The following is a 72,089-nucleotide window of genomic DNA, read 5'->3' as shown; positions in this document are numbered from 1 at the left end:
AAAGCCCACACACAGTTGTAAGAACTTCGATATTATTGCTTAGAACAGTGCCCACTTGAGTCATGCTTTAATTCAGTCATTAGTATTTTCATGGAAAAAAGTCATATTTTCCTCCAACCCCATATCAGAGTGGGAAGCGCACAGGAAGGATTTATCTCACATAAAAACAAATTGCTATTTGCATGTTAGAAAATGGTTGTAAAAACACGCCGGAAAAATGACAATTACTCAGAGCAGCAAATAATCAAAAGGAGAATTTTTCCAATTTTTAAAAAGAAATAGCTTATCTGCAAGCGATGGCTCCATTCTGCTCCTCCCATCCCCTAAAGCAATTGCTATATCCTCTGTATGGAGTGTACATATCAAGTCTGACACACTGGTTTGATTACTGTGAGAATAAGCAAAACAATGAGCTTTTACAGCCAAAGAGTCTTGAATTTGAAGAGATGCCAATTCAAACTGTAGAGAGATAGTCCATTGTGCCTTTGAAAACTTGCCCAAAAAATTTTAAAAATGAGAGAAAAATAGAAAAATAGCCTTTCATACTTTTTTTTCAAGAAGAAAAGAGAGGTTTTCCCTTTTAGTCAGTGACCTGAAGATGTCAGCTCCACTCTAACACATTAACATGCCATTAGAACACAAGTTCAGGGCAATTATCTTGGTGAATGTGATTAAATACAATCTAAGACACCACAGTGAGAAAGAAGCCCATAAATCTCCCTGCTAAATTATTTACATCGCTGTTATAGGCAGATGTGCCTGTTGGGCAGGGATAAGATTGCTGCCTTGTTGCCTGCACGTTCAGGTTGTGAACATGGGTCAACGTCTCTGCCTCTCTGCCTTCTCCATCACTTTTTCCCATACAAACCAGGACAAATAGCCCAAACTGCACCACAGAAGTCTACTGTTGTGCCAGGGCAGTTATTCCACCTCTTACACTGAATAGTGTCCAGTCTTGACTCCGCCAACATCAGGAGGATCAGCAGCATCCTTGCTCCCAAGACAGAATGGGCTTACTGTGGATTTAGCTCATTTTTTCTTATTCTGACAGGTTTTAATATGGCTGGGAAAAAATAGTGAACACAGATAATGAAAACTGTGTCTTGTGTGGAGAGTTAGTTCCGTATTAGCTTGAATGAGGAATAAAATAGGAGACTGTTGATAGTGGGATTTTCTGCTTCATCATCTATTTTTCTTAAGATGGCACACAGCTAGCAAAGTGCTCATTAATGGATAGTGACAAGTAGTTTCCTGTGGTCTTAAAACAAACTATCAATTACAGAAAGCATTTTCAGTTCTAGAGACTAAAAAACATTCAACACCATTCAGCTGGTTGCATGTTTTTCTGGTGAGGAAAAAGAGAAAAAAATATGAAAAAGAAAAAAGAGATAAACTATTGTGCTTTCTCCAGACCAGCGTGCTTCAAAATAGCTTTCAGCAGAGGCCTAGTTATTCAGTGTCCCTGCAAAACAAATGGCTCTTTGAAGAGTCACAGCCTGATCTTCATTTGACCCGATCATCTTTGTTCAACAGGTCAGTAAAGGCTCAGGTCCCGTAAAGCAAAGCACGGAGTGACAAGTGGGACAGGCTGTAGCTTGAACAGATGCTGCCAAGAAGGTTCGTTCTCATCACTTTTTCTTTCTATTTTAACCCTTGTGCACGGGCAGGTCAAGGAAGAGGAGACTTCAAATGAGTTACAAAACAATCCCTTATGAAAGGCAGGAACTTTTTCCGCCTCTAGAGTGGCAGAGGACACCCCATCCTCCTAAACCAGCCTGTTTTTCCTTCACTTGAAATGACCCCAGTGAAAAAAACAGAAACTGCGTTGGCAAATGTTACAAGACCAGTTGCTCACTGTAATACACAGAAAGGGGAACCAGTTGCACCACTGGAAACATGTGAAATAACAGCAGCCTAAAGCTATATCACAAAACAGAGCACTGGACATTATGGGGCTACTTATACCATCTAAAGTAAACCAAGAAATCTTCCCAGATGTTCTTGCAGGGAATTTACATGGTTGCAAGAAAAACACAGCTACTGTATTTAAAGTGGTGACAAAAACGTGCTTCTGAGCCGTAGGCACAGAGTGAACTGAGTGTTCAAGTACATCCATACCTTTTATGCAATAGACATGAGGTTTGGAAAACATGGCTCTAAAAAGCATAAGGTCATATCCAAGCAAGCTCTGGTACTACAGGCACTAGAGAGCATTTCCAACACCAGAACTAGTTCTGAGTTCCCTTTCATAAGCAGATTGCAGCACATTATAGAGCCAGTCTGAGAGGCCTCTGCATTAGGCATTACCTGGTGTCATACACTTCAGAAACAAATTTTGACAGCACAACTGGTTTTTGTGCATCTGCCTTGTAGCCCAGCATTTGAGCTGCATATCAGCCGTGACCCAAAGCCCTAGAGCTCAGTATGGGACTAAGACTCTTTTCAAGGTTCCATGGGATTTGGGTCCAGAGGTCCAGTTTAGGACCACCCTCTAGTCACCCATCTCCTCCTTCACCAACAGAGACACGTGCACCACCTTTAGAACAGGTGAAGAGTACAACTGTATTCTAAACTAATGTGAAGTGAGTTCAACAAAAAAAGCTGTTTAGCAAGAAAGCTTTTTCTGGACAAGTGTAATGTCAAGCTATTTCTGATTCTACCATCCTTATTATTCACCCCAGAGGATATTGTGCCAGTTAGATAGACCAGCGGTTTCACAGGAACTGCATGGGTTATCTTGCTATAGTATAACCACAGTGCCAACCACAAAGAAAGTATTTCCGCCCATATTAATATTTAATACAAGCATTGTCTTCGTGTAGAAGCAAGGATAGCAGAGACCCCTTTGAGACTACGCTGAAGCACGCTAACTACAACAGTACCAACTCACTTCAGTAGAGGTTGTCCATACCTGCTGGCTTTCAGAGCCAAGACTTATCAATATAAGTTTTATAACCTTATTCAGGGTGAGTTTACTGAAGTCAGGAAAGCGGTACAAGGAGTCCTATTAGCATGACCTACCCATATCTGGGGTCAGATCGCAAGAAAAATAAAAACCAAACCCGCATTCCCTTTTCAGCCATAAATTACGTGCTTAATTATCCAAATGTCAATTTGTGCTAGCAAATAACTAGGAAGGTCAGATCAGAGTGAGTTAGACCTTTAAAAGCCAGTTTCAGGAGCCAGTCCTTTCCACGGCAGACATGTAAGTACATTACAGTTAGAACTCACCATCACTTTTTGCAGGTTGCTCCAACAAGGGCCACGAACAAGGAGTAAACTCTTCTTCCCACTTGGAGCAGTCAAGGAGCCTGTGATGCCAGAGGCTGTGCTCTGCACTTGCAGGAAGACGAGATTTAAATTCCAGGACTTGCCTATGTGAACATCTAAACATACAGAGCAGCAGGTAACCAACTCTCATTATGGAGAACTGTTCAGACTCCTCATGACCAGCTATCATTTACACTCAGGACAATCTCAATGCAGAGTAAACCCAACAGAGTGTGAGACAGAGGATGGATTAAGATCCAGAGTGTTTTCCTTGAACTGTTAGTTACAGTAGGAAACTACTAAGTGAATATTAGATTGCAAAGGCTTTCAGGCAGGAACCATGGGCCAAATGTCACGGCTGTAAGCAGAGGCACACTGAATAAAATTTGTAATGGGAATAAGTAGAATAGAATCATAGAAACATAGAATCTTTTCAGCTGGAAGAGACCCTCAGGATCATCGAGTCCAACCATAACCTAACTCTAGCACTAAACCGTGTCCCTAAGCACCTCGTCTAAAAGCCTTTTAAACACCTCCAGGGATGGTGACTCCACCACTTCCCTGGGCAGCCTGTTCCAATGCCTGAACAACCCTTTCCATCAAGAATTTTTTCCTAATATCCAATCTGAACCTCCCTTGGCGCAACTTGAGGCCATTTCCTTTCATCTGGTCACTTGCTACTTGGGACAAGATACCAACATCCTCCATGCTACAACCTCCTTTCAGGTAGTTGCAGACAGCAATCAGGTCTCTCCTCAGCCTCCTTTTCTCCAGGCCAAACAGCCCTAGTTCCCTCAGCTGCTCCTCATCAGACTTGTGCTCCAGGCCCTTCACCAGCTTCATCGCCCTTCTCTGAACTCTCTCTAGTACCTCAATGTCCTTCTTATAATGAGGGGCCCAAAACTGAACACAGGATTCAACGTGGGGCCTCACCGATTGCTGAGTACAGAGGGACGATCACTTCTCTGGTCCTGCTGACCACACTATTCCTGGTACAAGCCAGGATGCTGTTGGCCTTTTTGGCCACCTGGGCACACTGCTGGCTCATGTTCAGCTGGCTGTCAATCAGCCCCCAGACCCTTTTCCACCAGGCAGCTTTCCAGCCACTCTTCTCTGAGTCTGCAGCGTTGCCTGGGGTTGTTGTGATCCAAGTGCAGGACCTGGCACTTGGCCTTGTTAAACCTCACACAACTGGCCTCAGCCCAACGATCCAGCTGGTCCAGATCCCTCTGTATGGCCATCCTACCCTCCAGCAGATCAACACTCCCATCCAACTTGGTGTCATCTGCAAACTTACTAAGGGTGCACTCCAACCCCTCATCCAGGTCATTGATAAAGAGATTAAACAGAACTGGCCACAATACTGAGCCCTGGGGAACACCACTCATGACTGGCCGCCAACTGGATTTGGCTCCGTTCCCCACAACTCTTTGAGCCTGGCCGTCCAGACAGTTCTTCACCCAGCGAAGAGTACACCCATCCAGACCACGAGCTGCCAGCTTCTCCAGGAGAACACTGTGGGATATGGTGTCAAGTATTAGAGTGCAAGGGAGACAAACCCTGAATTTGGCACTTTGTTTTTTTCATAGTACATGGCTACAAACATGCTGGGTCTAGCTCCTCAGACTCAAAAGAATCCTATTGACTTTAGTGTGATTTGGATGGAGTCCAAGGTGTTTGTAAGAGACGCTAACTGTTAAAAGGAAAACACAATTTCCTGACTTCCTCTCCTGTTGGCATGATGGGCTTGGAAACAACCTGGAGGGAAACCACTGGCTAGATGCATTGGCTTCCGCAACAAGCAGCCAGTCTTGGTCACCACCCTGGTATAAGCCTGAGGAATCAGGACTGCTCTGTGCACACATGCACCCAGCATGGCCAAACCAAGGAGCAACTGGGCAACCACTGAGGCAGCGATCAGATGCACTGTACGACAGGGCTGCCAAAAAGCTCCAGATCTTCGACATGCAGGTTTTATGTTTGTTTTGCCAGGCATAAGCAAACATGGCTACAACATGAACCTTCCCAACCCTGACGCCACCAGAAGATACCAGCTTCCTTGCCTGGATAAAATCAAGTCAACCAGTTCCGCAGCAAACTGCTTCACATCTCCAGAAAACACAGATGCCATTGCCTGTCTGCCAAGTGCTGTTCTTACTCTCTTTTCTCCTCACAGGGAAGCAGTGCTCCTGATTCTTCCATCACCATGAGTTTCTTCTGCTCTCCTCCAGAGCAGGTCACTGCATGGTGTTCTCCCCATCTCTAATAGTCCACTAATTCTCTGTGTAACTCTTATTCTGCCCAGGTTGTTTCTTGCTCCCACTGAACTGAAACACCACCTTTTTTTACAGCAAGGGAAGCAGCAGGCCCCAGATGCCCCAGCCCAAGCACTAGCTCTACCAGACCCATTATGCATTCCTGAAGAAGTAACCATCAAGCTCTGCATACCATCATATAGAGGTGCGTAGGTTGCCTGGGTGGGGAATAACTGGTTTTGGCACCCTGAACAGGAACAGTGTCAAGGCCACCTCTCCTCCAACATCAGCTCTCCTCCCCCAAGCCAGAAAGAGCAAATCAGATCTCAGTGAACCCAAATGAAACATCCTGTTTCCCAGGTGCTTTAAGGAGCCCTATAAGTGACTGAAGGGATTTCGTTGTGACTTAAAGTAAGAATAACATCCCTTCACCAAGGAAAAGGTACTACCTTCTACCATTTCATGTGTAACTAGTTGCATCCTCTGCTTGCACCAAACCTCAAAGCTCATTACAGCTCTAAATGCTAACCCATGAGAAAAGCCTAGAACACTGAAACATAGCATGGAGACACTACAGCTTTAATACTTCATAGGATTAAATTTGATGAGATAGAAGGGAAAATATAGGATACACATGAAAAGACACACGGTTACATCACCTCAGCAGTTCCACAAGTGTTTTCTTGGACTTTTTTATTCCCTTTCTTTTCTAAACATTTCTATGGATCTCAAGGGAGTCAAAGTATCCTTTACTCCCTCATGCACAAGAGGAGCTGCAAAATATGTCACAGAAGTTAGATCTTTGAAGAGCAGACACAAAAAACTGATTCTGCTGCAGCATTAAACAGAAATTACACAGCACAAACCCTGAGCTTTCCCCCAGAGCTGGCACTTTGTTATTCTTGTTTCCAAACAAGCAAGCAATGCTTAGATCTGTTTTGTGCACCACTGTCATCCGTTGTTCAGAAAAAAAAAAACAAACCAAACCAAACAAAACAAAACAACACAACACAACAAACAAAAAACCAAACAAAAACCTCACAAAAAACAAACTCAGGGGAGAAAGTATTCATTTAACAAATGAATAACAGAGAGAAGGAACCTGGTGAGAAATGCTAACGTCAGATGTGGGAAAATTAAAAGCCAAAAGGGAAGTATTGTGTAAAGTGTTTTGGGTGTCCAAGGGCAGTTAAGGAAGGTTTGCAAGACCAAAAAGCAGGAAGAAATATGTAATCTCTATGCATGCATATATTGCAAGAGGAAACAGATGATAGCAAAAGACATACAGGCAAACTTTTGTTAAGAAGAAAGAGACTTGAAGTCCTTTATTTTACTAAAAAAAACCCCAGAAAACCAAAAAAAACCCCTACCAAAAAGCCCTTTTCATTTCCTCTTCCCACCACCATGAGTTTCTATGTGAGTTAGATTGAATCACGCAGACCAAAACCACAGACCTCAGTGCTCACACTTCACATCAACGTATGTGACCCTTTTTCTCATAGGTAGTGGACATAAAACTTTCCTTAACAATAATGCAGGTGTTTTTTGTCTGCAAAACCATTGCTTTCCCAATTAAACAGAATGTAGGTGCCCATCCCTGAAAATTTAACCTAAGGAGCTTCATCCCACCCCCCCAGATAAAATCGACACAGTGAAGAGGTGCTTCAGGGCAGAGTGCAACAATGAGGAAAAAAATAGTTGGATTTATCACATCCCTCTTCACTTTTTAATTAAGGGGAAAATTGAGGAAAGACACTGAAAGCAAAATCAGTTTGCTGCTTTTGATTTGGCTCTTTGTTTAGTGACAACTTTACTCCTAAGACCAAATTATCTCTGGGGAAATAATTTCACTTTCTTCAAGGCAATTTCTTTAACTGATTAGTTGCTTGCCTTTCTTTCTCATGTCTGTGTGCTTCCCCCCTTTTTTTTCTCTGAACCTTAAAATATTATATATTTAATTTCAAGGCATTTCTCCATCAGTCGTTCACATGAGATCTTCAAAGTGAGGAGCATTTTCTCTATACAACTAAGCTTCTCTCCATATCTACAACAAATTTTAAAGCAAATTAGAAATTACTTTAGCTGCAAAACACCAGGGAAAAATGTTTCGGAATATGCAGCATTCTGATCAGAAGAAAGAGCAAGTGAAACACTGACTGATTTGAAGTCTATGTGACAGGGAAAACAGAATGACCTTTTATCAAACCCATAATTCATTAATGTAGTTCCTCACCTTCCATCTAGAAGCCAGTCATATCGCTGCATATATCATACATCGGCACAAATATTTAAGCACTCTTAACACAAATCGTGATAGAAAAGTTGTTGTTTACATCTGCTATTTTTTCTTTACTTTTCAAGGGCTTTAACTTCATTTGTAACTTACATCAAAATAAATTCTGATGATCTTGACTGTGGGTTTAGTTGAATCTAAGCTCTTTGGAATTTATGTTCTACTTCTTGTTTTCAGCCCTGGTACTTCTTTATAAGATATCCAACTGGAAAGTAACCAGAAAACCATTTCCGTTTTTTTTTTTTTCTGAGGATCTTAAAAGTCACATAAGAAAGATGAAATGACCATCAATAGTTCCCAGGGGGAAGACTGGAAATAGAGGAGATTCATGAGCTGTTGTTAATGCAGCGGCTTCTCCCACACATTCAAAACCCACATGAAAATCAGAACCCACACAGTAAAGCCCTCATGATCTTGTGCACCACTTAAAAATTTAAGCAGTCTTCTAACAGAAAAAGATAACCATTAAAGGCAACAGTGCCCATCTACCAGCATAATGCTCATGCTGCTCAGACTACTGGGGCTCTCTATTTTGCTATTAAAGCAATCCCTTCCTGCTTTTTTCTTTTGCATAGCACCAACCGACATGTAACCCAGATGTAACTGCTAGGCAATGAGGGTGAAATGCTGACCGCATGGCAAAATTAACAGGAGCTGATCCACTGGCATTGTATTCCATATCTCTGCAGTCTTTTGCAATTTGTATTCATTAATCCAATTTTCTGCTTCCGCCATGGGCAGCTCTCTTCTTGGTTTTGCTCCTCTGACTAGCATCACTACAAGGCTAAGCACAGACCAATCCCTACCAAAAAACCTCTGGAAGGATGAAATCCACACCTCTCTTTACCCTGAGAAATCCTCAAAAGGAATACCCCCACCCACACTAAGGGAATACAATTCTACCCACAGGCCCTTTCCTAGTGACATGTGGCTTGAGAGTCAGCAGGAACACCCATCTCGCCTGAATGTTCAGGACAGTATTTCTATGTGAACACATCTACCTTCCATCCCCAAGGCAGGCTGAGAGTTCACATCTAGTGAGTTACGACAGCTCAAGTGATGAGCTATGTCTCCATGGAGAAGTTGCACAGGATGGCTGAGCCCATCTAACATTTCACTGCCACTGTTTAAAGGGGGAAGTCCAACACTCCCTACATCACTCTCAGACATGCTCTCTTGCATACCTTCCACCACCTCTCATGCTTGCTGGGAGCCTCTGGGAATTGATACAACCCAGTAATCCAGCAGCAAATTATCTCAGAAAAAAAAAAGCAATTAAGTTTTCTGCCAGGATGGGGGCAAAATTAGTTCAGTAAAAAGTTTTACAAGTTGCAGAGTCAGCATGAGACTGCACAGCTGAGAGCAAAGGTAGGGAGGACAAGGAGGAAGAGGATCTCTCCCCCACAGCAAATGTAAGTTCTTTGTAAGACTCAGCCATAACATGTAACTTCACCTTTGGGATCACGCAGATGTTGTCTCCCATCGCTACAAAAGCATCCAAGTAGAGTGGTGAGGAAGGAAAGGTAAAAATTCTTTGGAGTATGCTCTGAAAGTAAAAAAAAAAAAAAAAGAAAAATGTATGTGAATAGAGTTGTCCAAACACACATTTTTGTGAAAGAAAATTACAGGAGGAGTATTTTACTAGAGAGGATATTTTAATTTTTTTTTTTTAAATCTGCTTAACATTAATCACAAACAAGCATTTGGCACAAAGGATAGCCTTGTTAATGATTCGGTGCCTTCGTTCTTCCACTGAGAGGAAGCACTGAAATCCAGCATTTACAGACTGGATAACAAGCTGTTAAACAATAACTGTGAAAACTCCTAACCTTTCTAGGGAAGAATTAAAAAGGGAAAGGGAAAGGGAGAAGGAAAGGGAAGAGAAAGGAAAATATAGACCACAAAAACAGATCACAAATTTCATTTGTTTTGGTTCTTTGCAGTTTCCTTTTCAGGTAAAAGACTTGACTTTTAAAATGCCTGTAACAGCACTGCTTTGCACCTTTTAATTAGATATTAACTTCCATGTGGCCCACAGCCTTTTTGCATGGGGGAGACATGAAAAGGCTGTTCTGTGAGTGAGAGCTGCTCTCGCGGACAAACATCTCCCCCTGTAACCAGGCATGGCTGGTACGTACCCAGGAGCAGAGCCCACAAGGCTGCTCTTCTTAGTGCAACTGATGAGGCACCGGTCACCAACAGCTGCTACCACCACACCAGTGATGTCCTCAAAAGTCATCCCCAATCTGGGAAGCAGGCCTGTCAGTGTAGAAATTGCATCATCCAGCAGTATACACCTACCCATATGGGGGAAAAAAATCAGCACAGTAACATTTCAGAAACAGAGAGGGACAGTCAAAAGTTTCTCTCTGAATGCCTGCCTCATGGATTTATATCATTGTATGGTCTCCTCCTCTCGTGGACCAAAGATGAGCTCTGCAACATTGCACAAAGTGCCTGCAGTGGCCTGCAGGTATTTATTATTTACTGCCATCTCTGGAGGTCCACGCTAAAAGCAGCCTGGGAAAGCAGGCTATGTTTTATCCACCATTTGACCTAGTTTGCAGCAGCTTTGTCAAGTACCTCTGTCACCAGCGACAGGACTGAATAACGTTCAGTGAAGTAGGTGATGAGTTACGCGAAACTGGCTTCCAGAGGAAATTAATTTCCACAGAGAGGCTCTGGCTACTTGAACTTTGTTTTAAAAAGCTGTGTTTTATTTCAGTCTAAGTTAATGAAGAAAGGTAGCTGACAGGCTGCTGTGTCGTCTGTGTTATTTCTCGGCCACCTTTCTTCCAGTAGCAGAAGCAGCAGTGGAATAGGAACACCCATCAAAATGAGCTTCCATGGGCACTCATTTTACTGTTCACTTACTACTACCGCATCTACTGCTCTACTATTGCCGTAAAAAATAATTAAACCTATTTTTAATACAATGCTGAGCATATGGCACCTCTGCCAAGACCATTCTCAAGCAGAAGAACGGATTGCAAAAAGTACTGCATGTTCAGCCTTCTGCCTGGGAACCTAGGTAAGGGATACCATCTATATAACCTCCACCACTCCTTACGAGTACCTCACCTCTAAAAATCTTCCTTTTCTGCTTTTATTATGCCAGACTTACCACAGCAGAGCTCCCTCCAGGGTTTCACAGAATCACAGAATGTTAGGGATTGGAAGGGACCTCGAAAGATCATCTAGTCCAATCCCCCTGCTGGAGCAGGAACACCTAGATGAGGTTACACAGGAAGGCGTCCAGGTGGGTTTTGAATGTCTCCAGAGGAGATTCCGCAACCTCCCTGGGCAGCCTGTTCCAGTGTTCTGTCACCCTCACTGAGAAGAAGTTTCTTCTCAAATTTAAATGGAACCTCTTGTATTCCAGTTTCAATCCATTACCTCTTGTCCTATCATCGGTTATCACCGAGAAGAGCCTGGCTCCATCCTCCTGACACTCACCCTTTACATATTTATAAACATTAAAGAGGTCACCCCTCAGTCTCCTCTTCTCCAAGCTAAAGACACCCAGCTCCCTCAGCCTTTCCTCATAAGGGAGATGCTCCGCTCCCTTAATCATCTTTGTGGCCCTGCGCTGGACTCTCTCCAGCAGTTCCCTGTCCTTCTTGAACTGAGGGGCCCAGAACTGGACACAATATTTCAGATGGGGTCTCGCCAGGGCAGAGTAGAGGGGGAGGAGAACCTCTCTCAACCTACTAACCACCCCCCTTCTAATACACCCCAGGTACCATTGGCCTTCCTGGCCACAAGGGCACAGTGCTGGCTCATGGTCATCCTGCTGTCCACCAGGACCCCCAGGTCCCTTTCCCCTACACTGCTCTCCAACAGGTCGTTCCCCAACCTGGGGTTGTTCCTGCCCAGATGCAAGACTCTGCACTTTCTCTTGTTATATTTCATTAAATTTTTCCCTGCCCAACTCTCCAGCCTGTCCAGGTCTCGCTGGATGGCAGCACAGCCCTCTGGCGTGTCAGCCACTCCTCCCAGTTTGGTGTCATCAGCAAACTTGCTGATAGTACACTCAATTCCCTCATCCAAGTCATTGATGAATATATTGAATAGTACTGGTCCACCCCTCTGCCCTGTGCTTGACCTAGTCTTTGCATAACTGGAAGATTTTGGGGGCCCTCAACTAAGAACTTAGTCCAGATAGTAGTATAAAGGTAGTATTAAGTCCATCAATCTAAAGGATTTATTTTCCGTATTACACCCATGGTACAAAATTTACCCCAAAATTCAGGGTAAAATACTCTGTGGAACCTGTGTATGGTAAATACCTCATTCATACCCACATAGGCTCCTGCTTCTAGCAGCACTTACCTCAAACATCTCAGTTACAACATCTGTTGGCTCTCAACATGTTCGAAAGTATGAGTTTCTACATTTCAAAGACAAGTGGGAAAACGTGGGAAAAATGCAAAAGAGTCTTTTGCTGTGGAGTGGCTTGCTGTTCCGCAATGTTAATCTTAGCACAGAAAATCAGGCACACTTATCTCTGTTCGGGATCCTTTGCATGAATGTTGCTGGAAAACACAGCTTTGATGTGATCAGACGCTTCACAGTAGTTCTTCACCAAACATATCAGGAAACAGCAAATAGGTTGAAGCAAAGACTTCACAAGATGGGATTTCCTCGTGAGATTTTTTATTGTTATTTTGAAGAAAAAAAATGATGAAAAACATTAAAAACTTGAAGGAGCTTTAGTTTACATGCCACTGAGGCCCCATGCACTTGCAAAGAATCAGGTAAAAGCACGTGCAAACTGTAAAAAGAATTTTAAAGAGCAATACTCAAAAAACCAGAAACTGAGAGCTGTTTAAGCATATGCCTTAGCCTAGACGCAGTCACAGGCAAGAATAAAAGAGAATCTTTCACCTACCTTTTAGCTGCCCCAGAAAACATAGATACAAGACTAACAACTTCTTCATCTTTACCTATCTTTACCTTATGCTTTTGTACAGTGTCTTCCATGTTTGACTAGACGTCATGAAAATGTCCATGGACTTTATTAGCTGAAAAGCTTCTCTATAGCATAATGGCAATTTCCTATAGTAAAACACAAATGTGCAGCAGTTTTCCTTAGTGTTTCCAGATCTTCTGATCAGCATTAAACTCAGCCATGTCTGGTTCATTGGAGTGCATACTCAGCCTTCTCACCAGTACTTACCAGCCATTAGCATTCAAAATTAATGACTCAGTTCCTCATCAGACTACTTTAGAAATAGAACAGTTTTTAAACAATTATGAATTCTGAGGACTTTCATTTGTCTTCAGATTTCTGACATTTATGAGTTTTGGTTCTCAAACTCTTCTTTGTAGCCACCAACATCAGAATCTTACTTTTTAAAAATAGACACACAAAAGTCATATGAAATAACATAGCTCCAGAAGTCCATGCTATATAGTCAAAATAAGCTCATGAAGCTTGATGACTTTGTTTATTTGTAATTTCATAAGCTTTCTAGACAACCTAGAACAAAATGTCAGGAACAGACATAAGCAATCCTTGTTTTTTTGAGGGAAAAGAAGCAGCAGTGGGGTGAGAGGTCCCTGCCCTCAAGGGTAGGAAAAGCAGGAGCTAAGAGCAGAACCTTGACTCTTCACACAATCATCCCACCAAGGTGCAGGGGATAAGCTGCACCTTTCGCTGTGCAAACTTGGTCCCTGAATTTGAATTCCAATGAAGCCAGAAGCCTCTCTCTAAGTCAAGGACAAAATTTTCATTGTCATTTTTGAGTCTAGGAAGTAGAAATGTGTACACAGGCCTAAGTCTTGATGTCCCACAAAATGCACCAAATGCACAGGTAGTAAAACTCTACCACATAAAAGCTAATTTCAGATCTTGAAAAACCTCGAAGTACTATCCTTCCAAGAATATATTCACACCATTTTAGCTGTTAAAAAGCCAGAGGGTAGGGGACATTAAAACTTGTTTTCTACAACAAAAAAAATTTTCCTTTTCCATTTCCCTTCAATCTAAAAACATCTGACCAGTGTTGATCAAATTAGACTATATTTACATCCAAGGAAAACATCAAGTTAGATTATCAATGGCAACATAAACGGTCTCAGAAAAATATGTATGTGACAAAAACAAAGTGAAAACCTAAAAAGACAGAGGACTAGAATCAAAATGTTTACGTTACTTGGGCCTTCAAAGTTTTTCCTTTCTTTCTCCAGGTACATCTCAACTCTAAGCATTTCACTACAATTGCCATTAAGCTGGGATCTGTTCTGTGGAAGAATGGTATCATAGCAAAGATAGTTCCTAAGATAGTTACATCTGATATGAGAAGAGGTGTTATTCTCCAGGTCTAACAGGGACCAGGCTGTATTCCTGCCGCCTTGTTCATCTACAGAACAGTGGTAGCAAGACAGCTCACAAGAGAATGCAATTCCAGCTGGGCACTGTAACCATGTGGTGTGCTAAGACAAAAAAACAACGAAAAACTAAAATAGTAGCCCAAAGTAAAGGAGTGAATGAAAATCCTGGAGCTACCCTGGATAGATGAGGGGGCCGTCTCTGTCACAGGGAGGTGAAAGCCCATGGCATGCAGGCACGTGCAGAGCCATCAAAAATAAACGTAAGTCCTGAAAAGAAATATCCTCTCATAATTAAACTCTGCAAAAGTTCTCATGCGTGTCTGCGTGCTTATTTGCATAATATTACCTGCATTTCTGCGCTGCGCCTTGACTCTGCTCCGCACAGCAGGGGCAGGTCGCACTGATAAAATCCCTGACATGTTACAGCTCCTTTCAAATTCTGCATCCATGCAGGGACCGTGACAGCTGCCGGACCGACAACGCCGAAGCAGCACCTTGCCACAGCTCAGAGCAGCTGTGGCACAGTGGGCAGCGCTGCGTGTCCCCCCTGCACCAGCCCAATGCAAAAGGGACCACAGTGAGGGGAGCCAGACTCTGAGCTGGTGCCTTTTTAGCTTCTCTGCTGAAAGGTGTCAAGTTTGCAGCCATTGATTAATTTTATGCAGGGTCTCCCCCTGGGCAGGGGCAGGAGCTGCCACCTCATGTCACCAGCTGGTGAGCAGGCACCACGAATTTGTACCAACAGTCAAGAAGCCCAAAGGCAAGATTCGGCTCCCCGCTGCACAGGTAGAAGAGAGCTCTGCTCTGAGCTGGATGCTCTCCAGCAGGCAGCCTCAGCCTGTTCCCTCCAGTTCAAGCAGTTCAGAGCCTTTTCCAAGGAGAAAAACATTTTATTTGCATTTCCCTTTCCCACCTTGTGTAACGGGAATGTATCACTGACAGCAGTCACACAGGCTGTACATCAGGCAGCACTTCGGAGATATGCTTTTGGGTGTTTCGCAATAAAAATACTATGAAAACCCATAGTGGTACAGGTCATCCTCCTTCAAAGTTGCAGTATTCCCTAAGTGAAGAGCAACATGCAAGATTTAATGGCGTATCACCCAAACTGACTGCATGCTGGAAGCTTCCTCAGCACAGTAACAGGTAACATTTGAGGTTTTTACAAAGTGTTAAACCTGCAGTTTAAGTGAAACATTTCTGCTAGCAAAGATAGAATCCATTTTTTAATATAGTGTATGTATTACTGAGCCAGAATATACCACCATGGTACCACTGCCCTTCTTTGAAAGGTGCGTAAAAGAAACATCAGTCTTTCTGATCTATCAATCCAGCCACATAGGAGAAATCTTCATTTACCATGTACCAGCCTCCTACTGCTCACTCTGCCGCCCTCAGCCAGGACCTCATCCTCAAACACCTCCTTGTCTGAGAGTCTGGATCCATTCCCAAATCTCTGCATCTGCAGGATCCCAGTCCTGCCACAGTTCTTACCAAGGCGCTGCATGTCCCTCCAAAACCAGGCAGAGGAGCCACACTTTGCTCTCTCATGCAGAAGAAAGCTCCTGTGCCACAAAGAAGAGCTGCACTTCAATGATTTGCAATCCCCGGGATGCCCAAAAGCAGCTTCTTGCCTACCTCTGGGTTGGATGTCATGAAACATGAGCCATGTTCCATCTTTTCTTTGCAAACTCACAGGTTTAATTCTTGCTATCTTTTTATTTGTCTCCATCTCAGAAATCATCCCATTGCTTTGAAAGCTAATGGAGAAACTCTGAGAAACTACAAATGTCATACATCCCCTAATTACACCTGTAAGCAGCTAGTTGGAAAGGAATCAAAGCAAATGAGATCTCCTGAGCCTGGCAACCTGTGTCAGGAGAGCAAACCAAGCAAGCTGCTTCTCAAAGGGCACCTTGCATGCAAGTTTGAAAAGACGGGGATGAAAATCAACATAGGAAAAATAATTTTTTTCTCAGAATAGTCGTTTAGTTGTGAAGTACTAAAGATACACTTTCAGAAGTATTATTGTGGCTTAATCTTCCTAAATACCATTTTGCAGGAGGCCAACCACCCTGCATTTTTTAAGAAGATTATATTAAGATAAACAGTCCATGAAATCTCCTACAAACATCTATGGGGAGAGTTCTGTTTAATGCAGTCTGTGATCTGTATAAACATCACCATAGTATTAGGCTAACCAAGCTTTGAACGGAACTGGAAGTCATGTGGGAACTTTATTTGGGATATTAAAGTAGCACAGTTCAATATATGATTTTATTTGCAGTAGACTGCTGGGAATTAGAGATTAGTCATGTGGGGATTTTAACAGTTGTGTAGTTACAAGAGGCTGACTCAATAGTTTGTGTCTTGTAAAATGTCACCCAACTGTCTTGTTACTTCAAATTACAAGATTAAGAAGTTAAATACTTAAATCTCCAAAGAAAGGCTTGAATTTGGGGGTGGTAGAGCAGGTGAAAAGTACTGAAGGAGAAAAGTAGAGAGTTATCTGCACACACAGTTCCACACTCTTCTCACAAGTCACTAGAAAAATGACGCTAGCGCTTCCAAATTTAATTTTCTCTCCCTGACCCTGTGTCAGATTCATTCAGTTTACAAGTCAATTTCATATTAATTGTCAACCTTGAAAACTCCACTTGGGATCCACAAATCAAGTTGTGTCTCTTTACGCCTCCTAAATCACCAGTAATGAAGATTCTGCCCTTTGTAATTTACCTGTTGGTGCTTTGGACATCCAGACCCAAATCCATCTTACTCACTCCTGCAGTGCCTGCATGTGCTGGTTCTGGATCTTTTCTGAAGAAGTGCTGTTGTTTCAACGTGAAGGAGACTAAGACAGATATTTCCTTTACTTTTTGCCAACAGCCTCTATATGTTGTATGCATATTGCTGGGATGCACAGAGGATCTGTAAAAGATGGGTCTTAAGATACTCAGAAATATGTACTAAGTGAAGAATTGGATGGGATTACTTGCTGCTCCGCCCTAATCTAGGTTTTGACTATCTCAACAGCAGAACAGACAGAGGATGGAAACAGAAAAGGATGGGGACAACCTGACCGCTATAGCAGAGTTTCAATATACTCTTTGTTCACTAGGTTTTATTTCACAGGCACACAGGAACCCCAGGTTTCTGTGACACCCAAATTCTTGGCCTTTTGCCGCCAGTACCAATAACTACTATTTGTTATTAGCAGAGCACTTGTCCTATTAGCAGTCCATCCTTCTTCACATTCTAGGCTAGGTATTGATTTCATTTACACAATCATACAGTCTATTTAATCTTGTACTTTTAGGAAAGTGGTAGTGCTTTACATTAGGAAGTGTCACTTGCTAGATTCACATATGGCAATTGCATGGTGAGTTGAAAAAGCAGCAATCAAGGGCTGTGCGTGGGAGTTCCTGATTTGTGCCTCAGAGTTACTGCCTCTCTGGCAGGTATAAAGGCAGAGAGAGAACAAACTCTTCTAGCAAAAATAACACTATTTTTGAACTGCTCGCACATAACTAAGATCAGGGTTCATATTTCTTATGTCAGTCATGCTATCTTATTAGCCAGCTCCAGACTCTGTGCATTGAAACCTGTGTTTTACTGCTTATGGTCCAGTTTCTGGTAATTGTTCTGCCCCATAATGAGCATTCGGATGGGCAGAAATTATCTGATCCCAGAGCCTTCATATTTACTGCCTCAAACATGAAACCAACTCCAAAATCTATGTATCAATCATGAACTTAAAACTTTGTCTCATACCACTTCGAAGGATGCAAAAATGCCAATGGTCCATGATTTCCATTCCATTCATTCATAAAATTCTTGGGATGGTGGAGCCAAGAAGAACAAAATCACCAGTTAGGAAAGGTTAGCAATATAAGACTTCAAATATTATGTAGTCTATTCTCTACTGAACTAAGGCTCTCTTTGCAAAAGCACATTCTCCTTCACAAGTTGCTTGTAAGAGAACCTTGTACAGAATGTTTAAACAGTTGCAGAACAAAAGCCTCATATAGGTTCCTGTGATCTTGGCTATATCTCATTTTCCCCCTGCACTTATTTCCAATTTAGAGGGGTCTAAAATAGCCATTGTAATAGATTAAGCAGAGCAATCCTGATATAACGTTAATCTCCGGAATCCCCTAAGCACCTGACTGTGGGATGCAGGGAAGGGATGTCAGGGTAGGCATCAATCTCTGACACACCATGGCAGTTTTCATTTTCTTACAGCCTTTTCAAACAGGTACAGTTATGATGCTACTCTTCCTCTGGGAGACTGAGTGAGCAAATACACCTCAACCTGTACTGTTTTGTGTCTTTTGCCCTTGCTTCCCAAAACTTTTGCTTAAGAACCTACACTGTGCAAAATGGTGGGTTTGCTGTCACAGTTTGAGATAGCTTAGTACCTAGAATAACCTAGTGGGATGCCCAGCAATGCCAGCAACCACTCCTAAAAGGACAAAGGATAATAACCTCTTATTCTCCCTTTGAGAGGAATAACCCATCCTTACCTTCCATATTTCCACCTACTAAACCCCTTAATCATTGCTGACCTACCACCAAGGTAATTACCTTCATTCATATCATCATTTTAACTCCTATTAGACATTTGGTCTTGCCCACACACTGTGGCAATGAGTTCTACTACTTATCAATCACTGTGAGGAGAGCTCTTCCTTGACGATCTTTAAGCCTCTTTCCTCAGTGAATTTCACCAGTTATTCTTGCCTTGTGGCAGCCCATAGCAGTTCCTTACTCACTTTCTCCATGCTGTTCACAGCAGACTTCCATGGCACCCCTCAACTCTCTTTCCACAGTCACTTTTTTTCCTAGACCGGAAAATGTGACTTACACACTATAAAGGCTACAGTATCTATCATGCTTCTTGCCCTTTTCTGAGTGTTTTCCAGTCCTGGTGCATCCTATTTGAGATGGTGTGATCAGAGCTGCATAGATTTATATAGGGACATAATTACGTTAGATCTCTGTTTCTTTTCCGATCATGTCTAGCCTTCGATCATGAGGTCATGAGGGAACTGAAACAATAGCTTTTATAATGCAGAGGCAGTATCTTCTGTGCCCCAGCTGAAACAGCTTTGGTTAGAGGGGATCCAGGCTCAGATGAATGAGAAGATGCCACTAATAAAACCAAAAAAAATAAAATGAAATAAAATGAGGCAGTCAGGTTAGAATTTATTTTAAAAGAGGAGATAGTGAGATAATAAAAAAGAAAAATTTATGCAAGCTTTCCTAGTACAGTGTTTTGGAAGGCCAAAAAAAATCATATTTTATTTTCAAGCTGTGGTTTGAGAGATTGTCACTGAGGAAACCACAGCAGAAATTTAGGGTATGTCTATGCTGCACAATGCTAATTTTCCCAGCTGAGCTCTGTGCTAATGCAGCTATATTGCTTACAGTACTTACAGCTAACTAGTTTACAGCTCTCTCTGAAATTTTTTCACCAAATTGCACTGTGCAATGGAGAAATACATTTTTTTAGTCCTTAGCACAGCAGGGCACCTTGAAAAGTCAGGTAACACACTGCTATCTCCATTATACCAGTGGAATAGTACCTATGCTACCCTTGCAGACATAGTGTGTTGAATATAACTTGCAGAAAGACCTTAGCCAGACCAACCTATGCAGCTTAACCATGCATAGACGAATATGCCTACAAATTTAAACAGAAGTGCTCTCAGGCACGATGTTAAATCCAGACATATGGGTCTCATGCAGCAGTAGGGCCTAAAATTGGTAACCCCCTACACGCAACGAAAACTAGCGCTTCAACAGAGCCTTGTGCAAGATATGATGCTACTGGGGTGACAGTGCCAAACACAAGTGGGTGTTGTACCTTGGATGCAGCACTTACCACTCACTTGAATGCACCTTACTCTACACAGGCTCAAAATGTAAGAGCTGGACTGAGTCTTGCAGTCAGCTGCAACAAGGGAAAGTTCACAGAATCATTGAATGTCCTGAGTCGGAAGGGACCCACAAGGATCATCGAGTCCAACTCCTGTCCCTGCACAGGACAACCCCACAGTTCACACCATGTGTCTGAGGCCTTGTCCAGTCTCTTCTTGAACACCGTCAGGCTTGGGGCCGTGACACCTCCCTGGGGAGCCTGTTCCAGTGCTCCACCACCCTCTGGGGGAAGAACCTTTTCCTCATGTCCAACCTAAACCTCCCCAGCACATCTTCCTGCCATCCCCTTGGGTTCTGTCACTGGTCACCAAAGAGAAGAGATCAGCGCCTGCCCTTCCTCCTCCCCTTGTGAGGAAGCTGCAGCCACCATGAGGTGTCCCCTCAGTCTCCTCCAGGCTGAACAGACCAAGTGACTTCAGCCATTCTTAATACAGCTTCCTCTCCAAACCCTTCACCAACTTTGTAGCCCCCTTCTGGACACTCTCCAGTAGCTTTATGTCTTTTTTTATCCTGTGTTGCCCAGAGCTGCACACAGGGCTCCAGGTGAGGCCGCACCAGTGCAGAGCAGAGCAGGACAATCACCTCCCTGCCCGGCTGGCCGTGCTGGGCTTGATGCACCCAGGACACAGGTGGCCCTCTTGGCTGCCAGGGCACTGTTGGCTCATGTTCAACTTGCTGTCAACCAGAACCCCCAGATCCCTCTCTGCAGAACTGCTCTCCAGCACCTCATCCCCCGGTCTGTATGTACAGCCAGGGTTGCCGTGTCCCAGGTGCAAAATCCGGCACTTGCCCTTGTTAAACTTCATACAGTTGGTTATTGTGTTAGCTCTGATCAAGAAAGAAAGATTATTTCTGCCCATACCAACAGAGCAACACCAGCTCAGGCAAAGGGTTGGTGCTTGGTGAGAACCTGGGTCCTCCTACAAAGAGGGTTCCCACACTGTTAGAGTCTGGTTGCTGCTCCTACCTAAAGCCCTCAGCCACAAGCAAGCTGGTAGGGGCAGGCCCACCTGCCTTGTAGAGAGCCATAAGCTGTGCCACTGAAGCCACGAAGAGCGGAAAACCTCTGAGCCCCCTCCAAGAGCATGCAATGACAGTGCTGAGTGGTGCTTGGAGGGAATGGACAAGAACATTTCCAAGGAGATCTTCACTGAAATAGGCACAGAACAATCACATCTCCTGGACACCAGAGTAGCTATCTCCACAGGCTGGTCTGGGAGAAGCGTGGTATTAAATTAACAGCTACCCATGACACACACAACTGACATGATGGATGGTGTATTTTTTTCCTGATTCCTGTCTGTCAGCTCCCTTTAGAGAATTTTCTCCTTAGCTAATTTTAACCAAATTTGAAATAAGGGCTGGAGTCTCACAGATAATTATATTTTTATAAGTTTCAGGGATCTGGCAGCTGGAGAGAGAAGAAAGACCAAAATTAGCGCTTTCCATTAAGGGAAAGCAGGCAAAACTCAGCCACTATATATTCCAGCAAGCCTGAGACAGCCAACAAACCCATACGCATTCAGCAGTAGACGAGCATTGCTGGTGTTTTCTCTTGCGCAATAAAGTTAAGGAGGACACAGAGACAAGCTGGTAGTTTTGCACTGATGTGTGGTTTAGGACACAAACTCATAGGCATTCAGTTTTAATCAGTTCTGCTACTCTCGAAACAGTTTCTATTATTTTATTGAGGTATTGATAATAGCAGAGCATCTACTGAAATTAGGATGATTTGTGAAGGAGTGGTCAAAAAAATCTGGTTTAGTGTAGTAAAAATGTAATTATGATGTCTCAGCAACAACTTTTATTCTTGAGCAGTCTGTTATTCAACTTTTAATCCTACAGTTATTAGAAAGATTGGACAGTCTATTTTGCTGTTATTATTAAAAGAAAGAAATTCAAAGCATCTCAGGCCAACCTTCTTTTATGTGTAAAATTAAGGGAAATTGTGTTTCGCCTTGAAATTAAAACAAAAAAGAAAAAGAATTCTTGAGAAATAAAAACGTCATTGTTCAAGGAAGAGTAATAAAGCATGAATGTTTCTCCTTCAGTTGGCTGTCTTTGTAAATGAGCAAGAGCACTGAAGTCAATAAATTACTATTATTCTAGCTTCATAAATCCTCAGTGGTTGGATTTTACACACAGTTTAAGTTACAAGACCTCCAAAAAGGCTAAGACTCATTTGGTGTATTTATGGGCAAAGACAAGGTCTCCCAACTTTTTCAATTGTTACTTGCAGTGTCAACATGGAAAAAGTTCCTTATCATGGAAACCAGTGGTTCTAAAACACAGCTTTCTGTGTGTGGAAACATAAAAAAAGGCCTATGGTTATTCAGCAGAATGAGAGGTTTTATTAGCTCCTTATCAATTGCAACTCTGCTAGCAAATTATTTGGTAGAGGTAATAAAAAAAAATACAAAATTAAGTTAAAAGTAGAGCCAGCATAGATAATAGTAGCAAATATCCCTGAAACCTGGAGCACAATCTAGAAGGTAAAAAGTGGGACAGTTGATCAAAACTGGAGTTAAAATACGACCACATATGCACTGAGCTGCATGAATCTTACAGGGACTCGTCAGTCACTGCAGATGGGTTCTGCCCATAAGGATTCGGCACCTAGATGGAACAACAGCCAGAACCATAAACGATATATAACAGCACAGTTTAAAAGGGAAAATTCAGAGTAAATAAACAGAATGTCTAGTCTACACCACAAAATTAAACCACTGCTGAAAAGGCGTTTGTTCCTTGTGGAAAACAAGTGAAACTTGTCTGCACTGTCTTGTGATTGGAGAATGGGGGAAAACATCCACATTTGGGTACAGCATCCTGAAAAAAATCTGAGAGTCTCATTATCAGTGAAATTTGGGCTTTTAGATACTCCGACCTCCTTAACTTTGGAGCCTGTGTCACTTAAACACTTCTGAAGATTTTTACCTTTGAGAAGTAAACTAGCAGGGAGAGATCTCTATGGCAATGCAAAAAGGAGAAAAAACCACCACGACTGAGCTCAGAGCCAGACCAGAGGGGCACAGAGGCTGTAGGAAAGCTGCTAATTAATCATTGCTTCTACTTTTAATAGGCTGATGGAGGGCATCATTATCAAAAGGAGACATGTGCTTCAGTTCAAACAAGTCCTGTCTTGTAGTTGCTCAGTTGACAAGAAAGCCATCTGAGTATGTCAGATTACGATTACTATTATATACTGTCATGGGGAGTCCTTGAAAGCAACTCATACGCTTAACAACACACAGTATATGATAGCATTTGGAGCACAGCTTTTACTCTTCCCATGCCTTTGAACAGCACTTGGTGACCTTGAATATTCTAAGCAGGGACACAGGAAGGCTGTATTAAGAAGGAATTATTAAATATTGATTTTTTTTTCTTCATCTGGCATTGGGCATCAAGATAAATGCTAGAAATTCATCTACCCTTTTGAAGCTGACCCGGAAAAGGTGCTTCATCAAGTTCAAGTGCATAGTAAAGGAGACACAGACAAAGAAGAAAGAAACTTTTCCAGCTTATCAAAAAACTAGCTAGTCTTCGTCAGTATTTGGAGTAGATGCTGCTTCAAAAAAACTTCTGCAACTGGTGTTAGCTCTGACACAGTTAACCACACAGTTCTACATGCCCATCACAGGTCCATTCACTCATTAAAGCAGTCCTAACATTAAGACCACAAAAAGTTTGGCAGAGACGACTTTGGGGACTTGCAAACAGGAGTTTGCAAGTGCTTATGCAGTGCTCAGAAACGTTACTGATCCAAAACCTGGCAGCTGTCTGGCTTCCCATAGAGTCCAGGCCACAATCTTTCGACCAGGAATTCCCAGGTCAAACTCAGTAACTTGTGGCATCTTTCTGCTAAGCTGGCATAGGCTGCAACGTTCCCAGCTCACAGCAGCTTCTGCAAAGAAATTTCACAATTAACATATCTCTGCATGAGGTCTCAAACAGAAATCCTGAACTTTTCTACTACAAGAGAGTGCCCTTCAGCAATTGTTTCTCTCACTCCAAATTAACACCAGCTAAAAAAAACCACAAACAAACAAACAAACCCCACCACACACAAAACACTACCAGACCACCATATTGTCTCCAGAGTTCAGCTCTGGATTTTAAAAGTCAGTGTGATTTTGTCCAGAACTGGATGAGTTCCAGGGCTGAAGGCAAGGAGAGTGCCAGCAGTGGTGATTGCACTGGAGCTCAGCTGCAACTCAAACTAGGATACAGTCTTTCTGGCACCTCCAGTGCTACTGGATCCACTTTAAAAAGCAAAAGTTAGAGGACATTTAAATGACTTATTCAAGCTGTAGTCAGGTTGCTTACAGTTCTCTGCTGACAATGCGACATACTGCTTTGAACTAGGGCTTCAGCTTACCAACGTTTTTTCCAGAAAACTTGGAACAGTCATAGCCCAAAGAGGTTGCGCATTTTTTGTCCTTGGAGGTTTTAAGGACCCATCTGAGTAAATTCCTGAGTAACGTGGTCTATCCTCACTGCCTACCCTACTTTGAGAAAGAGATGGGACTACAGACTTCCCAAGATCAAATCCAACCTGAATTATCCTATGATCTGTGAAAACATGAAAGTCTTGTGGATAAAGAGTCTTCTGCAATTTTTTTTCTCCCATGGAATAAGAGATAAGATCTTCAAAACTTAAAGAAAAATTCCTATTTGCCCTGTGTCCTGTTCAGATATGCTGGTATGGACTAAACAACATATGGCTGAGCTTCATTTCAACCTCTTGAGACCCAAACCAAAATTTCCGTTTCATTTTAAGTGTCAACATAGTCGTTATTTGCAGTCTGTTTAAGCCTGGTGGCTGGAAACTTTAGGGAGGAAAAAAAAAAGAGGAGAGAGTTCATCAATGACATCTGTTGGTGAAAAGAGAGAAGAATCCTCCCTCCTTCACAAATCCCTTAGTAAGACTTGCCAGAGGATGAAGATTTCCATGAGAATCTGTTGAGGAGCATGGCGAATACCTGGAAAGCACTGGGCTGAAGTAGGACTAATTTTCATGTGTGTTTTCTACCATTTCAGGCTCTTCATTAAAGCAGACGTTTTCAGCTGGAAGTCCCAGAATCACAGAATGTTAGGGATTGGAAAGGATCTAATAGCCATTTTCACATACAGGAAAACACAGGCAAAGACAAAGTGTGTTGCGCATGAGGTGAGGAGTTGCAGCCGCCGAAGTTGTGTCAAAGCTGCTTGTGGTAGGGAATGTCCTGACAGAGTTTTGTTTCTGAAAGGGAGTGCAAAGGCCCTTGCTTAGAAATCTTTCTGGTGCATTCCATAGGCAGTACAGATTGCGTAAGACACTTGCTTAAGCTCTTGCACAAAATAATGGAGCCACAGAATAACTTAACTAAAAATGACCTCTGGAGGTCATCTAGTCCAACTTCCGAAGTTGAATATCTCCAAAGATAAGATCCCATAGTGTTCCCAGGCAACCTTTGCCAGTGTTTGACTAACTTACTTGTGAAGATTTTCTTCCTTATATCTGACTGTAATTTCTCATGCTGTGACTTGTGTCTGTTGCCTCTTGTCCTTCCTCTGCTTCTCCTTATATGTCATATGCTCCAGTCCCCTACACGTCTCAGTAGACTCGCTCCAAATTGCCAATTCCCTTCCTGTGCTGGAGACTCAGAACTGGGCACACTACGCCAGATGTGGCCTAACCAGTGCCACTCAAAGGAAGATAGCCACCTCCCTTGACCCAATGGATAAGATCCTGCCAACACAATTCACTCTACAGTTGGTCTTCAGTATCACCAAACCCAGGGCTGCCAGAGATGGAAGTAGCCAAGCATGGGCTAGTAACAGGAAGAGAAACAGAAGGAATTTTTTTTTCCCCCAACCCCTCCATGTTTCTTCATAGTTCTTACCGTCACCCCTGCCTGTCCAACCACCATCCTGGAAAGACCCAACAACAGTAGAAGGACTCAGACCAGTTTACACTGGGCTCTGAAACATATTTGATGATTTTTACAATCCAGGTCTCCTTAAGAGATGGTCAAGAAAAGTCATCAGCTACCTGATAGACTGACAGAGCATACAACATCCATGTCCGGTGAGAAAAGTGCCTAATGGAGGATATGGACAGGTACAACATCTACTTTATAAGTAAAAAAGTGTGATATTTGAACTTACTTAACTCGTGGCTGAAGTACTGTAAAATTACAGTGTGAAAAACTGGGAAATATCAGCCATGCTGCTGAGAAAACCCACCCAGAATCAAAATTTAGGCACTCTGCCTCAAATAGCAATTTCCACTGTAATTGCTCTCCCTTCACCAAATTTCTCTAGAATGGTAATAATTCTCCTTTCTTCTCCTAGAGCATAATACAAGCTCTCCACTTTGGAAACTAACCAAGTTTTATAATAAATTACCATTTTTGTTCCTTTTTCATGTATAGTTTCTCTTACTTGTGCTTGTAGTAAGTCATGTTTTGTCTTATGACTAGTCCTGTTTATTCCTGGGATGACAGAAGTGGTAAATTTTGGCCCGTAATATCTGCGTGCATCAGAAAAATAGTGGAAGAGATATAGCAAGAAATTCTTAGAGTACCATGTATTCTCAGTAACCACCCACATACACCTGCATGCCCACAGAAAAGAAGTCTCACTCTACAATAGGTTTTTAATTGTATTTTAAAGATTTACAGGTTAATCCGGCTGTTTTGGAAGAACTGTCTACAGAATCAGTTTCATTCTATCATCACAATTGGTCAAATTAAAAATCCAACTATATTTTTTTAAAAAAACAAAAAAACTACTAAGAAGCCAAACAAAGACTATGATGGAGTCTAGGACACCCTCACATTTTTTCCCACACTACCTCCTCTTATTGCGTTTCATTAATATTGTCACCAAGTTCCCATACATCTGACTTCCAGTCAAGACCCTCCTTTTACAAACTGGTTTGTCCTTCCCCATTTTTCAGTGAGCACTTTGTTTCATGAGGTACCAGCTCGAAAAAACCATGAAGACATTAGTCAAGTTTAAAGAAAACAATGAACAAATAAAAACCATCTAAAATATACCCCAAAAAATAGAGACGAAGCACAAAGGGGTTAAAAGGAATCAAAACAGTCAGTTTTCCCAGACATATATATGAACCTTCTGGCAGGATGGAGATTAAAGTTGCCAGTCACAAGAAGCCCATCCCAGCCTAACCCTACTTCTACAGCAAATGTTCCCACTCTCCTTACTGGGTTTGGGCCCTGTCTGGGGACAGCCACCCCCAGGAACTGAAGGACATCTGTGACATCACACCTAGGATAACCAAGACCTCTTCTAAGGGCGCTTCCAGAAACTACATCAAAACATGCAATAGGATAAAACATACTATATATATGCATACACAAAAACGCAGGCAGATTTGAACAGCACAGTGGTGGATTTGCTGTACTATAGAGACTTCACAGAATCTTAAAAACGAAACAAAAAATAGCCCAAAGATCATTCAGATTAAAGCTCCTTCCAGGCAGTTTAGTGCTGAAGGCCAGGTCGTGTACCATGAGTTGACACCAGACTTTGAACAGCAGTGACTAGACAGTGTCACCAGCACGAAACTCCTGCTCAGCCCCAAAAAAACCCAGGAGACTTGGGACTGCAATGCTAAGTCCACATCTGCCCAGTTTCCAGATCCAGTCTCTGCTCTGTACAGCACATGGCAAGAGCTTCACACAAAGCAGGGCACCTAACTGGGTTTGCAGGACCTCACCCACAGTGCAGCATGGGATGGCCTGTCACATACAGTCATGCTGTGCCAGACAAACCGCAACACTGAGAGCTGCGTGAACTGTGTAACCTAGACCAAGCTGAGATGGAAAAGCGAGGAGCTTGTCTCATTTTCCACCCTTAGAAGAGTTGTGGAGCCTAGTTCCCAACTACCAGCCTTTCTCCTCTGCATCTGACAAGATGACCTGCTACTTCCCACACAGCTACCAAATTTGATATATTCACAGCTTCTCCTTTCTTTTGTCTCTGAAGCACCAGATGACCACTCAGCAGTAAATGAAGAGCAGGTACACCTTGCAGCCCATCTCCGTGGTCTAAGCAGCAGAGAAAGGCTTCTGAGCATGCAGGGAAACAGATGACTTCCAGGTACACATGACCTCCTTTCCCTCTCTTGTGTCTGACAGAGCTAAAAAAACCCTTTGTTACTGGCAGACCCCCAGAGCTTGACTTCAGCACCACCAAGAGAGAGGGCTGAAGAAGCTTGGGTGGTTACAGAACCTCTTTGGTTGGATTATTTTCTATCTAGTGAAATACAGTGCACCTTAACGCTCTCCATAGCACTAATTATCAGTGTGACATTGTTCACCACGACATTTGTGCTGTCTAAAAAATCCAGAAGTCCAACACAAACTGTTTTACAGTGGCATACAACATTGTAATGTGAAAACAACTTCCCACCAGTTTTTCATCCATCAGTAGGCGAGGCAGGAGGCACTGCCACCGGCACATGTAGCTGGGACTTTCTGCTGCCACTCCACTGCCCTGGTACAACAACATCTCTCTCAGCTGGCAGCTGCTGGGTAAACTACTTTTATAGACCCCTGGTGTCAATCTCAGTACTCTATCCCAGCCTCTGTTTTCTTCAGTTGGCTCAGCAATAAAATACCTAATGAAATTGGTGCCTGAATCACCACTGGAGTCTGAGACAAATGTCTTGGGTCTCCCTCTGCAGAACTATTGCTCCAGGCTCTTTGCAGTCCCAAGCAGGTATTAATACCGGCATGTGTCCCCTGCACACTGTGCTCCGCTTCCACTAGGATGTTTCGCAGCAAGATAAATTGGTCTCACCACCTACTCTGCTGCAAGTACTCGCTCTTCTTGGCACTTCAAAGGGAGTCTCTGAGCCCAGCAGAGCCTCCCTCCTGGAGGCGTGGCACTGCGGGAGGGAACGCCAGCCTGGGAATGGCTCTTACAGCGAATGGGAAGAGATGGCTGCTCTTCCTATTTCATCAAAAGAGCCCTTTCCCCAAGCAGCACTGATTCCAGGGATATTTAAGTCGAATCAAGGTGAGATGACAATTATTAATATTATTATATTAATATATATACATATTCCTCCCCCTCCCACCAACTTACTCTACTCAACGTCAGCAATTAGCACATCTGACGAGAGATGCAGCAAGGAAACAATTTCAGGTTGAGTGCATCACATACTGACTCACTGTCATGAAGCTCTACAGTTCAAGAGAATTCCTGGTGAACGACAATGAAATATTCATCAGCTCATATTTGTAAATGGCCCAGGAACATACTGAGTAAATGACCTCCGACGAAGCGCCTTGCATTAAAATGGATTGGCAGCCAGCTGAAGCGAGGGAGCTACAAACTACGCATGTTTTGTCAGCACAGACAAGCAGCAAACATAAACAAAAAGAAATCTAGTCGGACTCATCATCCTGACAGTGAGAAACAAATGAGGAGCCAGCCTTTTCACTTTGGAGGGACCCACTGGCAGTGCTGCCGGTGGCAGGAGTGAGTGGGGCAGCCTGGGCTAAATTTTATTCCTTGCCTTCTGTCACAATCAGAAAATGAACCAGGCAAGGCAGGAGGGTGAGCTGTTTTGTTCTCCTCACGTGTTGGCCGTGGTTGTTCACACCAGTCACCCATATCCCCAGCACTCACACTGCAAAGCACCACACCACAAGTCCTTAACTGAGGGGCTGGGTCCCCAAGATAGCAAACATAAGCCTGCACCCTCCAGAGCAAATGGGGAGGCTGGCCCCCCAACAGGCACCAGATGCTGGATAGGAGTATCCCCACAGTTTGCATTTCTAGTCTTGCCTACACGGTTTGATGCAAGCCCCTGCAGAGAAGGAGCCAGGTTTGCAAGTGGGGCAGGCTGTGAGAAAGGAGGGTGTCACAAAGCACTGCTCTTTGTCTGGGGTGATGTTGCCCAGTGCTGATTTAGGGAGCAGAAGGGTGGATTTTCTGTCCTGCTTTCAGCTCTCATCATTATTCAGAATGCGTGATTTCCAAGGAGGTTGCCAGCGCTGCACTGCACCGCTTCTGACGGTTAATCCTTGTACGGGAAAGCTCCACAATGGAAATTGTGAGGAGAATACAAAATACATTAGGAAAACCTAGCAAGCCATCGTCAGCCTCCACAAAACACAGAAGCACCCAGGCCTGGCCTGGCCTCCCCCAGTACTTTTTCCAAGGTACTTTCTTGAAATAGAGTTTAAAAAAAACCCATCAGTTGTTGCCCTGGGGCCTGGCAGAAAGGTGAGCTCCCACCACCAGAGCCAGGTGGGCGATGCAGACCTTTTTTAATCATTTATTTATTAATTAAACGTCTTGTGATAAAGCAGATCTACGTGCAGGTCCACAGCTCTGCAGGCGAGGAGCATCCACTGCAGCCGGGAACTTGAACAAACAGCACCATCAGCTGGCTTGCCTGGAAATAGTTGTGCAGAGCCACCCAGGACACCTCCAGCCGGACCCGGCCATCCCTCTGCTCTTCTCTTCCATCCCTCCAAGCAAGCAGGAGGGTCCACAGCCTCTCCTGGGAAACTCTGAGTCCAAAATTATAAGAGAAAGCTTCAATGGCAGCAAGGCACACCCAGGCAAAGCCTTAAGGGAACATTTCCAATGTGCTTCTTTCCTTGCCCTGCTATGCAAGTCTGATGTCTCGTCCTTTTCACTGCTGACAGCTGCATGTATCTCAGCTCTAACTACATAGTTTAATTGAGTCGTTAACAGGCTGCATGCTCTGGCATCCAGAGTGCTGGTCTGAGCAGGATAGAAGGCTTGGTCCTTCCCCTCAGCCTCTTCAAATTCCAGGGGCACTGGCAAATCAATGCTTTCACTTTGAAAACCACCCCCCGAGTACAAACTCCCCTTGAGCCGCTGCTGGCACCCACCTCTCCCAGCCTGCCTAGGGAAGGAGGGGGATACCCCACTCAGCCTCAAGCAGGTGCTCTTTCCCCAAAGACTGCCTTTGAAATAACTTGGCTCCTGCAGTGTCTTTGCTGCCTTCTCTTGCTGATTACACACTTGCTTCATGCAAACTGGGAACAGAAGCATTTCCCACTGATGAGCCAGAGCCCATTCCATCTCCTGAGAGTCACAGAGCAGACACAGACCCAACACATAAAGTGTTCAGAAGCTGGATGAGCATAAAGATAACGGATGGGAATTCAGCTCCCAGACACATCACCACCTCTGCTCTCAGACTCCTGCCTGTCATCCTTACTATCCTCGTAAAGACAGGAGAGCACTGGATGAGATAGTCTGAAGGAAAACAAAACACTTTCACCCACAGTGCTTGCAGTGACTACAGCCCTACCCACACTATTTGTATGACTACCAAGGGAGGGACCTATGCCCTCAGTCTCAGTTGCTTTTCTTATACCTGGATTTTAAAGGATTTGTCTTCAGGGTGTTCTCCACGCCAGTAAATAATCAGGTATTTCTAACTGTCTCCTAGCAGAACTTAGGTCATCTATATAGAAATGCATATAATTACGTATTTATGTTTGTTTGTATATTTCTTTGTTTGTACATAAATATATTTACTCATAGAAGATAAAGATTGTATGTCTTACATTTAAACAAGAGGTAGAAACAAATACACAAATAAACACATACACAGTCATGTCCACAAATTTAAAGGAAAACTATTCAAACACGTGGTTACTCTGTTCCTCTAGGAAACACCACGGCTCAGAGTTTCAGCCCTGAGTGCCCACAGTTAGATCTTATAGCAGCAATCCTGAAAATCAGGACCTTCCATAGTTATGTTTGTGCTTATGCATACAGAAGGGTAGATTTACATATCTAATTTCAGACCTCTAATTTTCCAAAATCTGTGGCCTGAACAGGAAGTCCTGTGTTTCCAGTAATAGTGCCCCAAGAGGCACTTCTGTGTGAAACTTATCTTCCAGTCACCTTGAAGGGACATTAAAGCATCGCAAGTTGTTGACAGCCCATCTCAAAAACCTCTGTGTTCTGTAATAAAGAGACCTCCCAATTCCCAGATATGCTCAATATAATAACATTTCTAAACATCCCACATAAAGATGGTAACGGAGCACCTAACACAAAAGAAAAAAAAAAGAGGAAATGAGATTATATTTCCCATCATTGCATCTGTGTTAAGCTCAATAGCTGCTTATTTCTACTATAATTGTGCCACAGTAATTTTGAATTTCGTTTTCTTTATGCACCTTGCTCTGAAGCTGAGATATTTGGGGAAAAACAATGCACAAAATGGCACTTAAATGCACATGGCAACATCTCACCAGTTGCTACTAATGATGTCAGAGGAGGTCAGGTGGGCACAGAAGTATGAATTGTCCTTAGATTTGTACATTTTTTGAGTGCCTAAACAGCACCCGGGAGAAGTGAAGTCTTCTTAGGACAGTAGGAACACAGAAAACTAAGAAGAAGGAATGTCTTTTTTCCTGCCACCTTAATTCTCTTTGCTTTCAAGCCTTTCCTCAGCCCTTGCCTCTTATTTTTCTGTAAAAGGAGAATGCAATGCTAAGGAAAGTCAGCTTGCAGCAGCATTGGTTCATGGAAAAGCCTACAGAAGCCACCTCCAGGCACTTCTGTGAGTACATTTTTTCTACGCTGGGCTGTCAGTTGTGCTGCTCTATTCTAAGCATAGAGCCATGGAGCAAGATGCTTGGGGTGGATTTGTTGGCAGATCAGTAGGGACTCATAATATTCCTGCCAAATTCATTTTCTCATGTGACCTGAGCTTGACTTGGAACATGGATTTCCTACAGAGACAAGTTTCAGCAGTGCCAGGAATTTGAAGGCCAGGTGGTCTGCAAAGCTTCTCCCCAGGCTCTGCAATCCTATTTCCTCACGTCATTCTTTCCAGCCAACATGAAGCTAAGGCTGGGGTGCTCATAGAAAACTGAGTCCTCAAAACCAATGCAATTGCTCCTTCCCAGCACCACCAATCCGCTGGAAGAGATTGTGACAGAAGTGGGAGGAAAGATGAGCACGTTTCTGCTAGGAAACAGATTCAGACAGGCTTTGACCAAGACTGCTAGTGAAACTTTTTTCTGCCAGAGGAAAGTCTAAAAAAATCCCACTTTTTCATCTCAGCAACATTTAAATTGGGCTTAGCTAGTCCAAACTGTCATGTCCTTGCTAACTCAAAGTCTGGATTAGCCTACCTGGAAGAGAAAGCTATCGCACAAAGACAGATAGATAGGCTTTTCTGAAGAAAGCAATCCACAGCCACACTGGTCTCTTGGGACAAGAAGGTCCGTACATTTCTGGTAATCTGCATACTAGAAATACCTTGTGGCTTTGATCCATACTGACTTCTACTAAGGAAACAGAAGCTAGAATGAGCTGGAAGCTCTCCCAGATGATGCTCTCTGAATACCCATTGAGAAAAAGCAGCCTACCCTAATATATTACTTGCCCCATCCCTAAGAAACTATTGTTAAGAAAGCAAGTTTGCTTTCCTGAAGAAGCAGAATAGCATTGTCAGCATTGCACTGTGAAATTAGGCCAGGACCCGCACCGAAGATGGTGCTTTTCTCACTCTTTTTTTCTCAGCAGCAGCCAGGGGTAATGCACAGATTACAGCTGTCTACTTCTGGACTTCCTCTACCACTAAGGAAGGATCTCTGGTGTCCCAACCCTGACACAGGGCAGGGAGTAGTAGTCTCATTCTAAAATAGCTCCTGCCATTCTCTCTAGAAATGTTAGACAAGTGGCAATGGCCCTTCACACATGTAATCCCACTTCTATAGTTGCTGCCTTGTTGGCAAATTCCCATCACAGACTGCACTCAGCTCTATCCCACCCTCACATCAGATGCAATCCGCACCAACCTGTGCCTGCCGGAGCGCCTGGCTGAGGTAGTGGGGTGGAGAACAGCTCGCTCACTGCACTGGCACCCTCAGGAGACTGAGCAGAGAACTCAGATTTCAGCAAGTTTGAACCCCCCATCTCGACTGAAGCCATCCCTGTACCAGCTCTGTCCCCTGAGGGCCTGAGGAAGGGACAGATATAGCATATCCCTCCCCACACCTCAGAAGAAGCAGCCTGTACCAGGCTCCGCTCCCTCCTGTCAGACTTAGATCTGGTTGCAGGAGCCAAGCTCTCTCTACACAATAAACAATAATGCTTGACAAGGAGGGAGTGATACCTTCCATCAAATCAGCATTTGAAACAACAGCATAAGCCACTGAGAAAGCAATAACCTCCCTGCACCCTTGTAATCGACATCATGATGATGACAAGTGGACACTCGGAAATCCTGTGTTTCTACAGGCTGAGAACAGCGGGATAAACTCAGGAACAGCTTCACCAGGAGTAACTGCAAACTCCCTGAGCAGACACACTTCTGCTGGAAAAACATAGCTGGGAGAACGTCAGCAGCAGCTATGAAATTCATTTGCATCAGACTCACAACTTTTTGGAAGTAGGCTGACCAGTCTGAAATTCACTCCTAAAAAATCCATCGGAATCCAGTTTAAACTTAGTCTTCCTTCAGCTCTAATTCCTTCGCCTCCTTTTTTCCATGCATCCAAACAAATCCAACCTCGCTATCTGTCAGTCAAAAAGGAGATAAGAAAAATATAGATTAGTGAACACTCACGTACCAAAAGGGAGCAAATGGCAAAGTAGATAGATGAAATAAAAAATTCTTGCCTAATTTAAAACCTGCTTTCTTGCTTAGGAGAGCCAAGCTACTTGTTTACAATGTCTGTTGTTGGTAAGAGACCTTCACTTCCAATTGATCTCCCTTTTACAGTGTTCTCAGTGAACAGACACTTCTTCACATACCTGCCAGCATGTGACCACAAGGACATTTTTAAAGATTTCATGTCAAGCCTGTGTGGAAGTCAACTGGATCATTTTAGGGGAGAAAGACTGGCAGTGCTAGGTGATCCAGAAGCACAAGGCCAGCTATTTTGGACATTCATCCCTGCTTTGGGGTGTTTATACAATCCAAAACTCTGCTGAGTTGCCAAGTTCCCCAAAACAATACACGTGCAACTACAAAATTCCACACCATTCTGCTGTGTGTGTTTGGCTATAGATACTTGATATCTGTAGATATTGTTTCCTGCCCTGTTGAGTCACCTGTAAACAGAATTTGTCTGTAGGGCCAGAAACTCTGTTCCTTACATTAAACATTAACTAGTCCTTTGCTGAGTCTGCTCTCTTCACAAGGTCCAAGGGTGTATTATGAAAGGAGTTCCTGGACGCTGCTGAGCATTTCCCAGGCATCAAAATGAGCTTATTCTATAGAGAGAGTTGCTTCCCTATGAACACAGAGGAAAGTCCATTAACGAGGATGGAGAAACACCGATTTCCACCAGACTTAAAGAAGCTGACACCACGTCTCAGTTCAACTGTCCTGATGTGCCATTCCTTACTGCCTAACCAGCATCGATCTGCTTTGGTACAAAGTTGAACACCAGCACCACAATGTTGGCAAACAAATTCAGTCCATCTGGGAGAGGCATGGGGTTTTAAAAGAGGCTATTGATCCCCTGTGATCCTGATTCAACACCAATTTAAGTATGTTGCCTGGCAGAAGAGCTGCTCCCAAGTGCAGCCATGAAGTAACTCAGGAGAGATTGACTCCTGGTACAGTGAGACCTGCCAAGTTCAGCCTAATCCAGAGGCTGTTTCCTTAGCTAATTAAAGGTTACTCACCAAAGCAGTTCCTCATCATATTGCTGCAGCTGCCATTCACGGAGAGGCAGTCCACCAAAGGGACAGCATAGCAGCCTGAAACACCCTTCCTCACTCCTTTCAAAGCGCCTCCCATTCTGAGCTTCATCTGAACAAAAGGAGACCACCCTCATGGCAGTTCAGAGTCTGTTAGCTCAGGAGAAGTCCCCATACAAGTCCCTGTTTTGAACTCCAGCCTTGCAAGAAGTAAAAAAATTCCTCAACCTCTACAGGCTATTCTGGAAGGGAAACTTTCTGCTAAGTGTAGTGCTTGCTCCTGGTGGTGAGAAAACTCCCCTGCTGGGATACACATTCCCACCACATATCACCAGCACTTCCATAAGAAGCTTCGGACTCAGTGAAGTGGTATTTTCTGGGAAGAACAGTATTCACTAGAAAATTTCCACCCACCTCAAAACCCGACTGCCACAGTAATAACTCTTCACAGCTATTGAGATCAGTTGTTGGAAACAAGGAGGGAAGATGCAGAAACAGATTAATGCTTTTCTCCTTGCGCCAAAGCTGGTTTTATCACTTCCACCCCACTACAGTTTGAGAGACCACATGACTCCAAGGACAGAATTTCTCTTCAGCCTTAGGCTCATGTACATTTGCATCATAAACATGCAATGCAAGCCACAAATAAATGTATGTGCATAACATTGCCTGTGCTCTGAGCTGTGCTAAGCCTGCTTTCTTCCTTCACATTTCCTTATTCAAAAGTGCACGCTGTGGATGAATTGACAAACACAGCAACACGCTTCCCAGAATAACATCCCAAACTCTCAGTCACTCACTCCATACATGGACACATTACCCCTTGTTCTATCGCTACAGGCCCTATTAAAAAGTCTGTCCCAGTCTTTCTTATAGGTCCCCTTTAAGTATTGAAAGTCTGCAATAAGGTCTCCCCAGAGCCTTGTCTTATCCAGGCTGAACAACCCCAACTCTCCCAGCCTTTCTTCATAGGAGAGCTGTTCCAGCCCTCTGATCATTTTTGTGGGCTCCTCTGGACCCGAGAAGCATGCTTGCTTCATGACAGCAGCTTAATTTTGCCCTTTTTCCATGGTTGTCCACCAGTTTCCTCCTGGAAAAGCTTAGTTTATAAGCAGAAGGAAGCTGCACGAGGCTTCACTTTTGCACATATGTATTACAGCTGCATGGTCTAAGGTGTATATGTTGGTGTAAATGTAGACGAACCAGGAACCTTTAGTCTGTCTTACAGGCAGCAGACTCCAGGTGGAGTCCTGAAAAGTTGTAACAACAAAACTCACATAGTTACCTGAACATTTAATATAACTAGTAAAAAGGAGAACGATCTTTCCTTTTTTCCATACCACTGACTACTCTCTTCTGAAAACTTTAATTTTTCAAAAGAGCAAATAAAATTAGCAAGGTAGCTAATGTAGTAGTCTGCTACTGTTTGAAGTGTCAATGTAATCAAAACCTGACCTGTATAAAACTATGTAGGCTCATGGTAATTATAAACAGCACCAGTGTTTAATGAGCAGCAGGTACTCCTGAGCAGCACTCCAACCCCAGACAGCCACAAGGGCTTGTGCTGAGAGCATGCTAGGGCTCAGCAAAACTCAGCTTTGTGGTGCCCAGAGAAAGCAAGAAACAGCAGCCCCATCTGCAAGTCCTGATTGCATCAAATTTTGTCACTTTGCAGCAGTCTCTGCCCCAGCTCTCATTTTGGTTCTGGAGCACTTGCAGGGACAAGGGGTGATCGCAGGAGCTGGGTGCCCACCATGCAGGTGCTATGTTGGCAACCAAGAAGGCTGGTGGGTTCCAGAAACTTTCCCACCCCACAGAAGTGAGAAACCTTGGGGACTTGAGGACATGCTAACCTTTGCTCCTGCAGGGTTTACGCTGTGCACAAGCCCCATCAGGCACATTGCTGACAGTGAAACACTTGAAACATCCCCAGCACTGCAGAAGTCTCAGAAAACAAAATTCACCTTCTCCCAGGTGCAGCTGGCAAGGGGGGGTGGTGGTGGCACATTAACTTGTCTTGCATTTCTAGGCCTTGTTGGTTTTTTAACTGAAATATTAAATATGCTATTGCAAGCACAGTAGGAGAAGCTGACTTTATGGAAGTGAAAGTATCTCATCTGAAAAGTCTCATCGATTTGCAGAGAAATTTTCACTCACTATCTTTGACTAGCCAGGAGACTCACACTGAGAAATATGAAGCAGAAAGCTTTTGTTCAGAGAGAATTGCAACAAAAAGGAAGCTATATCAATGAAGATTTTAATGTGAAACTTTCCCTGTAGAAATGTTTCATTTTACAATACAGACATACACAATGATGCCAAAGGCAAGAAAAAAAGATTTTGGCTTGAAAGAAATAACTTAAAATTTGGTTAGGACTCATACTGGACTTGCACAATAAAGGAAAAAAAATCTTTAAATAAAAGAAACTCTTAAGAAGAAACACCATTGCTGAGAGCAGGTGAAGCACTATCCAGGTCTACATTTGAAAAAGTTTTGCAAACGGAACTACTTGGCTAGGAGGATAGGAAAAACAACATACACGTAACTATTTTGGCAAAAGTCACAGTGTAGGTGCAGCAGTATGAACACAAGCAAGAGACTCCGCTGGAACACCAGGCCTCATGACTGGCTAAACCTCTGCAGGGAACTCAGAGAGTAATTAAAACAATTCAAGGGCAAGGATGCTGTATGAGCACAAAATAGAGCATGAAAAACACGTAGCTTTGTTGCTCTGGTATGCAGACTGCACCTCAGATATTAAACTACTTGCATTAGAGATAGGTATAGGAATCAAGGCTAAAGTAGAATAATTTGCCTTAGCGAGTGTATGAAATTTTTAAAAAAAAAAAAAAAGGAAGCAAGCACACACATTGCCAGTATGAACCAGATAATTGTAGGGGAGTTTGGAGTTTCAGGATGTTGTCTTAGGAGGCTGCCTGTATCAGTAGTACCCCATAAGGCCAACATTGCCTAAGTGAAGATGTTGGAAACATCAAATTTGAGTATAGATGTAGCAGAACTTAGACCAATGTCAAGATTAGAAGGAAAAAAAAAAAAGTGAAATGTTTGTTTGCAAAGCGCTCGGGTAAAGAAAGGGACGTGGAAAAGGTGAAAAAAGAAGAGATAAGTCAGTGAATAAGACATAAAATCAGGTGAAGAAAAAAGAGAGTGGGATCTTCTAACAGCAGGAGTGCAGGCACCAAGTAGTGTGGGTAGGAAGGATGGCAGAATTATAATAAAATAGATGGATGTGATTGATAATGTTTGAGAGTTAGTTTCATGTTTGGTTGTAACTCTGCAAAATGATACAATTGTAAATTAATGGTACCAGTGAATCTATTAATAGTATATCTATAATTAAGCTACTTAATAGTATGTTGTTTAATCAATAGACATTGCTGTCTGTTAAATCAGTTATGACTCAGTATTGACTGCAATCTAAAAAGGGGGAAATTGGACACTGAACTAGCAAGGAAAAAAAAAAAAATCACACACAAAAAGCCCCAGATACAACCACCACCACCACACAACCCTCTTTATTGCTATATTTTCTCCAAGAAGCTGGTACTGGTTACTGGCTATATGTACGAGAGGCTAGTAGTATAAGCTACTTGGAGGTGGCTGGTAGGCTGGGCGTGTGATTTGCTGATACAGTTATATCAGCAGTCTTGTATCAACCAACCCAAGATTTTACAGACATTGATGTAAAATTTATCTGCTTACTAGCCTGCTATTTTCATATCTTTTACTCTTCCCAATTATATTACAGATATAACAGTCTCCTTGATAAGGAACAAGAGGTTTTTCAACTCTTTAATACTGCAGAAGCATCCAAACAAAGTGAAGAGTGCTCTAGATATATGAAGTCACTGCCCCTCTTTAAGTAAACAGCTTTCTTTGCAGGCATTTTTGAGCTGCTTATCTCCATGGTCAAAGCCTTCAATCAGGCAGATAAAGAAATACGCTTGTTGGCCAGCTAAGCAACCTGCCAAAACAGAATTCCCACTGCCAGCACTGATACCACTTCGTTTAGATGTAGTTTCTCATCCCACAGGCTTCGGCTGTCTGAAGGGAAAGCAGTTCTCAGAACAGATGGAGTTGGTAATAAAAGCTCCTTTCAGGAGATACAGGGATTACACAGGGAATGAAATGGTGAAACAGTGTCTGGAGTACATGTTGTAAACTTGAAGCACTCAAAGTAAAATTCTCTTCCCACTGAGAACAACATGGTGGGGCAAAGTGGAAGTGACAGCGCAGCTTTCCAACACGTTAGCTATCCTGGCTGTTTCCCCTCAGAACACTGACTACCCAAAAACTACCTAAGACACATGTTCCAACCTTGCACCCACAAAAAATCTTGCGAATTGTCATTTTGAGTCAGTGTCAGGAGCACTGCCAAAACGATAAAAAAAATAAAGTAACTGTCTGAAAAGAGAGACAGTCTATGCACCAGACAAGGAAATGGTATAGGCACTTGCCTGTGTATAACAGGGCTCCCGAGCTCATTTAAAACATTCATATTCGGTTTCCTCTAGGAGACCTACCCCAGCCATCGTGCTCTCAGTGAAGCAGAAGGACTTGTATCCTGAAAGTCCAGTGCTCTTCCATTTTCCCAGGCTGCCTGCTTGTGCATGGACTGAAGTCTCTGGAAAGCAAGGCCCAGGCTCCTGGGTATCTGCAGGGCAGCTACCGCAAGGCTTCTGCACAGACAAAACATCACTTTGAGTCAGCACTTCAAAAGCCACAAGCACTGGCAACACTGTTCCAACAGGATGGGTGGGCAGAGGGAAGGGGAGGTAAAGAACAAGCCCAGTGTCCAGGTAAACCTTTATAGTCCAGACCAAGGCTCTACTTAACCCTGTATTCTGTTCCCAGCAGCATGGACAAGTAGGCATGCAAAGAAGAGCAAGAGCAAGGAACGCACATATGGTATTTCTCCTGCATATTTTTCCATCTTCCAATGATTTTCATCTCAGGAGATGTCCTGAGCCTGATTTGATTTGTTTATTAGTGATTCCCAGTAGGAAATGAAGAATTTGCCCTATCATTTGATCTGCTTTGTTCATTGTTATCGAGCATTAAGCTGACATGAAGGACCATGACAATGTCATTCCTGAAAAAATCTGGAGGTTACGTTCTCGCAGTCCTGATCTGAAGTACTTTGCATTTTGTAATAGATTTCTATATCAAATTTTCACTGTCTTTGTAGACCTTAGCAGGAAGAGACTTACTTTGTGTGATTCTAGTGTAAGTGTATTACAATAATCCTAGACATCATATCTCCTTACTCTTCCTTTTGCAATTGCACTTGTTTTAGTCAACCAGCAGCTGGGTACAATCAAGTCCAGTCAAAACAGACAGATCTGCAACCCAAATCTCTTTACGCGGCTCATACATGTTCTGTACCCTGAGAATAGTTGCCTGGATTCTCACTCTGACCCTGGACATATAATTTACCATTATGATAGTATCCAAAACCACGAAGCAGGCCTTCAAAGTCACTTGGATTGCATTGAATTGGCTTTTAAGTTTTCTACATCGTAGTTGAAATCTTGGCCCCCTCTTTAATCTATGGGATTACTTTTATTATCTTTCTTCAGGCCAGGATTTTGCCTGAGGAACAGCTCTATTGTTTAGCGTTATTTCATAATTAGCTTGTTAAGTGCTCTGCTGTTTGCTGAAGTACATAGACTTTCGGCTTTTAAACTTTTCTCAGTGATAGAGCAAATGATACTCGTAGCCTTCAGAGCAAGAAAGGTTGAGATGGCCAAAGTAATCTTTTATCCAAGTCTGTCATGCTACAGAGCCAATTTCTCCTTCTCTCCAGCTCAAAGACTATTGCAGACATTTACTTTACAGTCAAATTTAGTTTGTAGCTTTCTTTTCCAGTTGGTGCTCTGTCCAGGAAAGACATTTTTGGCAACTTCAGTTTGAATTCTGTTCCAACCCTGGATCTTAAACCAAATGAGAGAAGTTTACTGGAGATGAAGCAATCCTCCCTCCTTTCCTTACTGATCATTCCCTGCCATCTGCAACAGCCACTAATTTCTGCATAAAGCATAGCTTTAAAAAAAGCTAGTGTGAATAACAAATGCACAGTGTCACTAGTGGGCAGTTTAATAACCAGGAAGGCAGAAGGAAAAAAATTAAGTTTAGATTTACCTGATTGTGTATACTATTACTGGTACATTCCTAAGAACCGTTGAACAAAACAAATATAAACACATTATTTAGCATAGTCAAGCAGAAGGGATTAATTCCTAAAAGTTTCAAGACTTGCTTATTTGGTGTCTGTTTTATCAGACACACCTTTCTTCCCTCTAGCAGATAGATTTGTTACTAAGAAGAACATAGAAACCATATTGTTTATCTTGCAAAATTTGGTTTGACTTTGTGTGATTAAGATGCGTTGATCGTGATGTTTTGCAGCCAGAAGAGCTAAATGAGCCTATCTGAAGTCTTGACCCAATTGTTTTGACTTCAGAAGAAGAAACTGGCAGTGAGAGAAAAGTTACAGAGTTTGCTGCATTGTTCCAGCAGGCACAGAGGCAGGGCTATGCCGTACAGTGAGTAGGTGCAATTAACTCATTTGTCATCAGTTTAAACTAACACGAAGCAGAAAGCAGAAGTCTAAGCACGCGGAAATAGCACCCTCCAATTCTGATTAGCCTCTTGTTTATACCACTCTGTGGTAAGCTAACACTGCACTGGCTCACTTAACCTTTCTGCAGGCACGAATGTAGTAACTCCTGCCTCCCTTGGAGAAAGGAAGGAAGACTTCCCTCCACAGAGGCTTAGCAAGAGACACACAGAAGTAATCCTGCAAACTACTGCCACCACCATGAAGATATCAAATGTTCTCGTTCTGATCTCAGTCCTGCTTTACATCAATGTCAGCACAGAATGGCCTACGCACACAGTCTGCAAAGAGGACAACTTGGAAATATATTACAAAAGCTGTGGTGAGATTTTTAAAATTTACGTTTTATTTTTAGCTGGGCAACAAATTTGTTCTTATGCTGTGAGAGATGCTTATAAACCAGGCAATGAATGGAAGGGTTACATTCCCAAGCCAGCACTGGGTTTTGAAGCTAGAATATTTTTAGCCTTTCAAATATAGCTGGTTTGGTTCACACACACACAAATCTAACTGTATTTAGATTGAAGGTAATAAAGAGAAAATAAGGTAACCTAATGCAGAATAATAAACAGCTGGAAAAAAAAAAAAAAACAAAAAACAACAAAAAAAAACCAACCACCATGACAAAACCAAACAGTTCAGCATCTTTAAGTTGGGTTAAAAAAAAAAAAAAAAAAGAAGACAACCCTCCCTTGATCTTTATCTTTTTACCCTTTGGGACAACACAGACTCTTCAATGCACTACTGATTTGCTGGTTTTCTAATGTGCAGCAAGGCTGTGGTGATGTGCTTTCTGTCCTCCCACTTGGAGTGACAAGTGACCCAGTGTGACAGTGGGAAGGATTTGTGTTCCCTGCCATTGCCACCATGCTTAACAAGACTTCAGCAGCAGTGCTTAACAGAGGCATTTCCCAGGGACCATAGGGTTTGTTTGTTCTTTAAATCTGTAGAGAAGAAAAGGAGCAAGCAGCACTGGAATGACTGAAAATGAATTCACTGAAAGGTGCCTGCTTTCCCCCTCTTGCTTTGCTGGCCTTGTGCCTCTCGTATTGTGCTGATCTGCTTTACAACTAGGACAAAGGGAATTAGATTCACAGACGCCTCATTCATTTTCCGCACGTGATGTGAAAAGTGATTCATGGCAAATAAGCACCCTAGAGTTTGTTTTTCCAATTCATCCCAATACAAAGGGTTTCCCGGGGGGGCTTTTCCTCCCCTGTAGCTTTCATGCTGTTTTGCACACCCATTAAAATAAAGCCAGCTAGGGACAAGAGAGGTAAATAAATATTTGTAATGCTATTCTTTAGTGGCCTACTCCCATGAGACTGAAGTCAGGCTTCACATATTATAAATGCATATACTGCATTAGGAAAATATTTAATTAGATATTGAATACAAGCTTTGGTATTAACTTTATTTTAGTAAGATAACATTGTATAAGTTAATTCTGTTTCTTCAACAGGTCTCACTTAGCATGAGATGCCCTGACACTGAGGTGCAGACTATAGTTTGGGTCAGTTCAAATGATGATGAAAATTTGTCTCCTAGGCACATGTCAGTCAGGCATTGCTTCTTACTATGCACACCACTGGCCTAGCAAACAAAATGCATTTGTTTAGAGCGTATGTGTCAATTATTTTTGGTTTGCCATGCACAGGAAGGTAAGAGATACATTCATTCAGGAGCAATTCACAGCTTGAGAAGCACAAGCCAGAGATCACACAGGTCAGGTCCCAACACCGAGAGTGGTTTTCTGTTCTCCTGGGCACAGCTATGGGAGATGAAAAGATTATATAGATGTGGAAACAATGCAAGAATTAAATCAGATGCCTTGTTTGAAGGCTGAGTCCTCACTCCCTTACATCTCTGGCAGATTCCGTTGTGGCAACACTCACAGCTGCTATCACAATGTTCTGCCCTGCCTTTTTCTGGAGGCTACCACACCTATAAGCATCAGACCAGGATGCTCCATCTGCATCTCTGCTGACTCAACTCATAGTCTGGTAGCTTGCATAAAGCAGAAAAATATAAGGTGTTTTGGGGCTGAGCCCAAAAATGTACAGGTGGGGAGGATTGTGAACTGTGGAGTTGTCATATGCAGGGAGAGCAGTTGGACTCAATGATCCTTGTGGGTCCCTTCCAACTCAGGACATTCTATGATGCTACAATTCTATGATAAATCCAAATGCACTAGACTATATTCCCCTCAGAGAAGGCGTTGCTCTTACTGAGCTCACTGGCAACAGTGCCAGAGGTGCCAGTCACCCTTTCAGGAGAGAGGAAACTTCGTCCCCACTTCGTTTCACTGTAAACCACAATGAGATGAGCAGAACATAGCTTCTTTCTTTAGCCGTGTCCTGCCAATTTTTCTCATCCAGGTTTGATGAGACCATTTCCCAAACCACCTTCTCATACAGCTTTATAATGTCAGCAAGCACAGAGCCAGTGCGAGGCAACTACCCACATTCTTTAGCTGTTTCAGGGGAAGACTGTTTCACACATCCCTGCAGTCCGAGAAATCCCCATGGTATTTCCTGCTCCACTGAAGATGCCAGAGGATGGCACATTTCTGGGATACAGTGGCCACAGTGAGGTATCTAGAGTGTGTTCTTGGGTAAAGGATTCCTTGTTGGCTTCAAGAGGTTCAGAATTTCACCTCTACTGTTGTTACTACAAATTCTAGGATGTTATCAGTGAATCAGGGTTGAATCAAGTAAAATTTAAGGAAGTTGAGAGAGTTTTAGCCAAATACTTCACAACCTTATTTCTGGAGCTGAATGCTCTCTATCAACAGATTAATAGAGTTCAGTCTGAGCATTTAAAAAGGAGCTAAGTATTTTTACTTTGCAGTTTATCAGATCCTCTCCTATAATGCAATAAAAGCCTGACTAAAGCCAAAAGTGTGAGCTAACATAACCGTGATAAATGTAGCAGAGAAGCTTAGGTGGATAGCTGAAGACAGAGAAAGCATAGCAATCTCCTGTACCCAGGAGAAAGTCCCAATTCCTTGAAGCAAGCACTTGCTCTAGCTGCATCCTGACCTTACAATGCTAAGATACAGACACGCTACAAGGCCCTAGCCTCACTGCATGCTCTTGATCCTTTAAAAGGATCCCCATTCTTACCCAGCCAGATCAGAGTAAACATTCAGTAACCAGGACCTCCAGGGGTGCATCAAAACAAAGGGCTGGACAAAACCCCATTGATCAATATGATGCACTTGTAAAAAAGTCATTTAAATAAATTGGACAAAAATTCTCAGCACCAAGTCCATAGCAAGAAATACAGGCTGAGAGGCGAGTGGTCTAAAAGTAAAGTAAACAGACAGTATGCTGCCTCCTCTATATAACCACAGGAGACATAACACCGAGACAGTCTATAAATAGGCAAGACATTTCCCATCAGTGCCACTCTTCCTCCCAGGAACAAGTGACAAAAACGAAGGAAGATGTCAAATGACCACAAATCACTTTAGAAACCTGGGCAGGGATCCTGAGATAAAAGCAGCATAGGTTAACATCTCTGACTGAGAAAAGAGAACTGTAATTGGCAAGTCTATGCAGAGACATTAAAAGAACCTGCTACACAAATGGCTGATTCCTATCCCTTTTAATTTCACAGTGATTTTTTTTTTTTTTTGACAGTAACAAGGCTTTTGATATTTCCAGCTACATTTTAAAAGCCAATTGTCTGGGAAGGGAAAGGTGGGAAGGCAACAGTAGCAAAGTGCCCCGAGCAGATTCCAGTGCTATTTGAGTGTCACACACACACCTCGAAGTACAAAGTGCAATGACAAATTTTAACTCTTTAACATATCCACCAGCACCTGCTTCCAGACTATTCCTATAAGCATAATTGTCTTAAATGACCACGAAAACATCCTTACAATGTAGTGTTCAAATGCAGCCCTCTTCATAGGGTAAAGCAGGTGATTGCTGCTGCAGATGCATTGAAAACATTTTCCAACCATTTTTACAGCTCTTTCTTAAATGCTAGTGGGGCCTATACCAGCAAATCAGTATCTCAGAATGTCTGGTTTTGTTTTGACTGGCAAACCCAGACCAGTATGGCTCAGTGATGAATAAAGCTCTGCCTTTAGATTAGGACCTGGGAGATTTTAGAGCTCCCTGATGCCTGAAACTGTAGATTTCTTGACAGTGCAGAAAAGGTTACTGGTAAGGAAGAATGTTCTTAGAAAGGGTCTGGGGAGTATCAACAATTAAGGAATTTGTTTTGTGTGCACAGGACTGAATAACAGGGAATTTCAGGGAGATCTTCAGGAGAGTCAAAGTAATGCTATTTGCAGATGGCATCTTGAGAGATATTCCCTAGGCTTTATAAAACACTCTTCAGACCACATGGGATTTTTTTACTATCACAGACAAACACATTTCCCAACTCATGTTCAACTTTATTTGCCTTCTCTTTTCATCTGAAGCAAGGTTAGTAGCCATTGCCTGATGTTTCAGGAGAAGGAGCAAAAAATCAGTATTCATTTCAGGCTCCAGGACCTAAATATGTAAAGAAGGGTGCAACCAGTTTCAAGTTTTATATCTGCATATCAACAGATTTAAAAATAACAAAACATATTTAGAGATATAGGCAACCATTTGCTTTAATTAGTGTCTTCTACTAGACAAAGAAGCAGGGCACTATGGTCATCTAGAGAATTATTTTCACATTGCAATGTCTATTCTTAAACAGAGCAAAGTCAGACTGAACTTATGTCCACAGAGCTCCATAAATGCTTCTATAGCTCTGTGTCATACTTCAAGAAGGGTCACTTCTATAAAGCTTTTTCCTGCCCTACATTGGTACAGTAGAAGAGAGCAGCACTGTCCACTTCAGTGTGAGTTTGCACTGGGTTGCATTTACAGATGGAGAAACTCCATTTATATGGCTTTTCTTTGAACTTGTGAGCTCAGCTTTGGATCTCCATTAAAATGGCCTCTTGAAGTCAACAAGGTTGTTCTGGTGTAGAACCTGCTCTGGTCAGATAGCACAGTGTATACACCCTCCTGTTAAACTCTCCTTTAAGGAAACTTTAAAAAGGTGGAGACAGAGACTGGTTAGATTACAATTTTCTGATTGTTTGTCCATGCTGAATACTTTCAGTCTTACTAGGGTTTCCCTCACACACACAGACGGTCATACCCTTTCTCCTACATACTGAGAGATCAAACATACTATTTCTCTTGAAATTTTTTCATTTTTAGAAATAGACCTGCAACACCCAGCCCTGCTCAATCAGCAATACCAACCTGTAAGCAATCCTGCTAAATCGTTATCATTGCAGCACTAATTTTACAGCACATCGCTTTGTTCCTGCTGCCAACCAATGTTACTAGTCCATTTTCCTCTCTGGCCACACACTTATATCCTTTAGTTAGAAGATCTAAGTAATCCAATAGCTTCGGCTGGCAAAGAAGAGCCTGCAAAAAAATTCTCACCTCATGTATCTTCAGGGCAAATGTTTGTCTACACACTTGGTAAAATAAGGTTCTTTTTCCATTATTCTTTGTTTTTTTGGCAGACAGATTGAGCCAGATGCTTCTCTTGGACTTATTTATTTATTTCCCTCAAGCAGACTCCAGCAATTGCTTCTGCTTCTAAATTATTTAAAGCCACATGACACCATCTCCCCTCTGATTTTTTGTTGCATAGATCACTAACAGGCAAACAATCAAAGAACTTAAGAACTTCACTTAAAAACATTTTTTGTTTGTTTGTTTGCTCTGTCCAAGCCATCTTAGTGTCACAGCCTTGCTGCTATACTCATCTGGCATAGCTTACTTATTCCAGGGGGAAAGCCAGATGTTGACTTGCATATTTCTGGCACCAGATCCTAACAGAGTGAAGCTACCATCAGAATCAAGGTACTACAGATAAAAGCACACATGCAAATCTTCTTTAAAATTTTGGTCCCTCCATGAATTAAAACTACCTCATCTATTTCATTCTCCGCTTCATTAGAGAAGATTAAAACTTTATTTTCCTATGTGACCTCTTAAGGTGGTTCTGATTTCATTTAACCTTTTCTTTTAGAGAGGGAAGAGTATTTATTAAGTTTTAAAACGTAAATGGTAAGGAGGAGCAGGAGACAATTTCATACCTCCAAGGTACTCCAACAAAAACGTTAGGTTCAGCATCCAGACTTTGAACCATTTAGTAAAATCAATATTAATGTTTTCACTGAGACTAGTAGTGGAGAGAGTTAACCTCAGCTGAACTTTTCCCACCACAGTTTAAATTTTACCATCTAATTTAGTTCTCAGAAGTTTCCTCACAGTGCCCATTTCTTCACCAAATCAATGAAGGTCCTGCATCATGGACTGCAAAAGAGCATTGTTTATGTGTGACAGCCTCTCCTGCTAATCTCCAGCTGTTAAATCTAAACTAGTAGACACATTTTCCATCTACTGCCTTTTGCCATGCCTTTGGTTGTTGTAGCCACTGAGTCACTAAGGTATCACAAGCAGGAGTGGTAACAGCCCACAAGGCAAGCCATAGGAAAATGTGTGCTCCCTTTTGGAAACAAATAGGAGAGACATACCTAGAAAACTGCATATTGCATTACAGCCAAGAAGTACTGTGAGCAATGCAGAAATGTCATTTGCTGCTGCATGCTGAATTTGACTCTTTATGGATGGAGCAGTCTAATACACTAAACAGGTGAGTCACAGCTGTACTAACAGTTTGATAAAAATTTGAGGTTAGCTCTTGTATTACATAAAGTAGAAGTTATCCAAAGGCACATTCACTGCATCAAGTCAGAAGTAAGAACAAACCATGGCTGCTCATAAGTGCTCCAGTGTAAAGCTTTCTGTGTAAACATACGAAGCACTGCTAGGCTTTCTTGACATTGCCACATCATCTCATCTAGAGCTGTCATCAAGGCCTCAAAATAGCTCTGGACCCTACAGTGCTTACAGTTTACCAAAGAAAATCATAGAATCATTTTGGTTGGAAGAGACCCCCAAGATTGAGTGCAAACATTAACCTAATACTGGCACTACACTATGTCCCTAAGAACTCTGGTTCTAATGCCTGACAACCCTTTGTGTGAAGTGATTTTTCCTAATATCCAACCTAAATCTCCCCTGGCACAACTTGAGGCCGTTTCCTCTCATCCTGTCGCTTGTTACTTGGGAGAAGAGACCAACCCCCTCCATGCTACAACCTCCTTTCAGGTAGATGTAGACAGCGATCAGGTCTCCCCTCAGCCTCCTTTTCTCCAGGCTAAACAGCCCCAGTTCCCTCAGCTGCTCCTCATCACACTTGTGCTCCAGACCCTTCACCAGCTTTGTTGCCCTTCTCTGAATTCTGAGGCAGGAGATCAGGTTCTCTTAGCAATTTAATATCCATCAGTAAAAATATCCAGAATAATCTAAGAAAAATTAACACATCTCAGGAAAATGCAAAAAGGACTTTAGCATTACTGTCTGTAGGTGTCACTACATCAGCTTCAAGGAAGCTTATGGCAACCTAAACCTAGGGAGGAACGGTGGCTATCAGAGACAAGATGTCCAAATACACTGTACAGAATGACCACATACCAAATCCGAAACCTTTGATCTGTCCCAGGTGCTGTTCTTAGACTCAGGAGAGCTTCCAGTTGCCAAAAGCAAAGATCTGGAAAGCTACCGTGAATTAATTCAATGCACCACCTTCCTCTTCACCTGAAGATGGATGGCTCCTGTCAAACGATCCAGTGGTGATCACGCAGGCAGGAACCCAGCTAGTTTTCTCAGTAGAGGAAGGATGCCAGTCCAATTATAGCTTACTGCCACATTCCTGCAGTGGATTTCAACCCATCCTGGGAAAACAGGAACATTTAGCCCATTTATATGCTGCTGATTACTGTTTTGTACAACCAGCAGTAAAGCCTGCTATCCCAGAGCACGGCATGTGTCTAACAGCAGGGCAGTTTCTAGTAAAGTTTAGTTCTATTTCTGACACAATTCTGCTGTGAATCCCCAGTCACACTGACAAGCACTGACGTCCAGAGATCTCTACCTCAAGTAGAGCAGTAAAAGAATGATAAAAAAAACCCCCACACAAACAGAGGGACAGCTCTGATTAGGAATACAGGCAGTTACTGTATGCATCTTACACAGTGCATGGTGTTTTCTTACCAACAGAACAGAAGAATAAAGACCTTCCCTCTCTAATACGTTCCCTGCCAGGCCTAAATTAATGCAGTATTTTCTTGTTGCGCTACTGTAGCTGAAGCCTATCCTGCCTCCCTTTCTCTCTCAAGCTAACTAGGACAAATCAGAATTATCACACACATATCTGTGTGTGCTATCTCTTAAAGACAGCATCTTTCAGTTTTGTCTTCTCAAGCAGGCTTAGACAAAGCTTTGTCATACCACATAAAGCACAAAAAACCCCTTTCCAAATACCACCACTGACAAAAATCAAAGAAATTCTCCATGAATCTTCAGACACTGAGTCTCTCCTTGACCCTCTGGCAAACAGCTCTAACAATCCTGCTATCAAGAAAGGTGGTTTGGGCAGGGAGACTCAGGTCAAGTCTTTGACAAGGCAGCTTTATGCATGCTGGCAACACCCCCATCCCCAAACACAGTCCCTTCAGCTACAGAGAGCCCCTCGCACCTGCTCTCTTTAGAGGCGCTGCACTCCAACTTATCATACCACACAGCTCCTCACCCAGGCCACCAGCAGCTCCATGGCCACAGGTGGCAGCTGGGTGACCTCAGCTTGATACTGGACTCTTCCACTCTTCCGCATCTGCCACACACAACACACACACATCAAGCCCTTTGCTCACAGGCTGAGCCCCTCCATCCTGCATCTGTTTCTCATACTCCAAATTCTGCTACTATTGCAGTCAGTGCCCCAGCAACACGTTTGAAAAAGCTACCAGCCTTATGAGTTACTGTTTCTGAATATTTGCAAATTTGGACCTCAGTTACACTCAACGAGTGTTATTCGAAATACCAAGAGACCATGTCTTCCTCCTTTATTTAAACTCATTTTGTAAGACACTGGAATCACCTTGCTCCAAAACTAGGGCTGTAAACACTGGCCAGTAGTGCCTGTGCCTTAGTCTAACCAAGCAGCATACAGTTGCTCTTTGCGTTACCAGGGTTCAGTACTCTTGAGAGGAGAGTGGAAATGATTTAAATATTGCATAAAATACTTTTAGTGTTCTGGGGGTTTTAGCTTGTAGATTATACTGAGACCAAATCCTTAGGCTTCCCTTTACAAACACATAAGTTTCATGAGAAAGGAAGCAAGAGTTATTCACTCCAATAGACATCTCCAAGAGCTTCAGGTTTAAGCAGACCTCAGAGACCACAAGTGGATAGCTCTGTTTGCCAAGGGGAATTCCCACAGTCTGTATCCCCAGGACATTAAGGATACATAAAATGTAATCTTCCCTATTCCTTCACCTCCATGTTGCCTAAGCAAGACAGAGAGGTACAGGAGACAAAACATACCACGATGTCTGCAAAGGGGGCCAGAGTGACTGTCTGAACTGGGCAAAAGCCTGGAGCTGGTCATGTCTGAGGTGAGCATCTTGGGATGAAGCATCCTCATAATAAACTAGACACAGCCAACATGCATCTCACCATTTATTCTGCTCCCCTCTGAACAGAGGGTCATTCTGCCCCTCCCAGCCATGTCTGGACATGGCAGCGGCATGCAGTGAAGGCAGGCCCAAAGGGAAATTCAGTAAATTGAAGGTGCTCAGGGAAAGCTAGATGCACAACTGGAGAGCTGCTCATTCACCTGATACTTCTTCCTCAGTACCTTTTAAGTAGATTCCAGTGTCAAATATAACCTTGAGCATTCAGGTTAATTTATTTAAATAAAGATTGAAGGAAAAATGTTGAGTGAACACAAAGTCTGAGATCCCAAACAGTTCCTCATTCTTTTCCTCTCCTTTCATCACCTTGAGTGTTGTAAGGACTAATGATTTAATTTTATTAAGAGCTTTGAAAGTGAGGAGTGTTGGGTAATTACTAAATATGTCTCCTCTTTGTGCTAATTTCCAGCTCCTCTAGCACCAGTTTGTCCTTGTATGACCCTAGCCAAGTGCAGCTATGTCATTCAGTTCTGTGGCTTATCTGCTCTAAAAGTGTTATTTTGAAACACACAAAACTTACCAATTTGAAGTCTTCTCACCACTGCAATACTTACAGATGTGGACTCTCACAGGCAAAACTTGCACAGTTCCTGCTCCTACTCACTCATACCACTGATTTTTATGCTCGTATGGAAACAACGTGATTTTAGAGCAGATTCAGATGACAGTAAAGCCAGTAGAGGATAGCTAATAAGATGGGGGAAGGGAGAGAGAAGAATAAGTGACAGAGATTGTTGTACACCAGCCCAGCAAAATTCTTACAACAGGTGCTTCCCATCTGGCCATGCAGTTACTGTAATGCCCAGTTAGTCATCTAGCAACTCAGGCTCTGAGGGACATAACCATGGTGGGTCAGCACATTATCGTTCCCAGCTGTCTTGCTTCGTCTTCCTGCTGGAGATCACCTCCCACAGCACAGGAGGCTGTGGGGTGTAAGGGCAGCCCCAACTCACTGCCCTGTGGCTTGGTGCACACCAGCATTCAGCAGGAACATGAGCTGGTAGCCCCACAACTGCAGTAACTGAGGCATGAAAGTGTGTTCCTATCTGTTGTCCCTGTTACTGGGGTAATAATCTTGATCAAAGGTACAAGGCTTGCAGCCAGAAGGGTCACATAGATACACCACTGTAAATATTGCCTCATCTAGTTTAGCTATGAACCTTCTGCCAAGAACAAGAGCAGGAAAAGAAACTCTAGGAAGAAAAGGTGAGGAACTTACCTGAGCTTCTAAGGCTGTACTACACACGTCTGCTCAGTCTTCTAGAAAAACCCAGCAAAACTCATCGCTGTGAGCACCTCGCAATAGTAAGCCAGGCTGAAATCTTGCACTATGGTGCCACTACAGGTGGTATGCAAGAAAAGCCACATATCAAGCCAATATAGTAAAAATCTCCATCAGGGTACCTGGGTAAGGGTGAAATGGGAGGTGAGAGGCCATGGGGTCAGCTGGCACTATGCCATGTAAGGGGTAGTCAGTGGCAAGATGCCAGGTACGTACCAAATTTGCCTCTCACAAAGCAGGATTGTTCTTCAGAAGCCAGTCTCCTGTGAGAGCTGTACATGTGGTGCTAGATACAGTTAAGCGCTCAGCATTAGCCACAACATCAAGTTCAAATAACAAGTCTAAGATCTTACAGTGAGTGCATTGATCGTTTACAAAAGCCAGACATTTGCCTCTTTCTCAGAGCAGTTGCCCAAAAGATTTAGAACTATCTCTAGACAATCTTCAGTCAAAATTGTGTTCCTGGGCATCTTCATGCTAGATACAAATATGTTGCAGCCCAAAACCTTCTCACACAGAGATGCCAAAACAAAAAAAAGCCTTTTCCCCTCACCTCCTAATATGCAGATTTTCACTAATACACCTCAATGAGTTTGCAGAATTTCCAGCAACATTTTAAGTGTTGGTAACATATCAAAACTGAACTGGAAAAGAAAAACTCTGCAACCAGTTGAAGAGTTTCTAGCTTTAATTATGGAAGAGGGAGCAGATTGAAGGGAGTGGGTGGAGGGAAGTCTGGGAACATAGAGTACTGTGCACTATGAAATGTTGCAGGCAAGTGGAAGGCTGAAGGGCAGCCCCATGTATTTCAGAGATTTAATGGCAAATGTTATTGCTCTGCACATGTGAAAGACATAACATGTATTTTTTTTTCAGTCTAACTAGCTCACTTCAGAATGAGGCAAACAAAGATGAATAAGTATTAAATCTCCATAATAGACACACAATGACTCAGAGTTGCACATCCAAGATGAAACACAAAAATGGCAACTGCCTTGAGTTGCCTTTGCCACATGAGGGACTCCTCAGCATTTAAAGAAAGAGGGGTATGGCACAGTACCTTTGTTCATAGCACACAGCTGAATTTACAGACATCTTCACTTAGTAGATGGTTAAACCCCACTATTTTCTTTAATTTCCTTTTAGCAGCAACCTCTCTGCCTGTACGTTTTGGAATCCAGACTCCCTGACACCATAGCTTTAGCAACACAGCCATCCTTTCAATTGATTTCAGCAGGAGGCTCTCCACATACACCACAGTATCTAAGATGTTGGATTGCAGAGTCATAGCCTGAATTCCCACAGGGATCTGGTCAAAAAATTAATAGGCATTTCTTTTGCCAACAGAAAACTTTGCATCTCTCAGCAACAGAATAACAAAAAATCCAAGTGCCCTAATTCACAAATTTTGCTGGAGTTTCTCCTGTGAGCACTTGCGCGCTCCCTTCCTCTCTGCAGACCAGACAACACTTCTCCACATACACCAGAGTCTCATGCTGCTGCATCACCAGTGATGCAGTAGAAGATATCCGTGGCTACAATGTACCATGAAATATGTAGTCTGGCAAAAGAGCTCAAACCATAGCGGGGAAAAAAAGGGCATAAGACATCCAAGCTAAAACAATTCTTAGTCAGGTTCATTGTAAGACCATGCTTTCCAGAGAAGCTTGGTTTCATGAATATCCCCTTTCCATCCAAACAGGTATTGAGAAATTTCAAACTAAAAATTCAACTTCTAGCCTCAATACCATGACATAATTTGTTGACTAAAGCACAGTCTAGTCTCTTTGAAAAGAGAATACTATCGTATATGTTGCAGTGCCATTTTTGACCTCAGCTCCCTCTGGAAATTACGGAACCGACAATTTTAGTCATTTGGCAACCAGGACTGTTTGCAGGCATCAAGGCCCAAATTGCTCTGAATCTGAGCAGCTGCTTCCTGAGCCTTATCATCACACCGCACACAAAACAGAAATGGAGAGGCTCTTGCAGAAGTCCAGAGAAAAGCGGAAACCAAGCCCTGAAAGGTGGCAGAGACCAGAGGGGAAGCAGGCACAACGGTCCTGGAGAAACGAGAAGTTTGATGTGCTTTCTGGCTGCAGCAGGAAACTGCTCTCCTACCCAATTGCAACAGCTTCTGAAGCTGCAATAACAAAGCAAAAACTGACAGGAACATTGAAAGGGAGAAAAGACAGCACTCTGACTCTTGTCACACTTGAGTAGGCAATAAACAACTGCAGGAACCAACTTTTTGTCCCAGGCAGATCATGCAACTGCAGAGATGGCTTCAGTAGTGTGGAGGACAAACTCCAGCACAGGGACACAGAGCTGTAGAAAATACCAGTGACTTTTCTCTCTCTCTCTTTTAAAGGGTTATTTTAATTTATCAGAACTTAAGACTTGAGGGATCCTTTTGGACCACGCTGACAATTCATGTGTCGCAGAGCCTGGCTTTGTCAGAACCCCAGCTCATCCTATCACTTTAATTCATTTCATGGTCAGGCTTTGGTCACCCAGGCTTGCTCTCTGCCAGCTGCTACCACCATGGGGAACCGCTGCAAAAATAGGGTCAGCCAATGGAGATACTACCTCAGCCTCACAGAGGACACTTGTGACTCAAGCTTCATTACAGAATCAAGGGAAAATTCACCCAACCTGCTGTTTTCAATTCAGTGATAAGATTAACTCAAGCAACAATAACTTTGAAACAGAATTCAATTCCCAAGCCTATGTTCTGTCACCACCAGCTCCACGTAAACTGGAGAGCCTGTGGCTGCTTCTGCACATGCCACAGTAATTTCTGTGGTTTCCACAGAGAAGGAATTTGGATGCACAGCCTGGCTGGAAAACCCACCATGGGGGACACACCTATGCCTAGAGCAAGCCTTGAGGCTCTAGATGATATGCTGCCAAACTGGCCAAATCTTTCACCTCCAGTCATGGCTCTAGAAAACACTTGCACGTGCTGTTGGTTGTGGCAGCTGAGCTGTCAGTTGTTGCTGCCAGCTGTCACCAGAGAGTGACACGTTGGTAAGCCTTTGGGCATACCACAGCGTCTCATGAAGGCTAGCAGGGAAGAACGTGGAAGTGAGGGGAAAGCAATTATGTTTGCACAAGTGTTTTGAATTTTGATACAGAGGAAGGAGTACTGCAGGAACTGGTAAGAGTGCCACTCATGTCAGCCATCAGCTGTAGGGCTGCCTTTGACCCCAGCTCTGCTGAAGTCTCCCAGAAAGGGAGAAACACAGAATATTTCCTGGGCTAGAAATATCACACAATGGTGGACCCAGCATGAAATACTCCAGGATCTCAGTTACACAATTTTGTTTTCATTTTTTGGACTTTTCATCCCACTTCAAGATTCAGTTTCTCAGACAGCCTCGCCAAGCTGTCTTGTGATACAAATGGATTTTAAAAAGTCATCATAACGAATTGCTCATCAGTACTGAAGAAGGAATGGCAATGCACAGAGCCTGGGATGAATAGCTGTGCTTAGACTTCACTGTTGAGCAAGTATGGAGTACCTACCACTGTGGGCAACGTGTTTTCCATGGACCTGGCTCATTTTCCCACACAGTATGTTTTAGGCCACATATAGGCTATCGCCTGACTGTGCTTCTGATTGAAGTGGCAAGAAAGACAGAAGTAACTATTAAACACAGGGTATGGGAACTTTGAGCAATCTCGGAGAATTTCTAGGGAATATGTAATCTGTGTTTTATAATACTTCTAGATTTTGTTGTTTTCTTCTATACAGTCAGTATCTCATTAAAAATACAACTTGTTACCCACTGCTTTCTGTCTCCAAACAGATCCTCAGCAAGACTTCGCTTTCAGCATTGACCGTTGTTCTGATGTTGCAACCCACACCTTTAACATCAGAGCTGCATTGGTCCTAAGTAAGTGAATTGCCATTTTCTCATGCCATAAACAGGTAATTCATGTGTGAGTGCTGGTATTAAGTAGTAAGTAAGGGTGAAAACCTCCTATAAAATGTGAATGGGCTTCATTTCTGAGAAATTTCAAAACCTGTGTGGTGCTACAGAAATGTCAGTTCTGTTATCAGCTCTGCCTCAGACTACACTGTCACCCTTAGTAGGTCCTATGAGGCCTCAGCCCCTATTCTTCTCCCACCCTTCATCTGTACATATGGATAATCAATGTGGGAGCCACTCTAGAACTTGTCTTCACAGCTAAGTCTTTTGGGTACAGTCTTGTTGAATGAGACAGCTACAGTGCCCAGACTCTTGTGCCAGCACCAGCAGTGATTACCAAATCACCAAGGCTGACCCTTGTAGATGGGAGACTGAACTAAGGCTTCCCACAGAGTAAAGTGGGGGCATCTCCCTGCTCATCCTGGGCATTTAAAACAGCACCCTGGGGAGTGCCGAGGATCTGGAGCACTGCAGGAGTGCTAGCCTGGGGCAAGAGTCATGCCATCAGCTCATCACCTGTGCTAGCTGAAATTATACCCTCCAGCACTTAACTAATCAGCAATAAAAGCTCAAAAGCAGAACTGCATTTGAGCTAATGGGTTGAGTGCACAAGTTATTATCTGTGGCTAATGTTATCCGTGGCTTGCCTTGTGATCCTTGCACAGGGAAGCCACCTTCTTGCAACCCTGTTGACCCCAAGCTCACCTAGAACCTTTACTACCAGAGCATAAATATGAGAACACTGCTGCATGCTCCTGGTGCTGAAAATAAGTTTGTGTGCTAAGTGTCTTTGGGAATGCTTCCTTGCATACAAATGGTCTCCCTCCTGTAAGATATGCTGCCTCTTTACCTGGGGAGCACCAGTTTTCAGGTGGCTGCAAAGTTAAACATACCTGCAAAATCACATTACAGGCATTTGCAAATACTTTTCCAAGAACTCAGAGTACAGGACCTGCTTCAAAATCCAGTAGCTTCACTGGCTGTATCTGTTAGCAAGCCAGGCAGAAGCAGGCCACCTCCCAGCACTGCCACGCTGCTATGCTGGTCCCTGGCTCAGGCCAGCTACCTTTTTCCCAGGCAGCAGGTACAGGCCAAAGGCTGCTCCTGGGAGCCCACTGGATATGGTCCTTCTGCTAGACACAGTTGGGGAAAAAAAGAGTTTAGCTGTATGGACACAAGTGTTACTATGCCAGTTGGCCTCAGGGTCAGAAAGTGGTCATGGACATAGTTTATATAACAATAAAGAGGTATGTTGTTATGTCTCAGTTACATACCTTAATGGACCTAGAGACCTGTTCCTGAAGCATGGATTTCTGTATAACAGGAGTTTGCAGTGAAGAAAAAACTTTCAATGGCTTAAACATCAGAAGAAAAAATGGAATCTGTTTAAAATTAAAGTAAACCTGTTTACCCTTGTACTTTATCTGAGCTATCCTTCTGCTTTGTGTGTAGGAAACAGCATCAAGGAACTGTATGTCAAGGTTGACCTGATCATAAATGGGAAGACCGTGTTAACCTACTCGGAGACGCTTTGTGAGCCGGGCCATTCTAAGCTTATTTTCTGTGGAAAGCAGAAAGGAGGTAAATTAGGTAGCAGGTTTGATGGCTACTGAATACTCCAAGCAGGATGCACCTGCTGTGCTCTTGAACGCACCAATACATCATAATGTTCTGTTTACTTCAACAGCATGTTAATGGATGACAGAAACACAGTAGGACAGAGATGTTTTAATTTCAGAGCCTGCTTCTTCCCCTAACCTGTTTGCTTGCTTTCCTTTTAATCACAGAATATTGCACACACATGGGATTTCAAGTCCATAAAAGATAACTGTAGTAATGTGACCCCATACAGCAGCAAAGAGGTTCATAAGCCCTATTTATAGCCACGTGGTTGTCATGTGAGCAAGAAGTATTACAGAACTGGCCTTTATTTTTGTCAAAGAAATGGCTGAGCAAACAGACAAGCCATTCTGAACACATTCTTCACTATTAAGCAACTAACACTTCCTGTCTTTAAAGGAAGCTCTTAACTCGCTCTAAGATGAATTATGCTTGAACAAGTATATTTGGACCAAGGTGCTATTTGATACCCTGTATGGTTTGCATCTTGTTTCTGTTCAACACTTGCCTTTGTGGCAGTCAGATGATTTCAGCTCATGCCAGCCAAACTGCCAGATGGTGCAGACTTGCAGTGGTTGGTTTACAGTGACATTAGCTGCCTCCAAAAAGCAGGCATCTTTGCTCCCAGGTAAGTCTGGGCACCACGAGGTCCCTTCTGCCATGACCCACGCCAGATGGTGCAAAGCTAGCCAGAAGAGCTATGGTCATGCCTCTGGATTGTAATATCCATGTATCTTAAGTGGTTATATTGAAATCCCTCTTACATTATGATCGTCTCTTTAGCCCGATTTTAAAATAAACAGGTGGAGCTGCAGAGAAGTTTCAGAGTTGTTAGAGCAGCAGTTAGTTTCAGAAGATCTGCTTTCATTCCATTGACTTGCATCTCCATCCTGATAACACTGCAATAATTCATGTGCAAGGGCTATGAGTTTAAAGACTGTGCACAGCACTACTGCTAAGACAGCCCCTGGAAAATTACTAGGACATTTCACACAGCATAGAAAAATCACAAAGAATAATAGAGAAATTCTGCATGAGCAACCCATTATGTAAATCCTGTAAGCCAGATAGACAAAAAAATTAAATTCAGAGGTTTCTTCAATTGTGTATTGAATTACGAGGTGGGGGGGAAAGCACCCATAAACTTACTGAAAAATGACCTTATTCTGATGAAGCACTAAATAACATCCTTTAGAAAGTACATTAAGGAGAAACGGAGTCAGTCCTGAGCTGAGCACAAACTGCTATTCACACATTAAGCTACAAAGCCAAAACCTCCTGGGGTTTCCAAGTCCCTTAATCTTAAACTGGCAGGTGATTGTTTCTACTAATTGAAGTACATTATGATATAAAACCATAGTTGGTTATTTAAATAATACTATATATCTTCATTTAGAAATATCCCTAAGTTAGTGCAAGGACCTCTGCTGCACACTTTTTAATACACAGCCTCTTGATCAGTAGCTGTTTTTTATTTAGTAATTAAAGTCACAGTGGGAAAGAAGTGAACTTTCTCAGACTAAGGTTCAAACTGAAAAAGTGGTATTTCTTAATTAGTTGACATTTGCTCCTAGCCCATGTTTTAGGACACAAAAGTAAGCTGAGGACTAGTCTGAGGCAATTCAGCAGAGTCATAGTTTACCATATTAGCACAGCTGTAAATATGACCTAACACCTGCGCAGGAAGGACAACATTGTGAATGGTCAAGTATGCAGCCTAGTGAAGGGACAGAGGAGCAGACAGCCCCTTCAGCTGAAGCTTTTCATGCAGAGCTGCTTTTCCCCTGTTGCACGCACTACATTTCCAGTATCTGGCCATACCTGACCAGAGTTTAAGCATAGTTTCACAGAGAATTTGCCTGCCTTCCACAAGGAGGCAAAAAATTGCCTGTTCCTCTCTCTCTCAAAATGAGACAGAACTCAATTCTGTCACAGACTTTGTTGTTCACACAAGCGAGTGGACCAAACGGAGCAGAAGTTACAAAGAAAAAGAGGGTTATAACAGTTGGATGTGGGAAAGTCTTGGGTGTTTGCTGTTCGTGTTTTGCTTCGTTTTGTTTGCTTGGTTTTCATTTGGTTTGATTTTTTGGTAGATTTTTTTTTCTTTGCTCTCCTATAATGCTACAGTTTTCCCATGGCTGGAAATACTTTAGGAGACTTAATACAGCTAGAGGTTTCATACTCATTGTAATCATATAGTATTTACTACTTATGTTAAGCAAAGGTCACATCTGGCACTGCTCACTTTAACCTGTTAAATAGGATTCCAAGATCTCTTTCTTTGAGCTATATGCCAATTGTGAAGTTACTAGCTCAAAGGTTGCAAGGAAGTGGGCCATTGTCCATTTATGAACACCAGCAACAACAACAAAAACTGCTAAATTATTTGTGACATAACATGAGCTCACCTCTTCCTCTTTTTTAGTAGAAAGTGCTGGTTATTACCCATTTCCTCCAAAGAACATAGTTACATAAGATTTAACAGATTTCCCAATGTAATCACTAAAATCAGAGAAAGAAACCTACCAGGGTAATATTTAGCAATGTCCCAACCACAATTTGCAGTCTTAAACAAAACTTCCTGGCAAAAGATAGTTACAACATTTGCAAGTTTTCTTTCAGCCCCAACTGATAGAGGCACTGTCAGAGAACTTGCACGATTCCTTGTGCACACTCCCAAACCACAGAGGAAGCCCTCACTTGCTCCAGACCACCATTCTTTACATTATTCCCTCTTTTGGTAGGTGTTAGAGTGAGCAAGTTTCTAAAATAGTATTTTGAATAACAGTAGAGAACATAACATGACTTATAGAACTGGGTATCACATTGAGAGTTTAGGTACAAGTTTCTGAGAAAGCAGCTACACCACAAAGCTAGGTCTTTGGGCTGATATACAACACTCTTGCTTAGCCCCTTCATCTCTTCTTCCCAGTAGAAAGTGGATGTTTCTTACCCAGCTATGTATTTATATACATTTTTCTCACTCAACTATACATCTATAACTGGCAGTTATTCAAATCACTTCTGCATCCCTAAAACTCACAGAAGTTGCATGTCAGTTGCATGGGTACAAGATCGTGTCCTAGAAGAACTCCAACATGGAGCATTTAAGTTCTAAAAAGATTTAAAACATAGAAAAAGAAAGAGGTGGGTGCAGATGTACAGGGCCTTTATATAGTACAAGAGTGTGAGAACATTTAAAAGATTTTCAGTGCAAGAAAGATTTGAGAAAGAGGAGTGAGAATTTCATGATAGATGTTTTGTCAGGAATCAGAGGCATCGTCACGATAAACGATAACTAGTAACTTAAAGTAATCCTCAGGAAGTTCTTACACATTTGAAAACTCTGCTTCAGATTGGAAGCTACTGGAAGCCTGCTTTCACTGGCAGGAAAAAGCACTAAGCTACTTTTGGTAGAAAAAACAGTGAAAAACTGCTGCAACAAATTTATAATATCACCTTGATTCAGTTGTACGTTAGAAATGTTTTCCATGATGCTCTACAGAAATCACCTTCAGTTAAGTCTTTAAGAAAAAGGAAGGTGGACTGAAAGCACATCACTGATGACAGCATGCTCAACAGATCCCATAACTTACCAGCAGACCAATAAAGACAATGCAGAATTTTTAACTGGAAAAATGCACTCACAATTTTTGCTGTTCCAAATGTTCATACATTTTTTGCAACTACATCTGGGCTTGCTCTGAAAAGACCACAGGATTCTTTCAATGAGCTAGGCTCAGTGTTTGTGACAGTTACACTCACTGCAGCAGATGTTTTCATCCTCTTTCAATGAAGGAATGCAAAAACATATGAATAAATGGAGAAAAATGTATGAGGATATGAAGGATGCTGTGATAAACTACAGTCCTTAACGCAGTGGAGGATATTTACACTTCTGGAATTATAGCAGAAATCTTCGTGTGAGAGGAACATTGAATAGGCTTTGAAAAGCCTGATCCAGCCAACATAGGCACTGAGAAGGTTGCCATGGTCTGAAATGGATGTGTATGATAAAATTCAGCAAATCTATGTATCCATATTATTTCCCAGCAGTTCTCAACTAGCTGAAAATGAAAGCTCCCTTGCTTTCCTATCAGGACATAATTTCAAAGTAGCATAGTCCTTTTCCCCTCACATCATGGAAGCAAGGAAGGCCATGAGAGTTTTATAGAGGCCTGGTTACAGAATCGCAGAATGACTGAGGTTGGTAAGGACCTCTGAAGGTCATTTAGTCCAACTTCCACCTACTCAAGCAGGGCCACCTACAGCCAATTGCCCACGACCATGTCCATGCAGGGGATTTTTTTATATATCCAAGGATAAAGACTTCACAACCTTTCTGGGAAACCTCTGCAAGTGTTCAGTCACCCTCACAGTAAAGAAGTCTTTCCTGATCTTCAGGAGAAACCTCCTGTGTTTCAGTTTGTGCCCACTGCCTCTTGTCCTGTCACTGGGCACCACTGAAAAGAGCCTGGTTCTGTCTTCTTTACACCCTTCCCTTCACATATTTGTATGTATTGTTGTGCCCTCCCCGAATCTTCCTGTTCTCTAGGCTGAACAGTCCCAGCTCCCTCAGCCTCCCTCACTGGAGAGAAGCTCCAGTCCCTTAATCAGATCAGTGGCCTTTCACTAGACTGTCTCCAGTAGCTCCATATGATTACTAACTGTGAACCACTGCAAGACCTCTGGTTAGAAAGTGCTGAATAAGGGCAGGGCTGAAGCATATAGTAGTAAATATGGACCCCAAACTGGACACACATCACCTAGCTCTACAGTTGGAGGCTCTCTAGAAGATACTACAGCCCGTGAAAGTGACTCCATTGATTACCGAGCAACGGCATAGCCGTCACACAGAGCAATCATGAAAAACTTCTCAAAGAGGACTGAGGCAGAGCCCTAAGACTGCATTCATCTAGCTCTGATGCAATCATTACTTTGTCACAGCAAAGTGGGTGCGGGGGGAAAGTAGCTTCTGCCTACACTGAAGGAGAGATTAGCATTGCCATAATTTCAGAAGCAAATTTATGGCCTGATGACTCCTACTTCATTTTAAAATATAGCCTTTGCAAAGCTTAAATGCTGTATCTGTACATTTAGATTCTGGATGGCTTTCTGACAGCCTAAGTGAGACCCTAATGAGCCACATGATCCAAGAGGAGTTTCCATGTGCCTGTGGAGAAGGACTTTGGAGAAGGGTGATTGCCTTTGTTTCCTCTCCACTCTGCTGCCATCCAAGATTTGCTAGGCTCAAAGCTGACTGAAGGAGAGACAGTTCAACAAGGCTCTCTACTGAACGAGAGGACACATAAAACGTGAGCCAAGCCATTGCATGGTCCACACCACCCTGAAGAAGCAATCCACAATACAGCTTATCACACATCAACACATACAGCTCAAGTTCCAGTGGAGTTACTCATCATCCCAGTCATACAGTCTGCAGTGCCTTTAATTCCCGTTTAGACTCAAGTAAAGCTGTGAACTGAGAAGTGGGCTGTACTGTATTTTTAAAATCCTTGAGTCACCACTCTCCGCAGCAGAGATGTGTCAGACTCCAGGGCTCTTGCTTCACGCACAAAAGCAAGCAGGAATGGTAATTGCTCTTTGAAAAGGAAAAGACTTCTTGTTGTCCAGGTAAAGTAGCCAGGGATGCAGAAGGCAATGAGTACAGTATGAGTGCTGCAGCACAGCTGACCAGTTCGAGAGTGGAAAGCTAAAACATACTTATTTTATTCTGTTTTGGTATTAGGTTTTTCAGGGCAACACTGAGAAGCTCTGCATATTCTCCACCTCCCAGGATCATCAGGGCATTATGTTTAACAAACTCCTCATTAATGCAAAGTTGTAGAACATTGGTGACATCTTGGGTTTTTCCTACTCTTTTTCTAGTTTATCTTATAGTCGTGATTCTTTCCTATAGGTTTGTTACAAGGCATTGACTAACATTTCATAGCATGTGTGGGGAAGACCTTCTGTGAGCTGTTTTCCAAGTCAGATACCTATTGCATGGTGGGATGAACCATATGACAAACATGTTATAAACCTTTTGTCTAAGCTTTCACAAGAAACAATTTAAACCGGCAGAGTGAAACTGGACTAAACCAGCTCTTTAGAAGTGACAAGCATCAAGATGCTAGCACATACTCAGATAAATATGATGATGAAACACTCCTCTGTCACTGTCAAAGTAAAGAATATTTCATGACACTTGCAAAAGAGAATCCTTAAACAGTTCTTAGACTTTTCCATGACTTGTGGAGGGGAAGTTGTGCAAGAAATTCTGAAATACTGAAACATCTACAAATTTTATTTTCAGTCAAGTCTGCACAGTTTGGCCCAGTAAGCTATGAAAAAGTAGGAAGAACTGCAGAACAGCTTGCTAATTCTGTGCTTTAATACCAAAGTTGCCCTTTCCTCAACAGCAAAATCAAGCATGCCTCATGATTAGGGAGATGAAGATTGGGAGGTGGAACTCCTGGGCTCTATTCCAGTCACCAGCACCACCTGTGATGGCTTTAGCACATCACATAACTTCTTGGTGAGCACTCCGTTAGCAGTGAGATAGACAAGTTGTTGTTATTTCAAGGTCATGTGCAGCAAGCAGTTAGAAGTCCACACCTACAGAAACACCCAGCTCAGACTGGTTTTTCTTTAAGTTACCAAAAGAGTATAGTTCAACTGTTGCAGCTGTGGGATCCCACTAGAGGACTCATGTCTGGCAATCCCCCTCCCCTTTCATTTCCCTATTTGCAGGATGCATGCTGACAGAGGAACACCCACCTGGAGGTGCAAAGAGATGAACCTCTCCTTCACTCAGGCAGGGACTGCAGGTTCTTCCTTGAGCCCGGGCTCTGCCCTGCCTTCCCCATAAGGTAGTACACATCCTGACATTTTTCTCAGGAGAGCTGTTGCAAGACCCAATATAGAGCACTTTGCAGTTCCATAACACTCATCACTTGAGCACTTTGAAGCACTATTACAAAAAAGCATCTACGATCACCTGCTTGTTTCCTTCATGTACTACATGTCTAACCACCCATCGCCATTCTTGCTTTTCAGAACACCTCTACTATGAGGGACCAGTCACATTGGGAATCCAAGAAATCCCACAGGTAAGGTGGTCACAGCTGTGCTCCCATGCAGAAGGGCTTTCTGGACAGGGTATGCTCAGAGGACTACCAGCAACTACATCAGCATATTTCAAGCTCCCCCAGCTGGCACACTGGATCTTATAGTGTTGATATGACTAATCCTTCACAATATGAAATTAAGGGGCTTTGCTTAAAACATTAGAGAGCTACCATTACCCAGAGAGAGACAAGTTTTCTTAGGGTAGGAGATTTCCTCTACCAGCACTAAGTCATGCAGTTCCTTAGTAGGGTCCCACTCTGCTACTCTAATCACTAACAAGCAATGGAAATGAGTTATTATGAACTCTCTTCCATGAATGGAGCTATAAGCTTTTGAAGAATTAACATGCTTGTGAGAAATGGAATAGGAAGCCTTTTTTGTTAATTAATCAATCAGGCAAATAATGCCATCCTTCCACACCAGCAATAAGGAGTTATTCCATGCAGCAATCATCTTCTGCTCATTACAAAGAACAGCCTCATCTGAGCAGTCCGAAGGACATTTTTGCAGCCTGCACAGCAGTTACAACAAGGCTGTATTCTCAGGAGCATGTTGCCATTGGGCCTGTCTCTAAATTTGGATGTTACACTTAGCTCGAACCTCTCTATTAGGACACGGGCCAGTTACTACTTTAGAAATTCCATGGTAGAAGGCAAACGCCAAAAAGCCTGTCTCATTCTAGCTGCATCTCCTTCTACTCCACAACCAGAAGAGTCCTGAGCAGGGCAAAAGCTTTCTGTGGTTGAAAGTCAGGAGGCCACTGCTGCCAAGCTCTCCTATCACAGGTTTTAATCCCCTCCACACTTCAGAGAGAAAAGGAAAAAAAAAAAAGGGGGGGTGGACCAAACACACAAAAACCACTACCATAGTGCCAGCAATCTAGAGTAAATGAAATCTAGTTCACCTCTTCCTCCAAATCTGTTAAATGAGCCTTGTCACCTCCCCTGCCCAGCACTTTTCCTTCTCCAAGTGTCTGGAAAGAGTAGTTTTGGCCAATAAAAAAAAAAAAAAAAAAAAAGCCATGGCTTCTTCGAGGTTGAGATTTTTTTGCACTGAAATGGTACAAGTTCTCCCCAAAGCCTGAATTACTAGTAGTTTTAATAACACAACTTGAAATTAAACTACCTCTTGTTTTATTATATAGGAATTCATCACAGATTGAGTCATCTACACACATACATTCCCCACGGTGCTCTCTTTTATAAAAAAATCATATCGATAACAGTGTACGTATTGAACAAGATCCAAGGAAAAGTGCCAGACAACTAAGCACCTTTTCCCCTTCCAGTTACTTAACAGCACAGGCCATATTGTGCTTAGTTATAAGAAACATGAGAAGTTACAGGTTTGAAATTAATTTTTATGCATCAAAACATTTTGTTCCTCTTATGCTGTGTTAATTTTAAACTTGTGCTGTCAGCACTGATATCCCTGATGAATGTATTTTGGCAGAAAATATGGGCAAGTCCTTTACTAGTTCTGAAACATTTGAACAGGAGAGGTTTTGGAGCAACTTGATGGGAAAAGTATTATTCTGTTTCTAGGAAAAGGACTCCCTCATAGAGACAGAAGCAGTTATATACTATTGGTGCGCTAATTCTTTTGCTTTGTGTTTGTCTCACACAGGGAGACTACACTGTCTCAGCAAAGCTGACTAATGAAGATGGCGTCACTGTCGCTTGTGCTGATTTTACTGTGAAAAACTATTTAGAATATTATTAGTAAGAAATCAATTTCCTGAAAGCTACAGGTTACCAAAGCTATCCAGTCCAAGGGAGCTGCTTGCGTGCTACAATGATTCTGAAGGAAATAAGCCCTATACAGTCGTTCTGATGGTATTCCTCTTCATAATTCACTATTTTCAAGAAGTCACTAGACCCTCTAGTGGTAATTTTATCTCTAGTTGCACACTGTAGCTCACGTTTTACTTCTAATATATACAGCTGCAAGTAGAAAGTATTTGACACCAACATTTTCATTTTAGGATGAAAATAGCATGAAGCAGAACAGGCAAGAGTCTGAACTTTTTTTTTTTTTTTTTTTTTTTTTTACAGTAAGTTATGGAGGGTTTCTAACACAGGCTAAAGACGACTTTCATATGTATCACATATTATGCCGTTACAGCACTCAACACTGTCAGTCTTCCCTGGGGCCTGTCTGCAGCCTCCACTAGTATAGCTTTTATTATAACCACAGAACAAAGACCAAATAGGATGCCCTTTTTTTCCCAGCGATACATGTCCCATCACTGGATTCATATCACTAGAATCTGCTGGAGTCTACCTGGAAGTTTTTGCTCTTTAATATCTTTTAAGGGATATGTGAAACATTTTGTATCTAAGCTATGTGCTCTTCTTGCTTCTCAATAAATTCGTAATTAAATAATAGTTTTTTCTCATTTTTCCTCATGATTCTTGGATCTTTCCAAAACTTGAAGTAGGGAAAAAAATTAGGAGAAAAAGCTTGAAGGAAACAAATTAAACAAGCTTTTTTTTTTTTAATATGAAGTATCAGTCATGTTGACACATATTTTATGTTAGCAGAGGACAAACTGTTCCTTGCTTTGAGCGTGAAGTCCCAGGAAAAGTAAACACAAATCCCAGGTGCAGCACATCCCCACACCCTCTCATTCCAGGAGATTTTGCAGCTGGCATAGCTGATGGGTAAGTAGATAACCAAGCATAGGGCAGCAGGTGAGATTAGGATCTTGGATCAGAGAGTGTAGATATGTGTTTGGGGGGGTGGAAGTGCAGGGAAAGGATCAGGAGTAGGGTCGAGTTCTGATTTGGAAAGGTAGGGCCAGGAATCAGAGCCACAGGAAGGTCCTGAAGCTGAGCGCAGGCTTATGAAGGGTGGTAGCGAGCCTTGGGCTGCATGCCTCATCTTTGAGAGGTCCAGCCTTTATGACTAGGGCAGCTGTGGCTCACAGCTGGCCACACGGGAGCTCTGACACATGGCCTCCATCCTACACACCCACACGCTGCAGCTCAAACACATTTCTGAGCAGCCAGAGCATCCCTGCTGCACAGATGACCAACAGCACAAGCGGCTAACAGCTAGCAGCAAGGGATAGTCCCTTGCAGCAAAATTCTCACCTGCCATCCCAGCAAAAGCAAACTAGTCCTTGAGGCCTGATTCACATTAGGAAGGCTTAGTACTGCTGAACATGAACCAGCAAGCACCACAAAATGGGAGAGAGCCCGTTTTGGCCAGCCCTCCCCAGATCACGGTTCAATTCTGAAGTGCTGATGCTGTTTTGGAAGCAGTTCATCCAAGTCACCACCGTTGCTGTGTTTCAGGTCTTCATAATTAATAACAGAGTATCATAACACAGACACAAGCTCCATTCTTTCTCCTCATGCCAGTAGCTCTTTAGATTCACCTCTCTCCCAACAATTCCCATAAAATATTAGAGGGACCAGACCTTGAGGACAAGCTAGGAAAAGTGCTTTCAGCAGCAGCACTCACACAAGAGTCCACTTGCTCAGTTCTGTTCCACTACAACCACACAACAAAAGCATGACTAAAACCCAAATTCCTACCACCAAGCTTCTTGGTCTGTTATCTGACAAAAGACTCACCAGAAGAAAAACATAGCCAGCGTTTATGCACTTCTACTTGAAATCAACCCCATAATAGCCAAGATCCTCTTAGCCAAATTCTCAAGGCTCCTTACAGCTTGAGGCATGCCTGGACGGGCCCCCAGGCCCACCACAGCAAACAAGTCAGCCTTTGCCTCCACATGGTATGGGAGCTGCCCTAGAGCATCTGTAGCAAAAGCTGCTGCAAGAAGTTTCACCTGCCCAAAAAGCGGGAATTTAACCTCTAAAGCATCAGACTTCCAGTCTTCAAGATGTCCCATCACTGACCCTCACTGCCCAGCTCACATGGAGACATTACAGAGCTTTGCTCCCAGCATCAGCTGAACAATATCTGGCTTCTATCACAAAAAATGCTTACCCTTTTTTCCTTGGAATTAAGCTGAAGAACCAAGGCTAAATCTTAAACCCACACTCCAAGACTTAGATTGGAGTTTCCTCTGTAGCAGGAGAAAGGTGTGTTTGCCATACCACATAGCCACGGAGCTTCCTCATCTAAAAATCATTCAGGACTTCGCAGTTCAAGGCTTCAGTTTCTATCTAATTTTAAAAAGGCTCTGCTCCTTCAGCCTAAGAAATGCCTCTGTTTCTTCCTTGAATTCTTCTTGCTAATCAAACACCATTGTGCATGGTCAAGCAACAAAAACAGGGCTCATCTTCCTTGATGCCAGTACCACTAATGAATCCCTTGCTGTCCCAGAAGGTCTGTGGTGTATTCACACTACCACACCAGAATTCAAATATATTAGGCAGCTACTGCAGTTTTCTTTTTGCAATAGCCTCAAAAAGCTTAATAAGGGCACTGCAGCAACATCCAGGCTCTAAACATAGCTCGGCTGTGCAAGGGTGAGAGCAATATCCTCCAGAGATTTGCAGCCTGAGGAAGGAGGCCATTGGGTTTTGCCAAAACAAGGATCTGCACATTTCTAGCCAGCTCTCCTTGAAGTCAGGAGGATGTGGCACAAGTAAACCCCAGAGCCAGATTCTGGGTTCTCAGCTGTTGCTGGCAAGATTGCCTGAAATGGAAGTGTCTTTATGCTCTTACTTTTGTTATGCTGAAAGATGCTACTCTTTCCATAAAGATCCGTTGTTTAAACTTCTTCTCATATACCATCTTCTACACCCTCTAGTGTAGCCCTAAAGTAATCCCAGAGTGGATCAATTTTATTCTTTTGATAGTGTTCTGCAACATAGGTGGAATAAGGGGAACAGGCCATCTAAAGCATGTTATTCCAACAAAAATAAAGTGTTTGTCCCAGGGGACTCTGGGAAGGTAAAGCATGAATCTACCTTTACACTCAGCTCTCATGCAATAGACTATGATGAAGAATCTGCCTAAAATATAGACCTCGGTTTCTTCAGTGGATTATTGTGAACTAACCTTCTCAGGACTGACAAACACTTCAGCAAAACAAATGGGATGGGAGTCTCATCCCCAGGAGCTCCCACCGGGCTCAGGCAAATACAATGATCAGTGTGCTACACGTGCACTCACTAGTCAGTTAAAACTGAGATAAAACAGCTACTACAATGTTTCTACCAAGCCACACACAGCCTAGTCACAGAGACTTCTGTATCTCAGCAGGCAACGTTCAAGACCGCCGGATGTGAACAGAGCTCCCACCACTCCTTTACACCAGCACGCCCCTAGATCAGCGTGAAGGTCCACCCACAAATCTATCTCTTGCCTCATTACGTGGCTGTACGCTGCAGAGACCCTCATTTCTGTGTGGCAGTGGGACGGGGCTCCCATGGAGGGCAGCACATGCCACAGCATTCAACCAGCCTAGAAGAGGAATGGACCTCACATGATGGATTCAATACCTTCCTCTCACTGCGCAAGAGAGCTGCCTAGGGCAGATATGAGGACAGTAAGTCACTTACGGTTCCCTGGCACAGGGAGGGCAAAGTCTTGCTTGGCTTGCTCCGCCAGCCTTCCAGATCATTCCAGCTTCCCCTCAATACTCACACCTCCAGGGAGGCCCCCAAAAATAAGTACTCTGGCCTAGTTCTGGCCAGAAAATGCAGAGCCACTTAAAAATAATTGTTTAAAAATATATATATACTATGAAGCAAACATCTGCAGGCTAAGATCCACAGAGTTAACTTCCTACTGTCTGCTCTCTTCCGTTGCTGCTCAGCCTGGCCTCTCCTTTGAGGCAGGGAAACTCCATGGTTCTTCAGCACTGCCCTGACCTAGGGAGAAGAGCCTTGGTATTAGTAGGTACTTTCAAGCCCAGCTCCCCACTTGTCTCTCAGACCTCTCTAGTGTAAAAACACATTGGGAGCTGGCCTTAAACTAGATCTGAACTGAAGCACACCAGTGCCTACAACAATCTCCCTGAAGTCCCAAAAAAAAAAAAAAAATAGTACAGGAGGGACAAAAATGGTGAGAAAAGAAGCCATGGAAACAAAGTCGGAAATAAAGCTACCTTTGTTCTGCTCTCAACATATGAAGTGAGATGCAAGATGTTTACATCGAAATATCCTGCTCAT

At 42.9% G+C, this 72,089-nt stretch overlaps 1 protein-coding gene across 1 annotated transcript; it reads left to right on the top strand.

Annotated features, from left to right (window-relative positions):
- Window positions 1-42,458: 42,458 nt before the first annotated feature.
- Window positions 42,459-68,381, top strand: LY86 (lymphocyte antigen 86). Its single transcript, XM_065629567.1, has 5 exons — window positions 42,459-42,732; window positions 57,121-57,207; window positions 58,696-58,824; window positions 65,923-65,975; window positions 67,621-68,381. The coding sequence occupies exons 1-5, from the start codon at window positions 42,612-42,614 to the stop codon at window positions 67,714-67,716; spliced, it is 486 nt and encodes a 161-aa protein (XP_065485639.1). The 5' UTR covers window positions 42,459-42,611; the 3' UTR covers window positions 67,717-68,381.
- Window positions 68,382-72,089: the final 3,708 nt, after the last annotated feature.

This window comes from Caloenas nicobarica, chromosome 2, assembly GCF_036013445.1.
Source record: "Caloenas nicobarica isolate bCalNic1 chromosome 2, bCalNic1.hap1, whole genome shotgun sequence".
NCBI classification, from domain to species: domain Eukaryota; kingdom Metazoa; phylum Chordata; class Aves; order Columbiformes; family Columbidae; genus Caloenas; species Caloenas nicobarica.
The sequence above is the reverse complement of the archived record's forward strand: the minus strand, read 5'-3'. Positions and strand labels throughout refer to the sequence as shown.

What these genes read in the sequence shown, in the direction of transcription:
- LY86 (XM_065629567.1), top strand. Translation starts at nt 42,612, where the DNA reads ATGAAGATATCAAATGTTCTCGTTCTGATCTCAGTCCTGCTTTACATC. An exon ending in AATATATTACAAAAGCTGTG is followed by an intron (nt 42,733 to 57,120) that starts GTGAGATTTTTA and finishes GTCTCCAAACAG; the next exon opens with ATCCTCAGCAAGACTTCGCT. An exon ending in CTGTGGAAAGCAGAAAGGAG is followed by an intron (nt 58,825 to 65,922) that starts GTAAATTAGGTA and finishes CTTGCTTTTCAG; the next exon opens with AACACCTCTACTATGAGGGA.